Below are 72,089 nucleotides of genomic sequence, written 5' to 3' on the forward strand. Positions count from 1 at the left end.
TTGACATACGTAGTCTAGAAAATCCGAGAAACCGTTATTTTTGAGAGGTTTCTTGTAACTTACTTCATTCAAAATGAAATCAAAGACTTTTATCTTGAAAAGTCCTTCCCCTTTATACTTTAAAAATAACCAAGCACCAAAATCCATTTTGTAGAACTTTAACACATTACATACACCATGTTCAAAATCACCATTGTACTCAAACTTTTAACATTAGTTTCATGAAACTGATATTAACATAAAACACGATGATAACTTTTTAAATAAAGCAGTATGTAGCATTCTTTGTTTGGGTTATATTTAGTTCCACATTTGATCAATCTAGTAGTTTCCTTAAGCTCTATTTGCGATCATATATAAAGACTAATGGGTCACTTGTTACCTCAGGCAGTTGATTCATTTGCAAAGGGGGATCAAATGAAAGCAGAAAAACTGTTAGAACAGGTAAGGTTTTGATAGAATTGTGCCTAGCAATAAGTTTGCTTTATACTATGATTAATGTAGACTTTTTTCATGATGACTTCTAAATATTTGTTTCATTGGTATATTTATTCTTGTGCACATTTCTGCATCTTGCATTCAGTTTTTTTTTTTATACTAATATTGTTTAATAAAGGATGCTCCTTGGAGTTTCTTGGATTAGTTGCCATTATTCGATATTACGTTTTTTAAATGAGAAAAGTTATTATATTTTGTTTATGTTGAAGATCGTGAGTAGTGAGTTCCAACTGTCTTATTTGTCAATGATAATGGAAAGCCTTAACCAGACACGTGTTTAGTTATAACTCAAGTTTCCCAAATTTGATCATTCACTGGTTCATGATGATGCTGATGAAGAATCAAACAAAGTGATTCTCGAAACCAGGTTAATATCCTCTGCTCTTAAATTTGCATTGCTTCATTTTTTTTTTCTATTTTTCTATTAGGCTGGGTCCGGATTGAAAATTTGTTTGGTAAGTTTTTGTTTTCTTAAATGGTAAGTAATACAATATTTATTTTAGGCTAAATAGCCGCTTTTGTCCTTCAATGTATAATTCGTTAACAAATGCGTTCCTGAAAGATGAAAATACAAACTTTAGGTTTATGAAAGTGTAAAAAGTACGACAAATATATCTGGCCGTTAATAATGAATTGTATAGGAGAAAAGTTATGGAAAAAGGAATTAAAAAAAGAGTAAAATATAACTTAATATTTGAACTCTTGTATTTTGATTATCTATCTATTTATCCATCTATCAAATTGTTAATTAGTTTTTTAATTACTACTTATTTTCCAAAATAAAATAAATTTCTTTAGTTTTATGATATAAAAAAAATTGAGTTACCATTTAAAAAAATGAAAGTCTTTTATTTCTTCAATTTTTTTAATCTTAAATTAATTATTAATTTTTATTACGTACTCTGTCACGGTATGTCACATGGAATGCAATGTCACTGTAGCCGATAAATCAACGAAAGATACAACTCTACGTCCCAAAGGTAAAGAATAAACCTCTGTATTAGTTTAAATATTATTGTATTTTTTATTTAAATTTATTTATATTTGTTAGTAACTGTTTTCATTTCATTCATATTATATATAATAAGTGTTGTCTCGAGTGGAAACACATAAGATTTATCTAAGAGATTTTTTCATATTTAAGGTATATAAATATATTTTATTGATTAAAGAAAAAGACTTATAATTTCACTTTATCTTTATCTAGTTTAAATTTTATGAGACTTTTTTATAAAAAAAATAGTTGATTAAATTCTTTTTTTAAAATAAATAAATAAATAAATTTGGTCTCGCGGCCAATTGTGTTTTTTCTACTCAAAACCCTCGATATATTAATTTCAATCTAAATATAAGGATACTTAAGTTGGAATTAGGATATGGAATAATTTTAAAGATTAAAAGTGAGAAATTTAGTAGAAATTTGATAAAATTATAAGATATAAGATAAAAAAAATTTTAACAGCAAAGATTAAGGTTTGACAAGAAAATCAAAATAATAAAAAAATATATATTAAAAGGCAATTTAAAAATATATTGCATAAATACTAAACGAATAGGAACAATAAATTACAAAAACACAATAATAATAATAATAATAATAATAATAATAATAATAATAATAATAATTAGTCACAATCTATTATTAACGTTCGTATATATTTATTGCACTTTTTATACTTTCGGTGACTAAATTTTGTATACACAATAATAATAATGATAATGACAATAACAACAATAATAATAATAATAATTAGTCACAATCTATTATTAACGTTCATATATATTTGTCGCACTTTTTATATTTTCGGTGACTAAATTTTATATTTTCATCTTTCAGGGACGCATTTGTTAACGGGGCAAGAAGACGAAAAGTCAAAAAAACATTATGACAAATATACCCCTATGCTGACATCCACATTGACAATCATTTCAGTGACAAATTTGTCCCTTTGTGTCACGTAGGCTATTTTATTAATCATGACGGATGAAAATTAATGGTCGAATATATTTGTCGCACTTTTTACACTTTCAGGACTAAATTTTATATTTTCATCTTTCAAGGACGTATTTTTCAACAAATTACACATTGATGGACAAAAGTGACTATTTATCCTTTCTTTTATTATATTTGTTGGCAGAAATACAGAAGCACAAGAAATGGTGCTTAATTTGGGTGACCATTTATCCTTTCTTTTATTATATTTGTTGGCAGAAATACAAAAGCACAAGAAATGGTGCTTAATTTGGGTGACCATGGTTCAAAAGAGGCTATATGTCTACTGAAGTGTCATCTTTCGTCTCTTTCGCATTCCATGTAAGTTATGGCATTGTACCACTGTTGAGTATTGATGTAAGCTCCATTGGAGCTTGTAGGCCTAGGATCTTCTTCATCAATGGATTCCTTTGCTTCTTGGGAGATAAATGGCAGCGAAATGGAGAAGGAAGAGAGAGAGGAGACACCACTTCAAGGAGAAGATGAGTCTAGAAGAAGCTCACCACCATAGGAGGCCATGGATAAGAGTTTGGAGGAAGAAGGAGATGAATGAAGGGAGAGGGAGAGAAGAGAACAAAATTTTATGTTCTAAAAGAGTTATGAAATCTGAAATTAATATTCAAATGATCAAAGTTAAAAAAAAATGCACACACATGACCTCTATTTATAACCTAAGTGTCACACAAAATTGGAGGGAAATTTGAATTTCAATTCAAATTTCACTTGAATTTGAAATTAAATTTGTGGAGCCAAACTTTGGAACCAAAATTTCACTAATTATGATTAGTGAATTTTAGTTATGGTTCAGCCCACTAATCCAAGATCAATTCCAAGATTCTCCACTAAGTGTGCTTAGGTGTCATGAGGCATGTAAAGCATGAAGGACATGCACAAAGTGTGACTATATGATATGGCAATGAGGTGTAGTAAGCAAATGCTCACCTCCCCCTCTAAAATTTAATTGGATTGGGCTTCTACCGATTCAATTAAATTTATTTCCAACCACACACATCAAATATTCACTTAGTTCATGTGAAATTACAAAACTACCCTTAATACAAAAACTAGTCTAGGTGTCCTAAAATACAAGGACTGAAAAATCCTATATTTCTAGGGTACCCTACTTATATTATGGAGCCCTAAATATAAGGTCCAAAATTAATGAAACCTTAATCCAATATGTACAAAGATAAGTGGGCTCATACTTAGCCCATGGGCCCGAAATCTACCCTAAAGCTCATGAGAACCCTACGGCCTTCTCTTGCATTTTTGGTCCAATCTTTTTGGAGTCTTCTATCCAATGTCCTTGGGGGATAGGATTGCATCAAGTACTACTATAATTTATCGATTCTTTTAAATTTTCCTCCATGTTCTCTATGGTAATTTCATTATTCCGTTGTCCTTATTAGCATTCAAGTACCTCAAGGTTATCGTTGATGCAAATGATAAAGATAACACTAAAGGGTCTCGCAGATGACTACAGGTATTAAAACTGTTAGAGCAGGAATCTATATCATGGGTTAAAGGAGAAACTGCTGATACATTAATATTGATCCGCTTAGCTAGCTAGCATAGAGCGTAAACGCTTAAGTTTTGTCAAAACATAGGATGCCTTTTGTGACTTGTACCAAGGTCTGATCAGTTAAGCAAATGATAGACATCTAATCTCCACAATCTGCAAGTAATTGATACAATTTTATTTAACTACTTTTTTAGTGGGAATCTCAAGGAGTGACTCACCTTCAGTATGCTCGAGTTAATCTTGTTGATTTGGCTGGATCTAAGAGGTAATTGATTCCTAAGAGTGTGTATTTCTGTTTTTATAATTTAAACGAACAAAGAAAGAAGTCTGAAGTATTTTACCTCATTTAACATTCATATAGATAATAGTATGTATCCATTTTGATGATAGGCAGAAGAATTCTGGTGCTGAAGGGGAACGCCTCAAGGTAAGGAGTTATTTTTTTTTTTTTAAAAAAAAAGAAACTCTTCCAAGGAACTAGAAAAAGGACATTATACACCTTTTCTTCATCAATAATTTGTCTTGAATCATGAACATGGCTGCTTCAAATTTTCAATTCCTCATATTTGGGTAGGTTGAAATCGGACGGTGAAGCTGATTGCAACCCCTCACATATTTCTATTCATTTGCATGCACAATATATTTATTATATATATACTTGGCAATTCTTTTGTATTGTGATAGTAATTATTTCAACAAGGTGTAATTGATACACCAACACATATACGGGCTTGCCCAATTTGTCTTTGTTTTGATAGTATGATGTAACTTTATTTATTATTTTTCTTTTTTCTATTCATCAAAGTGAAGTATTGTAATGACTCAAATTTATTATTTTTACCAGCACGACGTGCCCTTTTTTCTTATACCTTTTTATTATCTCAACTAATTTGCGGTAAGTCTAGTACATTAACACAATTTCGTGAATATATGTTCTCCTTGAAATGTAGAAAATCATTCATTTACACAAGTAGAAAACAATTGAAAATTGTGGCTGGTTTCCTATTATTCTAAATATACAACATACAAAACTTATTTAAGTGCATGATCTAATTCATATAGTAATGGGACTCAAAATCGAGGCATTTTTAATATTATATTTTAACCTGTCATTTTTAAATATTTAAAATATATATATATTTTTAAATACTATTTATATATCTTTGAAGTGTTTAGTTAAATAAAACTATTGACTCAAATATTAAAATTAATAAAAGTATTATTGTTAAATCAAATTAATGACCAATACTCATGTTGTATTAGTGTCAATAAGGTATTAGTCACTACTACAAAAGTATGATTCAACATCATTGAATCTAGGTCGATTATAAAAAACCGATGTAGTAAAACTTGTAGTGGCAATTTTGAAATCAATACTAAACTTTATAAAGTGTTAACGACGATCAAGTCCAAACCACCTTAGATATAAATGTTATGAAGGCGGTTTTTTCGTAAAACCGCCTTTGTTTGTAGGCCTATTACTACGTTTCTTCAAAAACCTCCTTTGTCTCATTTATAATTACTAATTTTTACTTTTTATTCTTTGGAATTCACGCACATGCCTTTCCATCTTTTGTCTCGCCATTCACCCTAGCTGTGACCTCCGCACATCTCACTCGCACCCTTCATCTTGCCATGATCTCCGCAGTCTGCCACAACCTCCGTTGTGACCTTCGATACTTGTCGCAAGCTCGTCGTGGACATTCCCTCTAAAGCCACCATCGCTGCTTCCACAAACCCCCTTCACACTCTCAGGTAAGGTGCCCTTCAGTCACACCCTCAGCACGCAACAGTTAAATCTAATCCAGGGAGAGCGAATCATAAACCCTCGTTCCATTTCCCCTTCGCGAAGGTTTGTGACTTTCTTCAAGCAAAGATCACAATTGCATTTGTGGGAATCGGCGAGAAAAATGCAGGGTTGGTTCTCAGGGCAGAGCAGCGAGGAGGAGGCGAAGCCGACATCGTCGTTGCTCGCCGATTGGAATTCCTAGCATCCGCCCAATCCTCTGAGGACTCCTCCACTTTCCCCTTCGATATTGAATCCGCCGTTAGGTCTTCCAACAACACCGTTTCCGACACTTTCAGCATGTAAGCAATCTCCACCTGCCATTTGCTTCATAGGAGAAAGATATCAAGAACATATATCGTTCTATTTTTCATGATTTTTTAGTTGCTATTATTTGTTATTTAGAGAAAATGACATAATGTTCGTTTGGTTCTGTCGAGTGAAACCCCAGATCCGTGCCTGAGAAGCTTCGGGTGGGAAATATTGGTCATATATTGGGGTTGTTTAGATAAACTTCTCTAGAAATACTTTTAAGGGAAATACATAATGACTCTAAATTGAGTAAACTCAATAGTTGATGTTATGTGTACATACATGACAAATCATGAATGTGTTGATGTATTGGTACAGTCATGGCTTGAGCAAGCTAGACCTTACCATCGACCATTGTTATTATTTTGCAAAAACAATTGGTGAGCTATAATGATCCATTTTTTATTTTTTCGTTGAGGCTAAACCCAAACTTTCTACTCAATAGTTAGTTGTCATACACCGATAATGGATGTATTACCATTTGTTTTTTGTTGTCAAGCCATGCTTTAAGAGAAAAACTTTGTTACTTACAGTTATATTAGTGAGACTGTGAGAGGCTTAGTATATAAGTTAGATGCTTAGAGCTATGATTGTAATTTATGATTATCTAGTATAGGCACTTTGGGACGGGGAAAACTGCTATTGGTAGTTATCCTTCCCATCGGATGGAGCTATTCTAAATTAGGTGATTTGAAATTTATCTAGTAGCTTCACTTTTTATTCCTTTAACTTGGTCTGTTTTAACATGAATTAGCGTATCAAAGCTTCAATTTACATACAAATTAAAATTACAAATCTTGAATGTAATTCTGGAGTTATTGGTTCACTTGTACTAGTAGGTACTTTTTTTATTTCTGTCTTATTCTTATGTCTTCTTGTCTTTAGAAATTTGATTTTCATTACTTGATTTCTAATGAAATAGGAATGGATATCATAAGTCAAAACAAGGACGAGATTTTTAGCATATTTGGTGAGAACTATCTTAAGGCATTATTGAGTTATCCTTGACATTTTAATTACTAATTTAACTTCTGATTATGGAATTTTGTTGTTATTTAATCTGAATATCACCCATTTTTCAGTTGCTATCAATTTTTAATTTCAAGTTAACAATTCAGGGTATTTGACAACTCCTTGAGTGGACAATACTATTGCATATGTTATCTTCAAATTTGACTCATCGGTTTCATTAACAGGGGGCTTCTGTGATGCATTCTAATGCAAACCTTGGAGTTCATGGACAAGGTCTGCTTAATTTATTGGGGCCAGGAGATTGGATTGAAGCACAACATTTGGTTTTATCCCTATTTTATAGTATTTGTAACGACCCGCCTCGTCGCTACGGTATCCACACTCTAATATTCGATAATTTCAATTTTTTTGTATAAAAAGAACTCCCTTAATTTTTGCTTATGAAAATAGACGTGATTTTGTTACAACATAAATTCATCCAACAACACGCCATTACTTAAGTGAATATGCATAATTACATAGAAACAATAATTCGGTACATGTCATACACATAAGGAAAATTAAATATGTTCATATATATAATTAAAATTCCAGTTTTACATCTTCAACTCAACAAAATAAAACTTAAAGACCAACTACGGAGGAGTTGATTACAAAACACAACTCTCTCCCAAAATAACGCCAACATCATCACGTCGGCTCGGCGACTCCTCACCAGAATCTTACTCCCTACACCCTGCCACTGTCATTCTGCTCCCATGAACAAGGTTCGTGATCATCACAGGTATCAATCACACGATACAAAATTGCAAGAGTGAGTTTATTATAAAAGAACCAATACCAATTCTGAATAACCACAATTAGCAAGGAACATAGGCAAACATGATAAGCATACGCAACAATCTTTATTCAACACTCATATCCAACAAATATTCATCATTCACATCCAACAATTACTCATCATCCATCCATGGACCCAATCAAGACTGCACAGAATGACGCATGCAACTGACTCAACACTCAGATGCAATGTGGTATGTACCAACAACAACCAAATATCATGAAATAGCCTAAGCGTGTCCACACGACACTCTCACTTAGGGAACTGTGCTAAGTTTGTCGAGACCACCCGGTTGTGCACGTAACAGCCCCCCTCCCATAGGTGATCAGCCTGGGAGCCCAAAGGTGTTCCCTACCAGGTGACAAGCCCCCTAGTACAAAGTACACTTGGCCACAGTTACTCTATTTCCTGTGTCGTATGAGTTATGATCACGACCAAAAGTAAGTGCCAAAGACCATGGACCAATTAAAGCGCCTAAGCATCTCCTCAGAAATGCTTAGATTCTCTAACCACGCTAGTTACCCACGTCTGGGCCATCCGACAAGGTCAGTGCACTCTACCCCCCATGACATACACTCTATACGACGTATGATCGTGGCCAAAAGCTAGTGCCAAAGACCCTGGAAGGTCAGTGCACAGTGCCCCCCACGAACATACATAACATGCACATGCCAATGCATTTCCAACATCAATCAACATTCCATTTCCATGTCATTCACAACATAAATATCATCTCATCTTAATGACGTTATCAACAACAACAACAACCTCATTTCATATTCACATATTCATCAATAATAACAATTCATGTTGACATGGTCTTTATTAACAACTTTATCTCAAATCAATATCATCATAATTATCATTATCATCACATATCAATTAAAATCCTCAATAGCAACATCAACAACAATTCAAACAAACACAACAATATCATTTCCACACGCACGGTCTTCAAACAACACATTTCAAACAACCAAAACAATATCATTCATCACAATACATATATATATATATATATATATATATATATATATATATATATATATATATATATATATATATATATATATATATATATATATATATATATATATATCGCATCCCATTAGTTAAAACGTAATTTTATTTGAAGAAAAATCAGCATGCAGCAGGGACAGGTAGATATCCTTATAGCTAGGTTCCCTGACCCTAACTATGGTGTTAAAATGGTAAATTTTATAATAAACTCCCCTTACCTATCGTGAGCTACCCCGCGGATTCCTCGTTGCGTCACTTGAAGATTCCTTTCTGTCCTTGCTCGTCGATTCCACACAAGCCTCTCGAAAGAAAATGAAAGGTCAGATTAAGGTTTCGTTCTCTACCGAACCGCAAGCCAAGTTGGAAGATTCCGCTTTAGTTGAAGGGTTCCTCTCGGTGTGGGTTTTCAATGGAGAACAGTGATGGTTTGTGGTGGCTAATGGTGGTTGTGGGTGATGGAGAAAGTGCTTGGAACTTTAGAAATGGCTTTGGAAGAAAGAAAGAAGAAGAAATGACGTTTTTCCTAAGCTACACGAAAGCAAAGGCTGAAGTGCTTAAATAAGAAATGCTCTCGGGAATGGAAGTTTCGAGCACACTCCAGATATCTTCTCAAAGATCCCAACGGTCAAATCATGGACAAGTGTCTTGTGAAGTTGCAGACCGAATTTCGAGAAGATCCAACGGTTAACAAAGGCTGGGCAGCGTTTTTACCGAGACAGCTTCATGTAGCTTTCTCTAGAAGCTTCATTAAGAGGCTTCCTCCAGAAGCTTCCTCGTGGCTTCTTTGAGAAGCTTTCTCAAGAGGCTTCTTTAAGAAGCTAGATCCTTATCTATCCACACCCCTCTTTTAACTAAATTAACCTCCTTAAAAATAATTACGGATGAAAATAATGCAACAAATAATCAAACATCAAACATAATTACTAATAATATATATATATATATATATATATATATATATATATATATATATCAGGGTGTTACAGTATTCATGTGAGACATTGTTTTATTTTCACCACCAATCTACTATGTAATTTTGTATAGTCTTGTAAACACTTGATTTCCCCCATCTGATTTGTCTAGATTAATGAATTAGGAGATCTCATTTGTTTTTCATTAGATTAACTTTTTTTCCCTACCAATCTTTTCATATTAATGGTTAACTGTAGGAGTGGGTATACGGACCTAGGTCCACGGGCTGGCCCGTTAAGCCTGTAGATAACATGCCTCTTTTTCAAAAGTCCAATTATCGTATTGAGTTTTTGAGTCCGGCCTGTTAAACCCGCAGACCTAGCAGGCTTTATCCACGGACTCACGGACTACCCGTTTAACCCGCTTTAGTCCCATGTGCAAATATTGTTAATTTGTTATTTTAAGATTTTGATCTTTAATTTAGGTTGTTATTGTTATTTTTTTATGTTTAAAATGTTGATATATTTTAGTGTGATAGATTTTAGCTTAAAAAATGAAGTCAAATTTTTTGCTTTTAATTTTATTCATTTTTCGCTTTTTAAAAAATATTTTTTTCAAATTAATTGTGGACTAATCTGTTTATCCGTGGGTTTTTTTGGATTGAATATGGACCCTAAAATAAAGTCCATTTATTTCGTGGATCAGGCTTATTCGACCAGACTGAAATGTGAGCTTCATGGGTCAGACCAGTCTGTATACCCACCCCTAATGAATTGTAGGGCATTTTTTTCCCACCAATCTTTTCATTTGTTTTTCTTATTAATTTTTAACATGTTTCTTCTTTTTTTAATGGTTAACTGTAGGGCATTTCTAGTGGTGTGCTATTTTGTTCAGTTTTTAAAATAGAAAACAATCTAGTACAATATTGAATATTCTAATACTACTCAATCGTTATTTGTTAGTACCTTTTGGTTATTTTTAGTATAATGAAATGATACAAAGAAGTTTTCCTTCTGGTCAAAACATAATTCACTTGAACAATGAAATTTTGATATAGTATAACTCTTCTATTAACATTTATCAGACAAATCTAACCTTGAGCTGAACATCAAAGAGATGATATGGAGACAATCCTATTATGTGCTGATCTAAAGCCAATGAGAACTCCTAAAATTTAACCATTTTGCTCCAACCAAATATCCAAAAGCAATGCATATAAAGCTTAACTACAAATTTTCATCGTTGTTATACCTTCCAAAATTTCTATAGCCAATCCAAAGAAACTGGTTTTTTTGTGTCTATGCTCAAAAATGATGGAAACAGAAACATAAAGTGTCTGAGGAAAATATCATAATGACTACTGAACATGGACAGTAGCTCTCTTTACATCTTGTCAAGATCTTGGGCTTTAGGTGCAATGGATTGTTCTTGTCCATTGTGCCATTCTTTTGGTGGCTTAGCTGCACCCTTCTAATGTTCTTGGTTGTCTCAGTACTTTGGGTCTGTTTCTTGTTAATTCCATCTTTTTAAATGAAAACATTGTGGTAACTTTGTTGTTTTTGACATTAGCAATTGGTGATATGTGCTTGTGTTTTGGTTGAGCATTATATGGTCTTACCTCTACAACTTGAGTTTGTTTTTGACATTTCTCATAGGTTGGGCCTGGATCTATCTTGCATGGTCCACTGGAGAATGCAACAACTGATGATGTGTATGTTTGGATGTTTTCAAATCATTATTAGTTAATTTCTCATTATATTATTTTATTTCTAGTTCTGCTAAATTTCCATACTTTTATGATTAATAGTACTCCAAAGCTTTACTGTGACAAAGAAGAATTCCCCTATGAATTACTTCATCCCCTTGAAGATTGCAATGTGAACTCATCCTTGTCATTCACACTTCAGGTACTTTGTAAAGTATTGGTGGTGTGGTACCTTTGGTTATACTAATAGCTGCCTTTCTAATAGTTGAAACTTGAAAATTCTGTATGTTGGCTTTCTAGATCTGTAGAGTCGAGGACATCCTTGTTGAAGGCCTTATAAAAGGTTCTATTGTTCATTTCCATAGGGCAAGGACCATAAGTGTTGAATCTTCTAGAACAATATCTGCCTCTAGAATAGGTATGCTTCTTTGTTGTGCGTGAGGTTGTTGTGACTTTTTGATTCAAATAGCTGCAGTTCCTATATTGATTGTGTTAAAAAAAATTGCAGGCTGTACTGGTGGTTTGGGCCATGGAAATACTCTAAGTAATGGTATTGGCAGTGGTGGTGGGCATGGTGGTACCGGTGGTGAAGCATTTTATAATGATAATCATGTTGAAGGTGGCTATTCATATGGGAATGCAACCCTGCCCTGTGAACTTGGTAGTGGAAGTGGAAATGGCAACTCTACTAGAACCACAGCTGGGGGTGGTATCATAGGTAAGCCCAAGTTTATGTTTGGGTCAGTTAATGTTTCTTTATGAATAATAGAAGATGTTGATTGCCACAAGATCTCTTTTTAAATTCATATTCTTGTGTTGCATTTTCTGTTAAACAGTTGTTGGATCATTAGAACATCCTTTGTCAAGTTTGTCCATTCAAGGTTATGTAAAAGCTGATGGAGGAAATTTTGAACCGCAAATTAGAAACGAAAAATTTGCAATATTTGACAATTTTACTGGAGGTCCCGGGGGTGGATTTGGTGGCACTATACTAATGTTTCTCCATATGCTCACCATTGGGAAATCAGTTGTTCTTTCTAGTATAGGGGGATATAGCAGTTCTAATGGAAGTGGTGGTGGAGGTGGTGGAAGAATTCATTTTCATTGGTCCGACATTCCCACTGGTGATGTTTATCTGCCAATTGCTAGTGTGAAAGGAGACATTCAGATCTGGTATGTCTATTGCAAGCTTTTGCTGCAATTCTACCATATTTTTTCCTTTTGATTGTGCATAATATCTTTGGATTCAATCAAGTGTGCAAGAAAGAATTTGTTGTTGTGTCTTATTGTGCCCACATCTGTGGAAGAATGTAAGCCAAGTTGTTTGAGCTTGTAGTTTGTTTTTTTTATTTGTCAAACATAGCTCCATTTTTAACAAAAAATAGTCATCGTGTCTGATGTTATCTTTGCTATCTTTTCAATAACTGTTGTTGATGTTAGTTTCATTTCATTTCTATCCTTTCCTTGTATCTCCAATGGAGTACATTTATTCTTTTCCTTCCCTATCAGCATGGTAACAACTTCTTAGATAGGCATCCTTGCAGAAGAATAATATTATTATGAGAAAGCAGTTAACTATGTTTTTTGTCTTATGTTAGAAATTGAAGTATGATTAAAGAGATAAGCTCATATGGAACAAGGATAGGCATCCTCAGGAGCTAGAAAAAGTTTTTTTTAAAAAAAAGCAAAAATAAATAAAGGAAACCTTGGAAGCAACAAGGCTGCCCAATACCTTTGAGTATAAGAGATGGATGCTCCTTAAAACAGCCTTGGGAAGAACACATGAGAGAGTATGAACATAACCCTATCATAGACCAAATTTAAGGGCAACAAAATGCCCTTAAAGATTTGTGCACCCTTGATCAAGGCCGTACCCAAATCAAATAAACATTAAAAATGTAGTATCTAGGAAGTGATCCTAGGTCGTCCCCCAATGAACAATGGTCAACCAAACGTTCATAACAGATAGTAATAAAACAATAACGAATTGGGGGGGGGGAGGTTATTTGTTTTTGTAAATTAAACAGCGAATAAATTTGAATTAGAAAATATCATAATTAAAACACGTTGCTTCCCCTTGATTCACAAGCAAGTCTCTTATCCTAGGTTACGAGAATTTATCATTTTTCAGTTCAACAACTTAATCCAACCCTAAATTAAATTACTAAGCGAAATTTAACATAAGGCATTCATTATGTGATTAAGCAACACATACACCAATTAATCATGAACGATCATTAAGCATGAACGTAAATTAAGCGCAGAGACAATTAATCAAGCACTAAGCAAGCATGGGTTAATAGCAACAAATACAGAGTAATTGGTGAAGAGGAAAAACTGATCAGAATTTAATAGTAATAATAGAACCTCAAAGAGAACTGTGCTTGATCCTCATGAGAAAACAACGGTGGAGACTTAGCCTTTCATTAATCAATAGAGAACGAAATTTTATTGCTAAAACGAAAAGTGACTAAAACAAAAAAGAGAGTAGCACTCTGAAAACTAAAACGAAAAAGAGAGAGGGGAGAAGAGAGAGAGGAAAGAGAGAGGAAGGAGAGAGAAGAGAGCCTAAACTAGAACCTTGGTGTTGCTATATAGTTTTCAGCCCCAAAGCTTACAAATCTGTTTTAAATTCAAGCCCATAAATAAAATAAAATCTAGATAAGATAAAATTTGGTAGAATAAAATAGTCTGCTCTTTTCAAGTCCAAGCCCAATTCTGGATTCAAGCCCAATTGCTTATAATTCTCTTAAAATTAAATTAAAAACACTAAATTAATCCAGTAGGCCCAAATGATAGAACTGCATAATTAATTTGACAATTAAGGCTAATCAGTAATTAAAATGGTGACAAAAGGGTTAAGAAATATGAGAAAATGATGACACATCAACCCTGTTGCAGCCAGATGCACTTGATAATGGCCAAGTTAGCACTTTTGGCCTTTCTACTCTAGTCAAACCCTCTTAACTGGACCCTAAAAGACTACTCTAGCATAGAAGGACAGTCACAATGGTCATCACTCATTTCAGATCCTGAAATGTTTGAGGTCTGTGAAACTGTAGCAAACTTTTTCTGTTAACCTTTTAGGCCAATGTATTTCTTTTTCTTGAGTGCGGGGGTTGTAATTATAGAACTTTTTGCTTTTCATTGTTTGCTTTGGTGTTATAAACTTGTAACTTTTAGCTCGTATTTTTTAAGAATTTAATTGGAATAGACAATATAAAGATTTTTTTACACTCGTTCAATTATGAGTTGTCATGTATGATTAGATTGTTAACTTTTATGATGATTGCTTTAAAAGTCATATCTAGGATAATTTCTCGTAAGTTGGTAGTGTAAAAATCCTACAGTCAGTGTATCAAAATTTAATTCTTATTTTAGTCCCAAAATAATTTTTAGTGTGTATATGCTAATGGTAATTATTCCTCTCATGAGGACATGGACATGTTTCTCTTTGGGTTGGAGGGGAACTATGTACAGCTTCAGGGGGTGACTGCAGTCCCTAACTTTTGAAAACTTTAAAATATCCCCTCTTTTTTGTATGAATTTATCAATTTTTTTTCTGTTAAACTTTTCTATTTTAGCTCTCTATTTCATTTCAGTTTCTGCAGTTGCTTTTTGTTTATGTCATAATGGCAATTTCAGAACTTCATAATTTTATCTGATTATGATAAGGGAGGAAAGGGTAAGGGCCAGGGTGGCTCTGGAGCAAATGGGACTATAACTAGGAAGGCTTTCCCCAAAGGGTTGTATGGTACCTTTTGTGAGGTATTTTTTCTTTCCACTTCCCCCAATTCTGTTATGTGCTCTAGCTAGGCCTTTTGATCTTGGATTTCCATATTTGTTGGATGTGTGACCTCATTCTTTGTCCTAGTAGTTTGTCTAAATTTGTTATTTTAATGGTTAAATGTATGTGGAGGGATATTAGTTTTATCATAATGGTCATCATCACTATTTAGGTTATGCATTATTTTTTCCAGCCTCCATATGGTGGTTGGCTTATGAAGCCAGGTTGACAAGACTCAGGTATTTTGAGCATATTTCTAGCAATGAGATACTGAAAAATCAAAATAGAAGCTGACCTTTATTTGGGGGACCAATAGTGAATATTGGTGAAAATATGTTATGTTTCTGATTACATGTCACCCCCAAAAATCTGTAGGTGTTTCAATATTTATGTTTTGTTTTCTAAGTTTAGATTCCCTATTAGAAGGAGCTATACTCCACTGTTTCTTACTTGTAAAAGTTCGTTCATATCAGAATGGTATGCTAATTTAATTCCATTTTGTCCCATTACATACCTTTCTGTTCCATTACACCCATCGTCAGATATTACACCAACCTTTGTATTTTGGTGAAAAATATTCCTTGAAGTCTTCTATTTGCAAAGCTTTAGCACTACAGTGTTTAAAGGCTTTTGGGGCTGAAGAGGCCAACGGACTGGGTTGTTTGTTTTAGTTGAGGCATATTGTCTTTTCTTTTCTTAATTTTTCTACTATGCCAAAAATATAGTATATTTCTATGAAGCACCAATACTTCAATTTGCTTTCAAGCTTTATATAAGGTTGTGTCATACCCTAATTTCGTCCGGGGATTATTACTTGATAATATGCAACCTTTGATCGGCCGCTTTGAGATACTTGGCATCCTTTGTTTCACATTATGTGAAGTCCCGAGACATGCCGGAAATCAAAAGGAAGCAGGCTTACGTGATCCGTGAAATTCCGTAATGTGGCAGAAACCAAAAGGAGGTGTTGTTACGCAATCCGTGAGTTTCCGTAACTTCTTCGAAAGCTAAAAAAGAGTAAATACATGATCCATAAGGATCCGTAACCTTACGGAAAGAAAATAAGTATCGTTACGAAATTCGTAAAGTTTCGTAACGTTACGGAAAAAGAATCACCAAAAAAGGTAAAGGGGGGTGAACTTATCAAGATAGGGGTGTAAATAGAAATTCAAATCTAGGCCCTTCCGTAACATTTTGGAAGTTGGGTTGCTTAAGGAGGAAGCAACTGGGCGGCAAGCTCCTCCACGTTTTTGAAAAATGGTTTCCGGGGCTTCCGCGGCTTCCGTAATACTTCCGTAAAATTTCCGAAAACCTTGGGTAAGCATATTCCACTTAACATTGGTGAAAGGGAAGAGAAAAAAGATGAAAGTTAAGTCATATATGCTTCCGTAAGGCTTCCGTAACTTTTCCGTAAATTACGAAAGAAGGTGGGGTGAACTTATCAAGATAGGGGTGTAAATAGCAATTCGAGTCTAGGCCCTTCTAGACCATTTTGGAAGTTGGGTTGCTTAAGGAGGAAGCAATTGGGCGGCAAGCTCCTCCACGTTTTTGAAAAATGGTTTCCGGGGCTTCCGCGACTTCCGTAATACTTCTGTAAAATTTCCGAAAACTTTGGGTAAGCATATTCCCCTTAACATTGGTGAAAGGGAAGAGAAAAAAGATGAAAATCAAATTCGAAAACACTTCCATAACTTTTCCGTAAAATACGAAAAGGGGGGTGAACTTAGTAATTTGGGTGCGCTTAGAAATCTTCTTCATTAAGTCTCTGGGCGGCAAGCACCTCCCTTTTTTTCTATAAATAGGGGACGGGGGAGCTGTTTCAAAATGTTCAAGACCCCCTTCGGCTATGCATTTCAGCTATTTTGGGCAAAAAATAGATTTTCGTGAAGAAGAATCGAGTCGAAGTACTTCCGTAACGCTTCCCTAAGCGATTATGTGGAAATTCTACATCGTTCTTCGTCGTTCTTCACCGTTCTTCATCCGTTCTTCGTTCGTTCTTCATTCTTCAACGGGTAAGTTTTCGAATCCGAGACTTTCAATTCATTTCTTGTTTTGTGTACTTTCACTTTAATTTCGTTTACTTTCAGTTTTCTTTTCTTCTGTTTTTAACGTGCTTTAACCGTTTATTTAAGCTGTTTTCTCGCCTAATAAATGATAAAATAAATTTCAACCGATCATTTGTGTTGTAATCTCGTTTAATCACTGTTACAACAAAATCTAACCGATCGTTCACGTTGTAACCACGGTTAAACCAAAAAGAGGTAAAATAATAATATAATAATCAAAAATATCTTTTGGTAAAATAAAGCGAAAAATCAATCGGACGTTTTCTCTTTGGGATTTCTCATTCTTAATTGAATTGACTAATAACTAAAGTGAAACTAAGGCTAAAATCAACTCGCCTAGTCAAGCTCGTCCACAAAAAAATAGGGTTTTGAAAGTTTATCATTTCAGTTTCTTACCAAGTAAAATGGATCATTTTTAAGGTCCAACGCCTTAAAATGATCACCTTTCAAGTAAAAAGAATCACTTGATTCACGCATAAGAAAGAACTACGTAGGTCTTATTTCCTCTTCGATGGAGGGTACGTAGGAGCAAGAGCCCCGCTTTTGTCGACCTCAAAAAAATAAAAAGAAATAAAAGTTAAGATAACACAATTTCCACAATTCTGAAAAATAGGCTGTTGTCCTTTGAGACAAACGTAAGAGGTGCTAATACCTTCCTCAAACGTAAATACAACTCCCGAACTTAGAATTTTCATTTCGACCGGTTTCCTTCGGTTTTTCCGACGTTTCCCACAAATAAACGTTGGTGGCGACTCCGCGCATCTTTCCTCCTTTGGAAAGCGCACCCGTGAGCCTCGCCTTCGCTCGCCCGCAAAAGGGCACATTGCGACAGTTGGCGACTCCACTGGGGACCTTTTTGTGAGTTAGGCCTATTCTAAGAAATTGTGGAATTGTGAAACCTTGTGTGTGCATTTATTAAATTATGTAAAATGTAATAACTGCTGTCTTTTCCACATTTTTACACTAAGCACCCACGGGTTTGAGTAAAAAGGGGCCCTACACCCGGGTTCATGGGAATTTAAGGAGTGGAGGTGAATCTATCATCATGCTAGGTCTCCGACTTGCTTGATAATAGTGAAACCTCGTCTAGAGCTTTCTCTCTTTATAATATGTTGTCGCTGGTATTCCATACCGCCACAATATTATTATCTTGAGTGATGATACCACTAGAAAACAGCCATGTAAGTTATGAATCGTTGGGAGTAGTTATTAGAGACCCCTAGATATTATCCCATAGGTCCCTAAAATTGGGGCACGAAGCGATCACGTTGCGTGCCGTTTTAAACAGTGCCATGCATGTAGTCCTAAATGTCATATACGCCTTTGCTTGTAATTATTTATGGATATTGTCGTACTCTGTGCATCCCCCTGTTGCGCTTTTGTGCATCTGCATCATGCCGTCACACATGCGTTGTATGTGGGTCTCGTCTTTTGTCGTGGGAAGTCGAAAGATCCATATCGTCTTCTTAACTGCACACATGGGGCACTGTGCCCCCAAATGCGCAGTAAGGAGAGAAGATTTTCCGGGCCCTCGTGTCCGTAAATGCATTCATATCATGCACCGCATAAACATCTCTTCAGCATCATAATGAACATATCGTTCCTACATTTGTCCGTTATCATATTCTAGCATCCCATTTTGCATGAGTCATTGCATCATCATGCATATGCGTTCAACATACTTTTTGTTCTACATGTTTGCTCATACATGATCCTTGTATTTTCCTCTACAAAACAAAAACAAAAAAAGGGAAGCATGAAAATTCATGATGCATTCTTAGTTGCATGTGTTAGGTACCATGAGCCAACCATGTTGGGATCATAAACCCATGTCTAAAATTAAAAAAAAAAAACACAAACAACAAAATAAAATGATCGAGCATGGTACCTAATGCGTGGTTAATTAAGAAAGGATGTCTCTTCGGGCATCTCAATATCATAATTACATTTTCCATGCATAGCGTGCGTATTCTTGAGTCTTTCATCCCTATGAAATGTTGTTGAAGTATTGGCGATCAAAATTGCCATTCCCTGGGTTATGGGGTTGAACCAAGCTCGCGCTTTTACGAAAAGGTTCATCGAGTCAAGTTGAAGTATGGAAGTAACCATCTTGCAAAATTTGTGGTAAAAGATGGATCGTGTTACATCATTGCGTCGTCTACTGCCAAACACGTTTAGGATTGTTGATATCCTTGTTACTTCCAGCTTCACCTTGACAAAGATGTCATGGACCATGTTGAAAATCTAAATTGATTCAACCCCATGTCCTGCGTAAAAATTCGCAATACTTCAACTATGCATCATTCGCGTACATCCATACTTTTCATTGGTTGCATTGCTCAGTACATTCTTTCCTTGAAAAATAAAATAAAAAAGAACTTAATCATTGTTATATAAAAAAACATGCTTTACGGTGCCCTTACCGAACCCGTGCTAGAGCTAGAGTAATGGGTAAAGCGGAGGAGGTACAAGAGTAGATGGAGGCTGACATGGAGGCCATGAAAGAGCAAATGGCCGCAATGATGGAGGCCATGATGAGCGTGAAGAAGATAATGGAAGCCAATGCGGTTGCAATTGCCGCTACCAGCGTTGTTGCTAAGGTGAACCTGATGTCCCCATCCGGCATCAACCAAATGAATCATCCAACCTCAGATATGGTAGGCAAAGATTTGGGAAGTACGGGCGGCCCCCATGATGTGCAAATTCAAAACGAGCACGCCTTCCCGCCATATGGCTTGCCTCTCAACTATACGCCACCCAATGTGGCGTACACTCCCAATAAGAATGTCAATAACTCCACTCCTATACCCATTGAGAGCCAACAACCCCGAACTGATCATGCACATGTCTCTTAAACCATGGGGGAGACACATGAAATTCCCCATCACAATCTAGCCGACTTCGAGCCTTGGCTCGAATATGCCACTGAAGGGCAAGCAGTTGGTGGTATACCCCTTGAAAACACTTCGGAAGGCCCTCAGTATCACCCCCAGCTACACCTCTTGCATTTCACGACAAGTAAAAACCCTCATGCTATGGCAGAAATGGGAAAGTTGGATCATCTAGAGGAAAGGCTCAGGGCCATTGAAAGAGGTGAAGATTATGCCTTTGCTAACCTAGGAGAGTTGTTCCTAGTACCCAATATCAACACCCCTCCCAAGTTCAAGGTGCTGGACTTTGACAAGTACAAGGGGACTACTTGCCCCAAGAACCATCTAAAGATGTATTATCGGAAGATGGGGGCATATGCAAAAGATGAGGAATTGCTGATACATTCCTTCCAAGAAAGTCTTACTAGGGTAGCTGTTACCTGGTACACTAACTTGGAACCTTCCCGAGTCCATTCTTGGAAGGACCTAGTGGTTGCCTTCGTTAGGCAGTGCTGTGAGGGTGAGAATGAGGGAGAAGCCCATGCTGTGACTGCCATTCCTATACAGCCAAGTTTCCCACCAACCCAACAATGTCATTACTCAGCCAATAACAAACCTTCTCCTTACCCACCGCCCAGTTATCGACAAAGGCCATCCTTAAATCAACCACAAAGTCTGTCTACCGCACTTCCAATGATGAACATCACCTTTAGCACAATCCAAAAACACCAACCAAGAAATGAATTTTGCAGCGAGAAAGCCTATAGAATTCACCCCAATTCCAGTGTCCTATGCTGACTTGCTCCCATATCTACTTGATAATTCAATGGTAGCCATAACCCCAACCAAGGTTCATCAACCTCCATTTCTCCGAGAATACGACTCGAACGCAATGTGTGCTTGTCACGGAGAAGCCCCGTGGCATTCCATTGAGCATTGTAGGGGCCTGAAGCGTAAGGTGCAAGGTCTAATTGATGCGGGCTGGCTAAAATTTGAGGAGAATCACGTGTAAATCCTGACATTGACAAGAAATGCCACACATGGGGCAATTTTGAAAGCTGTTGTTAGATGTCTCTAATGACTCATCAGGATTTTCAAGTTTGTACCATTATTGTAAACCACAGTTACAATGAAATGGATGAAGTTGATATCTTTGTCCCTCATCCTCTCATAAACACATCTTTGCTTATTCAACTTTCACCGGAATGTGGGTGCAAGCCATTGGTCTGTTTGCTCAAGCGACATGTGCTCCTGAGTTTGGACTTCCAAGACCGTTCAATCAGAGATTATTCATCTTGCACATTGTTGGGGGCGCCATAAAACAACGAGTAAAGTTCAAAACAAATAAGTTTCAAAATAAAAATAAAAAAAAAAGTGTTCAAAAAGAAAATAAGCATTTGATTGACTGTGTTTTCAAGACGTTCATGTGACCTCATTTTATCATCCTGGAAAGTTTGTCTTTTTAGAGAGAAGTGAGTTATCAAGAATAGGATGTTGGACAAATGGCCTCAGAAGGGGGGGGGGTTAAATTAAGATACAAAAACTATTCCCCAATTAAACTTTCACTCTCTCTTTTCGGATTAACAATGCACACAGGGACAACCCTTCCCTTGTGTTCAAGAATCCCCTACAATAAGAGACCCACGGTCTCTTAATCCCTTTTCAGAAATAAGAAGAAGAGAAGAAGAGGTCTCTCTTAAAAGAGATGGATTGTACAATGAAGATCAATCAAAATTCTTTATTGAATATGAAAGTGGTTGACCAAGGAATCTTTTGAGAGGATAAAGACATTTCAGTTTAGAAAATCTCTTAATCTTTTGAGAGGATAAAACTTTTTGGGCAATGAAAACTCTCTTTAAATTCGTGTTTCCAAGTCACATATAAATAGACCTTTGATGGCCGTTCATAAACCATTTGAATAGATGTGACTCCTGGGAATTATATTCTGAAAATCCCCTCTGGTAATCAATTACAAGACTTGTGTAATCGATTACACGTTATAAATTTTGAATTCATATTTCTAGTGACTGTTATAAACATTTTTCAGCTGCTGGTAATCGATTACCAGAGAGAAAATCTCAATTTGAAATGATAGAATTCTTTGGTCAAACCTTTTGTATTTTCAATTTGGAAACTTCTTCCTAAAGATTCTAGAGATCAACTTGATCATATATCTTGATTTTCTTGGATTCTTGTCTTGAGTAAAACTTAGAAGCACTTGATCCTTTAGCATCATCAAGACATCAAAACATCTTGCTTCTACATAGGAGTCATTTGACTTTATCCATCAACTGAAAGATCCTTCAACTATTTCTCGTCCTTGGAAAATTCTTTTTGCAAGAATCAAGTGCATCTTTCATTCTTCCTCACTACGAGGTTGAGAAAACAAGACAACAATTGGTACCTCTAAGCCCTACACTGGGGCAATGAAAGGCCCCATGCATAAACCTCAAACGAACCTAGGGGCAGATTAGAAGTTCTCACCTAATAGGTTCCTTGCTACAAGGTCATGACGAAAGACAACGATTGTACCTCAAAGCCCTACATTGGGGCAATGAATGGCCCCATGCATAAACCTCAAACGAACCTAGGGGCAGATTAGAAGTTCTCACCGAATAGGTTCCTTGCTACAAGGTCATGACGAAAGACAACGATTGTACCTCAAAGCCTTACACTGGGGCAACAAAAGGCACCATGCAAAAACCTCAAGCGAACCTAGGGGCAGATTAGAGGTTTTCACCCAATAGGTTCCCAGCTACAAGGTCATGGCAAAAGATAACAATTGGTACCTCAAAGGCTTACACTGGGCAATGAGGGGCATCGTGCATGAGCCCCAAGTGAACATAGGGGCAGATCAAAAGTTCTCACCCGTCGATGTTTTTAAACAAGAAAAAAAGGGGGGAGACAAGCCCTGGAATTTCAATAGATTGATTAAATGTCAAACGGCTCCATTGTCATCACTCCAAAATGGTCAAGTGACTAAATCAAACAGAATATACACTCTGAGGGAGTTCCTGGAGAGATTTGCAAAAGATAGGATAAGGTTGCATGAATTATCACCTTTTTAAAAAGGACAGTCAATCTGTGTTTTCCAAAAAAAATTAAATCAAAATCAAAATCACAAAATAGGGATAGAATTTCATGAACATTGTACAACTTTCCATTGCATTGCATTGTTTCATATGAGGTCAGCGTTACCAAATTTCCCAACAAAGGTTGCATGCGTCTGCATCCCTAAATATCATGTTAACTGCATAGATTTCCTACATCTCGTGTCCAATCTTGTTGGATGACCGGCCCTCTCGATGGGCCGATCTCTTGTTTTCTCATAAAGGTGGACCCTTGGGTACTAGTACCTATCACCTTTAGAGGACCATATGTCCTCGCCATCAGAGGACTGCACATCCTCGCCTGTAGAGGGCTGCACGTCCTCACCTTTAGAGGGCTACGCGTCCTCATTTTCAGTGTGCTCCATATCCACACCTTAGAAGAATATAAGGTCCTTTGCCCTTAGATGCTTAACCGAGACTTGCGCTCCCGGTTACGGGGGCCACGGTTTCCTTTCAACGGTTCCTGGGCTACCCCCCTGATATTGGACGGCGACCAACTGTGCGAGCACATCCAGAGAGGGAGGCTATCACGCATCTGCTATGCATACCGAGGCAAGATTTCCCCCGTGCCGCTGCAAAAAGACGAGTGCGGACCATGCGCACCAACATGACCATCCTTACGTGGATGACGTTGCTATTTGGCAACATTCTGCCCAGCGACCACAATGCCAATCTCCCCTTGCAGATGTATCAGTTGGTCTGTGCCGTCATGACATAGGTAAGTATGCACATGGCTCAATTGATTTATGATGTCATCTATTGTTTGCAGGGATCGCGCCCACAAGACACCCAGTGGACTCAAAGAAGTTCAACAGGGCCCTGGGGTTTCCAGCTCTGGTTACGGGCCTCTGTCAGTCCTACCGGGTGCCCGTTCCCCCAACAAGGTCATGCCATCGTGACATATGTAAGTATACATATGGTTCAACTGATTTCTGATACCATCTATTGTTTGCAGGAATGGCACCCACAAAGACACCCAGTGGACCCAGAGAAGTCCAACAGGCCCCTGGGGTTTCCAGCTCTGGTTACGGGCCTCTATAGTCCTACAGGGTGCCCGTTCCCCCCGGCAAGGTCACGTCATCATAGGTAAGTATGCACATCGCTCAACTGATTTCTGATTTCATCTATTGTTTGCAGGGATCGCACCTGCAAGACACCCAGTGGACCCGAAGAAGTCCAACAGGGTCTTGGAGTTGTCAAGCTCTAATTACGGGTCTCTGTCAGTTCTACGGAGTGCCTGTAACCTCCAGCAAGGGCATCAGGCCCCCTACTAATCGAGCTTTCATCAAGAAGTACTGCGTCTCCAGGCAGGCGCAGGGCGAAACACCACAGCAGCCTGGGGATGGCCAGCAGCGGGCAAGAGACGCACCGCCATCACCTCTAGAGTTCACCTCAGCTCATCCACAAAAAGGTTAGAGCGTTGTTTACGACCCATGGCCGACTAATAGGCGACCAAGTCCAAAGCCAAAGGTAAGCAAAGTACTAGGTCCATGACCGACAAGCCATCACGCGTCCAGCTCAAGACGTTAAAGAAGCGCTACTAGGAGGCAACCTAGTAACTTTTAAATTTTTGCTTGTTATTTGATCACCTTTTGTTTCTCAAGTCATAGTAGGACACACCTAGTTGCTCATGATCCTAGGAATTTAAATAAAACAAGCACAAGCTCGGAAGGTAGTCATACCTCACAAAATATATATATATATATATATATATATATATATATATATATATATATATATATATATATATATATATATATATATGTATATGTATGTATGTATGTATGTATGTATGTTTAGGTAGAAAGATACCTTGGATATGCATGTATGTAGCAAAAATATCTCACAAAACATATATATGTATGTTTAGGTAGCAAGATACCTTGGACACGCATGTATATAGCAAAATACCTCATGGAAAAAAAGAGAGCAAAAAGAGAGTGAGCAAGAAAAGAATAAGAAGGAAGGAAAAAAAATAGAAAATAAGAAAAAAATAAAAAATAAAAGTTGTCTAGCTAAAAAACAACATGCTTGTGAAAAAGATAATTTCCAACTTTTCTTTGAAAGATTTTACTGATCTTAACCAGTTTCTGAAAAAAAATGTGTATACACCTGAAGAGCGAATGGTGTGAAAATTTTCCGAACGCCCAAAATGGACTCGGATGAATGCATGATTTGATAAAAGAACATATTTTGGAAACACTGGGTTGACTTATAATAGGGAAAATGAATCCTGAGCCCTAGTGTCACATGACCATAAAAACTTGATGCTTGAGTGTCCACATGGGTGCATGCATGACCAGTTTTGCATAAAATTTCCTAATCATCGTTGTTGCATGTGTATCATGGAAATAATGTAGGACATCCCCTTTATCCCCGAACCGCTGGCCAAACCCTGACATATATCATGACCAGCCGTTCTACAAGCCTTGAGCCAAAATCCCAACTTATCATAAACCTTGACCCAGGGTGAGAATGTCAATCCTTGCCCTCGGAAAACAACAAAAAAAAAAGAAGAAAAGAAAAATTCCCAATCAAAGAGTAGGAGAAAGCAAAAAAAAAAAGAGAGAAGGAAAGAAAATTCCCGATCAAGAATCGGAAGAAAACAGAAGAAACATCCAGAAAGGTCTTTGGACCAGACAATATCTGAACAATACAGAATTGTCACCAAGTAAACAAGAAAAAGGAAACCACGACCTAAAGTGGTCCTCTCCCTTTGATTGCTGACAAAATCCTGTGCGCTAGCGACTTTCTCGCCACGCACTACCAAAAACACAAAAGGAAAAGGAAAAAACACTCAAAGCCAAATTCCCCACCTAAAAACCATTATTGATCCATGATCACGCATGTAATCTTTGATTTGATAGGAAATGATTTGCAAAATCAAGTCATGACATATCTATGGTTCGGAATTAGGATAAAACACTTACCTGTGTGAGATTGATACACTTTGAGTGATTTTCTCCTATCTTTGTTGGACCCAGTGCTTCCTCTAAATGGTCATTTAGAAATGAAATGCTAACATCCAAAATCTCATTTACGGTTATGAGAAAATTTCATCAGCATGCTCTCCTTCCCCGATAGACACATTGTTTTTCATCCAAAAGCATATGTTGCTCTGATCAGTTGGAAGTTTTGTCTCTTTACTAAAGCATGTTCGCATTTTGGTGAAGAAAACACCGAGACTATTTTTAGTCTCACAGTTAGCAAGAACTACGTAGGTCTGAGTTCCTCATCACAAATTGAGGATACGTAGGAGCAAAAGACCTGCTTTTGTCGACCACCCCACTTTTTGTTACCGTGACCCAAGAGTCCGGGGGCATGCGGAGCCACATGACTGTGGGATCCCCAAATTCGTATGTTCCATCATTTATCATTTGTATGCTATCTTTTGTTTAACTGAGGGACTAACGTTTGTTTCGTTTTGATTGACTTTTGTTTTGTGCATACATGTCGTTTGAACTGTTACGTTAGTATTTACTTCTTTGTTGTCAATAGTGTTTTTTGAAATTCCGGAGTCGTGTGGAGTTTTCCATTTAGGAACGTCGTCCTAAAAATAAAATGAACCAAAATCATGATAAAAAAGGAAAGAAGTGTTGTGAATAAAATGTCTACATATATAAAGGAAAAGAAAAAATGTTTATATATATACATGTATGTAAAAGGAAAATGTGTATAGAAGGTTTTTGTGTGTATAAGTGATGCGTGGAGAGAAATTCTTGTGTGTGTGAACAACGAGTGTATATAAAGAAACTTTTGTATGAGCCATAGGTGTGCGTTGGAGAAAAATGAAAAAGATCTTTGAATGTAAATAGGGTTTGATCATGTGACGTAAAGAGAGAGAGTTCCAATGCGTATACAGAAAAAGTTTGTCATGTATAAGAGTGTAGATATACAAAGAAAAATTTCTTCATAGAGGACCATAGGTGTATAATTTTGTGAATATATAAAAATGAAACAAAAAGGAAAAAGAAAGAAAGACCGCAAAGGTCGACATGTTATAGTTAAGAAATATAAATCATTCGTAAAGAGCAAACGTATCTTCTGGAAACAAGGGACTGACGCTAAGAGTTTATTTTCCGGAATAACCAAGATAAGAATGGATGAATTCATTAAACTGATGAAAGAACATAACTTGGAAACGTTGGGTCTGTTTGTGTAAATTCCCAACCGTAGTATCACAATGCCATAAACGAGATGCTTGAGTGCCCACCTGGCTGTAGCCATGACTAATTTTGCACGTTGTTTTCAAATCATCATTGTCACGCGTGCCTTATGGAATAATATGGAAGTTCGGCCCGAAATCGACACCTTGACACCCAAATTTGTTTCGCCCCAAATATAAAGATTGGGTTCCCACGATAAAAGACCCCATTGAAACACAACCTTAGACCTTTTTGAACCTTGGCCTATAAAAAAGAATCCTCATTCCTTCCCCGAAGCAAAGGACAGCAAAATCTCCTCAAGGGAGAGCGAATAGAATGCTAAAACCCGATGTCCCAAACAAAGGGATGGGGAAGGAGAAGTGAAAAGAAAGAAAAGGAATAAATGGAAAGAAAGAAAAAGAAAAAGATGAAAATAAAGAAAAGAACAATAAAAAAGAAAAGGAAGGATTCCCGATCGAAGGTCGAAGGGAAGTGAAAATGGAAAAAAGCGGAGGCAAACAGAATAATTTTGGGTCAATGAAAGAAATGGAATTTTAAATCTTCAATCCAGATAAATTCTCGGCAAGGTAAGTGACTGCCGGCAAAGGGAAACCCATTTTTGGTGTCTCTTCCTTTCAGATTGCCATTCTCGACTGGCGATATCCCACCCCACATGAACAAAGAGGAAAAGACCGAAACACCCAGCTTCCTCTCCAAAAACACTACCCTCGAGAAAATCCTATTGATCCGTGATCGTACGTTTGATCTTTGATTCGATAGGAAGTCGTGTGCAAAATAGAGTCATGGTGCAGTTATGGTTTGGGAATAGGATAAAACACTTGCATGTGTGAGTTTTATACACTATGAGTGATTTATTTTCAGCTTAGCCTGATGTTTCCCCTGCATGTTCATTTAAAAGCTAAAAGTTGACATCCTGCCCTTCATTCTCGGTTACAAGGACGATTACCCTTAGCACAAGTATATTGTTTCTCTAAGATATGGTGCTCTCACGAATGATTTATTTTTCTTTGCAAAAAGCATGTTTTCCTTTTAGGTGGAAAAACCCGGTGGACCGTTCGGTCCTGCCAACAAACTTTTTTCGGAGACCCATGAATGTCATTGCCTAGCGCTGTTCATGTGTCCTCCACCTTCGAGTCTGGAGCCCCGCAAATGTCATTGCCTAGCACTGTTCGCCAATTCTCCATTCTCCACTTTTATTCGGAGACCCATGAATGTCATTGCCTAGCGTTGTTCATGTGTCCTCCACCTTCGAGTTTGGAGCTATGCTTCATGATTGCCTAAGTGTGGACCCTCAAGTGTAATCCTCCATTCTCCCCTTTTTTTCAGAGCCCCATGAATGTCATTGCCTAGCGCTGTTCATGTGTCCTCCACCTTCGAGTTTGGAGCTATGCTTCATGATTGCCTAAGTGTGGACCCTTAAGTGCAATCCTCCATTCTCCCCTTTTTTTCGGAGCCCCATGAATGTCATTTCCTAGCGCTGTTCATGTGTCCTCCACCGTCGAGTTTGGAGCTATGCTTCATGATTGCCTAAGTGTGGACCCTCAAGTGCAATCCTTCATTCTCCCCTTTTTTTCGGAGCCCCATGAATGTCAGTGCCTAGCGTTGTTCATGTGTTCTCCACCTTCAACTTTGGAGCTATGCTTCATGATTGCCTAAGTATGGACCCATAAGTGCAATCCTCCAATCTCCCCTTTTTTTCGGAGCCCCATGAATGTCATTTCCTAGCGTTGTTCATGTGTCCTCCACCTTCGAGTTTGGAGCTATGCTTCATGATTGCCTAAGTGTGGACCCTCAAGTGCAATCCTCTATTCTCCCTTTTTTTCGGAGCCCCATGAATGTCATTGCCTAGCGCTGTTCATGTGTCCTCCACCTTCGAGTTTGGAGCTATGCTTCATGATTGCCTAAGTGTGGACCCTCAAGTGCAATCCTCCATTCTCCACTTTTTTCGGAGCCCTAGGAATGTCATTGCCTAGCGCTGTTCATGTGTCCTCCACCTTCGAGTTTGGAGCTATGCTTCATGATTGACTTGTGAGGACCCTCTAGTGCAATCCTCCATCCTCGCCTTTTATCTGGAGCCCCATGAATTGCGTTTTCGTTCATGCATCCTCCACCCAAAGAGTTTGGAGCCATACTTCATGATTGACTAGTGAGGATCCTCTAGTGCAATCCTCCGTTCTCCAGGGTTTTTCATCGTCAAGTGCGGATCCTCCTGACTGGGAAATGTGATCTTTGTTATTTTCCCGATTGATTTCTTTGCCAAACGTGTATATGTATATTATGATATTGTTGTTTTTGTTGTTGTTTGTATTTTGTTTTGTGTTGTGCAGAAAAAGAAGGAGTAGAGACGAGAGTCGTCATAGACTAGTCACGGAAAGGGCAAGACGGACGAAATCAGTGTCTTATCTTTGCTTTCCTCTTATCTCCGATAAAAGGTAAGTAAAGAGGGGCAACTGTCATACCCTAATTTCGTCCGGGGATTATTACTTGATAATATGCAACCTTTGATCGGCCGCTTTGAGATACTTGGCATCCTTTGTTTCACAATATGTGAAGTCCCGAGACATGCCGAAAATCAAAAGGAAGCAGGCTTACGCGATCCGTGAAATTCCGTAATGTGGCGGAAACCAAAAGGAGGTATTGTTACGCAATCCGTGAGTTTCCGTAACTTCTTCGAAAGCTAAAAAAGAGTAAATACATGATCCGTAAGGATCCGTAACCTTACGGAAAGAAAATAAGTATCGTTACGAAATTCGTAAAGTTTCGTAACGTTACGGAAAAAGAATCACCAAAAAAGGTAAATGGGGGTGAACTTAACAAGATAGGGGTGTAAATAACAATTCAAATCTAGGCCCTTCCAGAACATTTTGGAAGTTAGGTTGCTTAAGGAGGAAGCAACTGGGCGGCAAGCTCCTCCACGTTTTTGAAAAATGGTTTCCGAGGCTTCCGCGGCTTCCGTAAAATTTCCGAAAACCTTGGGTAAGCATATTCCACTTAACATTGGTGAAAGGGAAGAGAAAAAAGATGAAAGTTAAGTCATATATGCTTCCGTAAGGCTTCCGTAACTTTTCCGTAAATTACGAAAGAAGGTGGGGTGAACTTATCAAGATAGGGGTGTAAATAGAAATTCGAGTCTAGGCCCTTCTAGACCATTTTGGAAGTTGGATTGCTTAAGGAGGAAGCAATTGGGCGGCAAGCTCCTCCACGTTTTTGAAAAATGGTTTCCGGGGCTTCCGCGACTTCCGTAATACTTCCGTAAAATTTCCGAAAATCTTGGGTAAGCATATTCCCCTTAACATTGGTGAAAGGGAAGAGAAAAAAGATGAAAATCAAATTCGAAAACACTTCCATAAGGCTTCCGTAACTTTTCCGTAAAATACGAAAAGGGGGGTGAACTTAGTAATTCGGGTGCGCTTAGAAATCTTCTTCATTAAGTCTCCGGGCGGCAAGCACCTCCCTTTTTTTCTATAAATAGGGGAGGGGGGAGCTGTTTCAAAATGTTCAAGACCCCCTTTGGCTATGCATTTCGGCTATTTTGGGCAAAAAATAGATTTTCGTGAAGAAAAATCGAGTTGAAGTACTTCCATAACGCTTACGTAAGCGATTATGTGGAAATTCTTCATCGTTCTTCATCGTTCTTCACTGTTCTTCATCCGTTCTTCGTTTGTTCTTCATTCTTCAATGGGTAATTTTTCGAATCCGAGACTTTCAATTCATTTCTTGTTTTGTGTACTTTCACTTTAATTTCGTTTACTTTCAGTTTTCTTTTCTTCCGTTTTTAACGTGCTTTAACCGTTTATTTAAGCCGTTTTCTCGCCTAATAAATGATAAAATAAATTTCAACCGATCATTTGTGTTGTAATCTCGTTTAATCACTGTTACAACAAAATCTAACCGATCGTTCACGTTGTAACCACGATTAAACCAAAAAGAGGTAAAATAATAATATAATAATCAAAAATATCTTTTAATAAAATAAAGCGAAAAATCAATCAGACGTTTTCTCTTTGGGATTTCTCATTCTTAATTGAATTGACTAATAACTAAAGTGAAACTAAGGCTAAAATCAACTCGCCTAGTCAAGCTCGTCCACAAAAAATAGGGTTTTGAAAGTTTATCTTTTCAGTTTCTTACCAAGTAAAATGGATCATTTTTAAGGTTCAACGCCTTAAAATGATCACCTTTCAAGTAAAAAGAATCACTTGATTCACGCATAAGAAAGAACTACGTAGGTCTGATTTCCTCTTCGATGGAGGGTACGTAGGAGCAAGAGCCCGCTTTTGTCGACCTCAAAAAAATAAAAAGAAATAAAAGTTAAGATAACACAATTTCCACAATTCTGAAAAATAGGCTGTTGTCCTTTGAGACAAACGTAAGAGGTGCTAATACCTTCCTTAAACGTAAATACAACTCCCGAACTTAGAATTTTCATTTCGATCGGTTTCCTTCGGTTTTTCTGACGTTTTCCATAAATAAACGTTGGTGGCGACTCCGCGCATCTTTCCTCCTTTGGAAAGCGCACCCGTGAGCCTCGCCTTCGCTCGCCCGCAAAAGGGCACATTGCGACAGGTTGGAAAATGGAAATTTTGTCCTTGCAATGCATTGCTCTATGACTACTTAATACTATATTGAAAAAGGTCCGTCTCATACATGTTACCAGGATAGTATAGATTTAAGGGTGTCATGACAATTGTGCTGGTGTTGAAGGATTTTGTATGACTGAACTAAATAAAAGCCTAGAAGCTTGAAATATGCTGCTAATAAGTATTGGAAGAAGATGAGTGTTGGATTTGACTACAAATGACTGGGGAAAAATGGACTGCAATTTTCATGTGAAGACAGGAGACGGAAGAATGCTTTAACAGGAGCCCACATCAGTGTTTTAGCCTAAAGCTTGTTACCTCTCCTGTCTTTGACACTGACAATGACCTTTAATTTTGTAGTTTCAAATTGCCTTAGTAGGATCCAGTGCGCCTTTTAATTGGATACACATTGGCTAGTAGTGTTTAAAAGATGAAAACAATTTATTTTGTTGCAATGCCATAGTTGCAAGTTTTTTGTTCATCATGCTTTGCCTGAGAGTAGCCTATTCTGATGTTGCTACTCTGTTGGTGCTGGTGAGCCACTTGATTGGATCCCACCTTCCTCTGCACCTAGACTGACCACTGCTTTGACAACATTGGATTAGAGGAGTCTTACCAAATTAATAGGAGCTTTGTTTTTACCCTCTTTGTCTCGTGTTCTTTTGCTACTTTCTTGCTTTCCATTTTTTTATGATTAACTGATGCTTGTACTTACAAATTTTGTACTCATAAGGTTTTACACTTCTTGCTTGCCTCCAGGAATACCCAGCTAGGACTTACAAAAATGTTACTGGATCTGATAAATCACTTTGTCACAGTTGTCCTGTCAATGAGCTTCCTCACCGTGCTGCTTATATTTCAGTCTGAGGTAGATTTTATAAGTTTAATGGATGATTACGTAAACAGGCATGCAAGAGACTTTTTTCTCATTCAAGTATTATTATATTGTGGATGCTATTTGTAAATCTAGCATTCATTTACTTTATTTATTCTTGGGGGTATGTGGTATAATGTGGCCCCATTCTTGCTTCATAGTATTTTCTAAAAGATACCCATCTTATTTTAATATCTGGAACATCAATGCATAATTTGCTATCTTGTTTCTTTTATGCAGGTGGTATTACTGAAACCCCTTGTCCCTACCAATGTGTTTTGGACAGATATCATATGCCTGATTATTACACAGCCCTTGAAGAGTTAATTTACAGGTTTGGTGGGCCTTGGCTATTTGGTCTTTTTCTTATGGGTCTCTTGATCTTGTTGGCACTGGTGCTTAGTGTTGCAAGAATGAAATTTGTTGGGGTTGATGAATTACCAGGCCCAGCACCCACCCAACATGGTTCTCAAATAGACCACTCCTTCCTTTTCCTAGGTGTTGGAAACAAACAGAGTTGAGGAGTCCTAGAGTCATGTTCACAGAATGTACTTTATGGGACCTAATACTTTCAGTGAGCCTTGGCATCTGCCACATACACCTTCAGAGAAAATAAAGGATGTTGTGTAAGAAAGACATTTTTCTGTTTGATCATTATAAATTCCATGGTTTAAATTTGATGATGTCAATTTTTTTATTTGTTAATTATATTTTCTTGGTTATGATTTTGTGATGGATATCTTCGAACATTTTCCTGTTTTAGGCCTTCCTTGGTAGCAGAGACCAACTTCTTTCCCTCAAATTCCTTAAGTTGACCAACAACATACTCATCAATAGCATCAACCAAGTAGAGAACCTCGTACCCCTTCTTCTTAAGCTTTTCAAGGAAGGGGGAATTCTCGACAGCTTTCTTGCTTTCACCAGTAATGTAGTAGATGTCATTCTGTCCTTCCTTCATCCTGGTAACATAGTCCTTGAGGCTGGTCATCTCATCACCACTTAGTGGAGTCATACCTGAGCAATTCAGCTAGCTTTGTCTTGTTCTGAGAATCCTCATGAATACCAAGTTTCAGGTTCTTAGAGAATCCTTCATAAAACTTGTTATAGTCTTCCTTGTTCCAATGAAATTTCAAAGAACATCTCAATGCCCTTCTTGACCAAGTTCATCCTGATGACTTTCAGGATCTTGTTTTGCTGCAACATTTCTCTAGAAATGTTCAGAGGAAGATCCTCATAACAAAGGATACCCTTAACAAAGCTAAGATATTCAGGCATCAACTCCTCACAGTTGTCCATGATGAAGACACGGCGAACATACAATTTGATGTTAGGCTTCTTCCTAGTGTCAAAGAGATCAAAAGGTGCCCTCTTGGGGATAAAGAGGACAGCCTTAAACTCCAGCTGACCCTCAACAGAAAAGTGCTTAACAGCCAAATGCTCTTCCAAATCATTGGTAAGACTCTTGTAGAAAGCAGCATATTCTTCTTTTGTAATCTCTTCAGGTTTCCTCATCCAAATAGGCTTCTAGTTGTTCACCAATGACCACTCGTGAGATACCTCGTTAATGGTCTTCTTTTTCTTCTCATCCTTCTCCTTATCTTCATCCACATCTTCAACTTTATGCTCCTCATCCTTGTTCTCTTCCTCATCCTTATCATCAGAAATCTCATTTTCAGTAGTCTTCTCAATCCAGAGAGAAATTGGATAGCTAATGAATTCATAATGCTTCTTTGTTGACGCTGCAATCTTGAAGGATCAATCTTCCTTTGGCGTCAGATTATGTTTGTGAGACCAAAATGGTGTGCTTATTAGAGCAAGATCTGAGTTACACCCAGGTATGCCTCAACCACATGAAGATGAAGCATTTGCATTTCATCAAACTCTAATTTGGATACAACAACAACTCCAACTTCAAAACGTGGTCTTCAAGAGCTACAACTATAAGTTCATCCAACATACTCTTAATGCAACAAAGAAAGGTTGAAATAAATTCCATGTTATTCTAGCCAGATGTATGGCTCTTTTAAATTCATCCAAAAACTCTTGTTAGTTTAGTCAAGAGGCAAGCCAACATTGTTGCCCACAAGCTTGCTGTATGCTAGCTATCATGATTTCATTTGTATTCCTCAAAATGTATTCTTTGATATCCTTAATAAAATGACATGAATTTGTTTCCTTAAAAAAATATCTATAGCGCCATGTAACTAATATGAAAGTCACAAGAGGTGAAGAATAGTAAAGAGAAGGTTAAAAAGTGGTTGTTGAAACTGAGGTTTTTCATTTACTTTTCTAATGGCCAAAGTTGGGATGTAAAAGTTTTGATTTTTCGCTTTCGATCCAACCTCCTGTTTGCACCATAATTGTTGAACATAATGATAACAATGCCCAACCAAAAGAATCAGTGCGTGTGTGTGTTGGAGAAACAATTGAAACAACTTATCCCACACCAAACCAAAGGTGTTGTCCATTTGATCACATAGTCATGCGCCACTATATTCCCTTCCTTTTTATTCTTGTGATCTTCTCTTTCATGCACTCTCACTGATGGGTATGAACATTTCTATATGTGTCAAATAATAAGCGATAATATTATCTAATGCATAGCGACGAGAGCAAGGCTTTCCTCCATATCAGTACCCATATATACCTTTATAAGATTGCCACCAGTTCTGCCTCTGGTTTTAGATTTATTTTATTATGGATTGAAAGTTTTCTGATCTTGAGGCCTTGCCACTAACAGATTTTTAAAACATTGCATTTTCCCTTCGCACTTTATACATCCATTTTTTACATTGCACTAACCCAAAAATTATGGTTTTCTTTATTAGTTCTTAGTTACAGTAATGATGAAATACGAATTTCCTTTCATATAGGTGAAGGCCTGGCTTGCTGACAAGGATGCTGAAGCATTGAGATGCCAGAAGTTGCTGGTGAAGGAAGAGGAAGCTGCTCTAAAAAGGTACATTTAGTGCTATGACTAGTTTGTCCTTCAACCTATCCTTTTGTGGTACCTTTTCCCAATCTTTCCCTTTTTTCTAATGCCTTTATTGATAAGGTCTTGTCGATCTGCGTCTGCCTTGAGTGATTCTTGATTTTCATTTGAATTTTTAGGTTCTTGAGGAATGACAAATATTTCAAGGGTTTGTTGGGTTGAGTTTCATATATACAAAAATATTGTCTAATCTTCAATTTATTTGTGTCTCTAAAAGTTTGTCTTCTTTAGTTTTGGGTGCTTGATTTTTCATTGTCCCTCCTTTACAGGGCAGTCACCATGATTGGACGAAATTTAGGATTAAAAGTGGAGCCCGAGCATAACAATTTTTAATTCTTTTAATAGAAGAATTGAGGAAATTTATATATTCATTGAATCAATGCAGCTGAAAAAGCACAAGCAAAAAATCTAACTTGGTTTCATAGGCTCTTGCGGTCATGAGAGAAACAAATTCCAAATTGATTAACTGGGATCAGTTTCTAAGAAAGATAGGGGTGTTATGATCAAGCAGCATAACTCATGCATAGTTTTAGCAAAATTTGACTAGTCCAACTGCACAGACAAAACATCATAATGCAATAGTTTTCACTTTGTTTACCCACTGTCTAGGTTGCTGTCATTATTAATATTTCTAGAGACTAGAATAGACTTACATTGACTTACACAGACAGAACATTATATGTTTGTCAATAATTCACTTTCTTCCTTATTAGTGTTTTTATTCTTATATATTTTTTCTGTTTTAGTTTTAACCCGATTATCAAGTAACATAATTGATGGCAAAATAATTAGGTTGAACCTAGTAATTTGTTCCAATACGTAGATTCTGGAGCATAGATTATCTATTCATGGCATGTGTAATGGAGCACACAACATGTCTTATGTCACTAATGCACCTATCTGGTTAGCGTATATATCCTGACACATTTTCTTTATGATTCTGGATTCAGATTTTTTTTCCTGGGTCATGTTGATATAGCTTTTTAATAATTATGTGCTTGTTTAGAATATAGCTTTGTGTCCCTGCAGATCATTCCAGGCTTACACTTGCACTTATGTTTTCTTAATTGCTTTTCTAGGATTAGGATACTTTTAATTTTGAGCAACCACACAATCGAGTTATACATATGACTAGCTGTAATAATTTTATTTTCAATAGCAAATTTGCAGGTGTAATAATTACGATACATATAATTATGCATAATGATTTCAGTTATATCGCATAATTTTTTTTTAGTATATTAATTTCATTGCAAAATTTTGACCGGAGTAGTATAATTTCATTGTTGAATTAAGTCTCATATGAGACATTAAGTATAATTATATTTGCACATATAGTTACTGCCATTATTGAAAAGAAAGCACAAAAAAAAATTAATAATTCTACATCGGTTGATCACAAAAACGATGTAGAAAGTACCCATTCAACATCGGTTATTAACAAAAACCGATGTAGAATGGTATAGTATACTACATTGTTTTCAGAATTGTTGTATAATGGATTTCAACATCGGTTTTCATAACCGATGTTAAAATTTATACTTTTAATGATGGTAGTTTCAACATCGGTTCATAAACGATGTTGAAAGTTCATAAAAATCGATGTTAAAAAATTATTTTTAGTAGTGATATGATGATCCTTCTATATCCACGAGTCTTGTAACTTTAGAAAGATCTTCTTCATATGTCTGATAGAAATATTTTGGCATCTGAACAACATCCTAATGAAAAAAAGAAGAAAAAAAATAATGAGTTTTGAGTTGCTTTAAAAAAATTCTTCATAAAATTGATGGAGTAAATTATGTGTATATGCTTGGACAAACTTGTATATTAACAAATAAATGAATGGCAGTGTTAAAATTAAAAAGTATTTGAAGATAATTACACTCTCATGGCTAATGAGAATGTAAAAACAGTCAAATGCTTTTTCTTTTACCAAATGAAGTCCCTAGTTTTATCTGCAAATTTTAAAGTTCACTATTTGTTAGCCACATGTTAACAAAATTTAAACCCCCAGATTTATTTGTTAGGATTGAACTTGTTAATATGAATCTTTTTCTCACATTAACAGGAGGCACATTTTTTGATCCATTTCCTCCTTGGTGTAACATAGTCATTGTAAGTAGAAAACCTGACTAAAGGAAGGAAGAAAAGAGAAGACAAACAATTTAGCGAGTTCCTAAAATATGAGGTCGTTTAATTCTATTCTATTAACTAAATAATAACAAAAAAGATGTTAACTAATAATATGAAGAACTAAATAGGCTTAAAAATGTTGATCCTTGTATTAATGATGTTGTCTACTGTTATTCTTATTTGAAAAAAATTGAAGAGCCATATTTTGTATTTCCATGATGATAAGAACTAATCTAATGCAATTTAAGTAATTAATGCATTTGTTGATTAAGTTTTAGGCGAGAAAAGATTGCTTGCAGAATTTCTTTCTTTTATATTTATTAAGATTTATGAAGTGCTATGCCGATGAGATGTTTAGCTATGAAGTGTTTACATACATTTTATTTCATCACGGATGAAGTTTTATCCAAAGAAAGTGACAATGATATTTAATTAACTCCATGGTTTTAGTGAAGAGCAAATGATAAAGCTAAAGAAAATTTAGCCTGTCTCAAAAGAAAGGGAATACGAAATTAAACGAGCAATTTGATGGCATTTGGTGTATTGCTTAAAGGAAAATAATGACTTTTTGTACTTTGTCCAACTATCTGAAATTTGTTGTAGGTTGTTAAATTAATCCATGAAGTTGCTCAAATCATGAACGGTATGTCTTTGTGATTGTGATAAACTAGGTGAATGCATCACACTTTTATAAAATGGATTTATAGAATGAAAAGTGACTGACAAAGTTGTTATTCCTGCAGTGAACAATTGTTTATAGAATTGACTACAAAATTCAGAATGTTTCTACATCCACTGGAAAAGGTTTGATTTTCTTGCATGGTCTTGCTTACTTGCATAGAGATTTTACTTAGTCTTTATGATTGTAAATTGGAGCACCTTTTTTTTTTGGAATTTTTTAGCTACTGTTAGCCCATTACCATTATATTAAACATGTACTTCTGAATCATTCATAGCCTTTTCTTTTCATGCAACTAGGTAACAAAGTGTGCCTGTAAAATATAGTATTTTTTTCTCTCCTGAGTTATGGATCCCTACGCAACAAAATCCAACTTGGGGTTCCTACCATTATTGATATTGATTTGGGCAATCAGAGCATCTTTAGATGAAAAATATATTTGATAAGTTAAAAGTTTGATGGTCATGTATAGATAATGTATAACACTTTAAAGAAGTCAAGGAAGCTATTTGGGAGTATGGAAATGATAAGAGTCCTTAGATTTACTTTTATCTTCACAAATGAGTTTTAGGAGTTGATGAAAGTGCATATGTTGAGATTTGTGATGATTTCCATAGAAATGGTGTTCTTCCTAGTGGTATCAATTCATCCTTCATCTTCCTTAGAGCAAAATGTGATAACTCACAACTTTTAGGTGATTTTAGACCTATATCTCTAGTGGGGTGCCTGAATAAAATATTAGCTAAGGTGTTAGCTAAGAGGTTAAAAAAGGTCTTGGAAGTTGTAATTGACCAAAGGCAAAGTGCTTTCCTTGGAGGAAGACAACTTTTACATAGTGTGTTGGTGGCAAATAAGGTGGTGGATGATGCAAAGAGAAGAAAGAAAAATGTCTTATATTCAAAGTTGATTTTGAAAAGGCATATGATTCGATATCTTGGGATTTCCTTTTATATATTTTAAAAATATTGAGTTTTCATGGCAAATGGATAAAGTGGATAAGAGGATGTCTTGAGTCCTCTTGGGTTTCAGTGCTAGTAAATGGAAGTCCAACCCAAAAATTTAAGTGTACCAAGGGATTACGTCAAGGTGACCCCTTGACACCTTTTCTTTTCTTGATAGTAGCGGAAGGGTTGAATGGAATGATGAGGGAAGCAAAAAGAGAAATTTGATATGATGGCTACTTGGTGGGAAAGAATAATTATGAGGTTAGTATGTTGCAATATACCGATGGCACAATTTTTGTTGGGGAAGTAAATGTGAAAAATATCTTTACCATAAAAGCTATTCTTAGATTATTTGAAGTAATTTTTGGATTAAGGATGAACTTTCACAAGAGTAGTTTTGGAACTATTGGTGTGGAACTTGGAGAGATAGAGAGATATGCTAATTTGCTAAATTGTAGAATTCTCTCTATTCCTCTCTTTACTTAGGATTGCCTATTGGGGCTAATCCTAGAAAGTGGAAATTTGGTAACCCGTTATTCATAAGTTTGAGAAAAGATTGGCACTATGAAAACACATACATATTTTTTTTGGAGGAAGGGTGTGTTTAATAAATTCCTTCCTTTCATCATTACCCCTTTTCTTTCAATCTTTTTACAAGATTCTGAAAGAAGTTTGCTCCAAACTTGTGGGAATCCATAGGAGGTTTTTATTTGGGGGGGGGGGGGGGGGCACCCAAAAATTGCTTGGGTCAAGTGATATTTGTAAATCAAAGAAGTTGGAAGGTTTAGAAGTGAATGATATTTTGGTGTTTAATGAGGCAATGTGGGGAAAATGAAGGTGAAATCTTTTTCAAAACCAAAGAGGTGTTTGGAGTGAAGTGCTTGTGTCAAAGTATGATGGGTGGCGTGGTTTAATTTGTTGAGGGGTGAAAACTCTTTGGAGAGTTTGTGGTGGAGACATGTCAAGAAAGTATGTGGGGGAAGTAGGAATGGGTGATAAAACTAGATTTTGGATTGATGCTTGGGTAAAGGGGAATTGTTTGGCAAATTTTTTTCTAAGACTTTTCCTTATTTTGGAACAAAAAGAGAATTTGGTTGGGGGAGATGGGGTGTGGAAGGAGGATAGTTGGTCTTGGGAGTTTAAGTGGAGGAGGGAAATGTTCGAATGGGAGAGGAAGTTGACTTTACGACTAACAAATTTGTTACAAAATGTGCAGGTGCATAGAGCCAACTTGGATGTTTGGATTTGGTTGGATAGCCCCTTGGGTGTCTATTCTACAAATTCTGCATATATATCTCGTTTTTGTGAGGAAGGACAAGAGGAACTCAATACCTTTTTATTGGAGGTGTGGAAACTATAGATCCCTAAGAAAGTGGCGTTATTCTTAATTTGGAGAGCAATGAGGGATGGACTCCCTACCAAAGATAATTTGAGAAAGCGTGGAATCATTTTGGAAGAATCCGAAGCGGTATGTCCTTTTTGCCATCAACATGTGAGGTGATTCATAAACTGTGGATGGAATGCTATCGGTGGATCTCGTTAGACTTTGCTGTTGTTATACCGGGTTCAATTCAAAGTAATTTTTTATTGAATTCGGGTGTAGGAAGGTCGATTGAGGAGACTCACACTTAGAGAGTTATATGGAGTGCGGTTATTTTTACCATTTGGAAGAAGAGAAATAACATTGTCTTCAATATGAATTCTGCATAAAATGTCTCTGATACAGGATTTTATATTTTTGGTTTGGTCTTGGTTATGTTCGTTGACTCCAAATTTTAAGTTTTCATTTGTTCAATGGAGCAGTAATATTTCAGCATGTCTCATAAGATTATAAGAAATCTTGATGCAAGATTAGATAGGGAAGCAGAACCTGTAACGCTTGGGTGAAGTGCAGCATATGGTCATAATTTCATAGTTTCAGATATGAAGGCAAATTACAAATCATAAACGAATGACTAGGGGGGTTGTTCATGGCAGTTGCGGGGTGGGAGAAAGCATTTAGCCTTTCAAATCTTTTTTGATCCTGCTGGGTAGTGGTGGGTAGCTTAGGGGTTAGTAGGTATTTATATTCTTACCGGATATTAATACATCTTAACCCTGTTGCTATTGTTTGGAAATTGTTGTATACTTTTTATTAGGTACTTCTGGCAACAAATTATTGAAATATGTTTTGCTGATTTAATTTTTTTTATATTGTTATTTAATTATAATTTGTTATTAATATAATTTTTAAAGTAATTATTATTAAAATTAATAAATTTATCATATGTACTGTGATTAAATGATGATGTAAAATTTTTATATTTTTATATTTTTATAATTTTATGTATATGTATAATCCTTTTTCTCACCACTTCAACATATCAACCATTTAAGTACAGAGATTTTTCCTATGAGCACTATTCACTTTTCCTAAAATTTTCCACAGCAAATAAACGTAAGATAATTAGTGGGGCAATATTGTAAAAGAACTTAGAATCATTTGAGAAGTTTACCTATAATTTAACTCAGTTTTGCGTCGTAAAAATTGGGATCAACGCTGGACTTGTATATGGACAATTCTCAATTGGTGTCAGACAAATAATTCTAGAACTGCAAACCGGAAAAGCATAACTTGACCATTCGGGTGGCTATGTCACATTCAGGCAAATTGCCTAAAAGGCCCCTTTTATAAACTTATTCTTGAAATAGGGTCTTTTTAGAACTAATTCTGGCATGGTGCTCTTTTTAACGTAAGTTGCATGCATAAACCATGCAAATCGCCATTGGCAATGACGAGTTCGTTGCGGATTGGACATGTGGAACGCAAACCGCCAACGGTGTTGGCGACTTCACTGAACGTGGCATCTCGCCACTTCCATTGGCGACACAGCTAGTGGTTCTGAAACCGCTAGTTTGACTGGCGAGTTTCTGAAACCGCAAGGCTACGGTGCAGGAGCAGGAGCTCCAGTGGTAGGGGTGCAGTGCAGAGCGGCAAGTTTGACTTCTTGGGCTTTGGTTATCGCCATTATTGCTGGCGATTTAAGCTCCAGTGGTGGATTATAAAATCCACTTCAACGAAGGCGCTGGAGTAAATTGGTACTTGGTAAAAAAGTGAGCTTTGAGTTTTGACGGAGAAAACTTTGTGGCGAGAAGGAGAGGCTTCATTTTTTTTTGCTTCGTGTTCTTCCAAATTTCTGAAAATAGTAAGTTATTTATTTAATATTTTGTGTCTTTTATTTATTTAGATGTTTCTGTTAAATTAATTTTGTATAGTTTAGTTTTAGTTCTTATATATAATGAAATAGTTTTAGATACTGTAACTTATTAATTTTGTATATTTTAGTTTTAGTTCTTATTAATTAGTTTTAGTTATTGTATAGTTTAGGTTTAGTTTAAATTTTATATATTACGTTAATTTTAGTTATTGTAAGTTCTTAGTATGTTAATTAGTTTGAATGTTAATATTAATTAGTTTTAGTTATTATATTTAGTTTAAATTTTATATATTACATTAGTTTTAGTTATTGTAAGTTATTAGTATGTTAATATTATTTAGTTTAAATGTTAATATTAATTAGTTTTAGTTATTGTATAGTTTAGGTTTAGTTTAAATTTTATATATTACGTTAGAACGTTATTATGGGTATGGTATTTATTTTTAGTTAGAATGTTTATATGGTATTTATTTAGTTTGTATGGTATTATTGATGTTATATATATTGCTTAAATTTATGTTTCCATAGTAATTTTTGGATTTATTATAATTTATTTGTATAATATATGTTATTTAATTTAAATTTTATTAATTGGAAAAAAAATTTGGTCATTTATTTAAATTTATGTATGTATTTTAATTTTTAATTTTGTTATTTGTAGAGTATTTTAGTTAGTATTTAAAGTTTTGCATGTATTTTAATTATTTGGATAGTATATTTAAATTTTATTATTTGTATCATATATTTTGTTGTTCAAATTTATGTATTTTGTTATTTATTTAGATTTTAATTATTTGGTATGTATATTTAATTAATTTGTTGTAAGTGTACTAAATTTTTTAATGTTAAATTTTTGTTGTCAATTTTTTGTATTAGATTTTATTTTACAGTATCAATGACATATTCGTCGTCATGTTCATCAAGTATACAAATTTAAGTCGGGTCCAATAGATGGAGATGTTTTATGGATGCAACCTAAGCATGTTTCAGAACATGTTTTGTTTGGAATGGAGAACCAGACAGAAAATTACACATCAGACGAGTTGTCCCCATTTATCAAGGCAAGAAGAAATACCAGAGGAAATTATTCCTCTGCTTTGCAATCTGGTTTTTATTGGATAATGAAGATGGGCTACCTAAAAATAAATGCGTCATTAATTACTGTCTTGATTGAAAGATGGAGGCCCGAAACACATACGTTTCACATGAGATGCGGAGAGTGTACGATTACTCTTCAAGATGTCTCTGTATTATTAGGTCTGCATGTTGATGGGCACCATTAATTGGTCAAACTAATCTTGATTGGGCTGAATTATGTGAAGAATTGTTGGGAGTCAGACCACAGGAAGGTGAACTTCAAGGCAGTGTGGTTAAATTAAGTTGGTGGCTCACCATTTTTCACAAATAAATAACCATGACGGTAACGTAGAACAACTACAAAGGTTTACCCGTGCATGGATCCTTAGATTCATAGGAGGTGTCCTATTTGTTGACAAAAGCAGCAGCAAAGTTTCCCTAAGGTACCTGCAATTTTTACGTGACTTTGAACAGTGCAGCACGTATGCATGGGACCTGCCGTGCTTGCTTTTTATATAAAGAGATGTGCAGCGCCACCGATTACAAAATTAAATCAATCGGAGGTATGTGCATCTTAATCCAAATGTGGGCATGGGAACGATGCACGACTTTGGCTCCAAAGAGGAATCCTCCCGTAATAGAAAATAAACCACTCGGACACAGGTTAGTTGTTTAAAAATAAGATTTCATTTGAAAATAATTAATAATGTAACGCGTCGCACTGATGATTTCATATTTTTTTAGGTGGCTGCGACGTGGAAATCAGCATATTGGCAATGATGATCTGATAGTTTTTCGTCGCAAATTGGATATCATGAAACGACATGAGGTAAGAAGATCGTAATGTATTCGTTAAATAATAAATAAAATGTCATGTTTAAGTGAAAATTAACAATTGTGTTATTGTATGCAGTTTCTGTGGGAGCCTTACACAACAACTGTTATGTCAGCGTTGCCTCCAATTTGTTTGGTTGGTAGTGTAGCGTGGTGCGCGGTGGTGCCACTCATTTGTTTCCATGTTGTTGAGTGGCACCAACCCGATAGAGTGTTGCGACAATTTGGTATGCAACAACCTATTTCCGAGTGTCCTTCGCAACCACTGAATATCCATGGCCTAACGCTAAAAGGCAAACAAGATGAAAATTGGTTCCAGCTGTTGGCCCCAATGATCAGTCAATGGAACAATCGAGCTGAGTTTAGGGTCGACATTTATCCTCGACAGAAGGGCCTATTGAGTTTTAACTCCGACTACATGGTCTGGTATAGGAGAAAAACGAAGATGTTCGTCGACCCAAAGAATGCAAACACAACTACATTGGTATTTATTTCTTTTTGAATATTTAACTTCAAATTATTTTTTAAAGCATGGCATTAATTTCCTGACCTAATAATTGCAGGCTGAAGTTGCGAGACATTACAGTATATGGTGTCACCACAAGGGAGGAACACATGGACAGTTGATGATCTCGTGCCTTATGTGGAGAAGATAACGATTTTATCCGAAGAGCAAGAGAGAATCTCTGAGCCTGTGGCACATGGTCCAACATCAGAGCGTCGATTTCCACCACAAGAGTTTCACATGCTTTAGTCAAGTGTTGAAACTCGAGGTTTTGGCAGACAAAGGGAGGTTGTTGAAGCGGAAGAATTTTCCCAACAAATGGAGCAACGTGGCCATAGAATGTATTACACGCCACCAACATTTTCTCAATATCCTTCACAGATGTATCAATATCATTTCCAAGGTCATGACACTGATATGTCTGCAAGCGAACATTCGTTTGGTGGTGTTGCGGAAACACACCCTCATTTTTCATGGCCGACTATGACCCATTCACAACAACATGATCCCCCAATGGCAACACCTAACGCCCCATTGGCTTCGCAATGGAATGTACTCGGAGCAATACCTGATATGGGTGACTTATTAGGTGTTGATTTGCGTCACGAGTTTTCTGTTGAGGCTGAGCAAGTAGAAGCGGGGAGACAGCGCGGCAGAAGAAATCATGATTGTCAAGCCCGAAGATGGGATCGACCATGTGGCACATCCTCATGGCATCACGGACACCATAATGAATGATTTTGATGTCTCTGTTTAAATTTGTTGTTGTATGTTTGTAATTTGAATTTGACACTTAATTTATCGTATCTCATTTATTAAGCCTTACTAATGGATACAGTTTATGTCGCGCATCAAACTAGAATAATAAATAAAGTTTAAAAAAAAACTAAAGTAGACAAACGAAAATAAGTAATGGTACTAACTAACGATGAACACCAATTTCAACTTCTAAATGTAATTTTATTTCATTACATGCATCAGTCTGAACTTTTTCCACTTACCTATTTGCTTCAATTATAAGGTTCATCATCAGAAACTGCATAGATTTCAAGGGTTAGCGTTTACGATTTATGGCTTACGCCTAAGGTTTAGGGTTTGGGGTTTAGTGTTTAGGGTTTAGTGTTTATGGTTTAGTGTAAGGGTTTATGATTAGGGTTTAGGGTTTAGGGTTTATGGTTTGGGGTTTGTGGTTTAGGGTTTATGGTTTGAGGTTTAGGGTTTAGGGTTTAGGGTTTAGGGTAAGGGTTTATGATCTAGGGTTTAGGGTTTAGGGTTTAGGGGTTAGTGTTTAAGGTTTAGGAGTTAGTGTAAGGGTTTAGGATTTAGGGTTTATGGTTTAAGGTTTAGGGTTTATGGTTTAGGTTTATGATCTAGGGTTTAGGAGTTTAGGGTTTAAGGTTTAGGGGTTAGTGTAAGGGTTTGGTATTAAGGGTTTAGGGTTTAGGGTTTTAGGATTTAGGGTTTAGGGTTAGGGCTTAGGATTTAGGGTTTAGTGTTTTTTGCGTAGGGCTTAGGGTTAAACTACAGAAGTCATGAATAGACTGCTACATTCCAAAATAAGTAATGTTAAAGGAATAACGAAACTACACAAACCAAAATATGTAATGTTTCTAACTAACGATTTCATTGAAGACCACAAAGTAAATACATTCAAGACAACTTAAACCAATACAAGTCAGTCGTGTAGCATACATAAATCAATTAAATGAACAACTCCCACAGTCAAATTGCATTGGACATCGATGCCTGTTGTGCCCTTCTGCTCCACATTTACTACATTTTTGTCGGTGCTCAGATGGTTCGAGCCAATCCATCTCATTCCTTATCCTTGTTGATTTTGGCCGACCTTTCGCACGAATTGTAGTTGGGTCAGGGATAAGTGTCCATGTGTCATCAGAAGGAGGAATAGCCGCTTCATTCCCAAGAGGCCACCATTGTGCGAGTAAGCTTTTAAGATGTGCTCATTTGTGTAAACAACATCTATATATTGGTAGTAGTTCATGCTCACGTAACCACAAGCTGCAATAATGTGTGAACATGGATAGTGAAGCGCAAATACCTTCCGCATTGACAATGATGACCATTCAAGTTAACTGCCCACTTTTGTCCGCCACGTTGCGTTATAGGGTTGAAGGTCTCCTCTACTTCAAACCTTGTGAGTGGATATCATACACACGAACGATGTGCGAACAAGCTTGTTCTTATTTTTTCTAAGTTCTTTAACAAGCTTAGAACAATATACTTGTCCTTCATTTAACTGTCTTTGGGCTTGCGGCCACGATCAACAAAGTACTTTCGACACCTACTGTATGTTGATTTGACCAACGCTGTTATGGGTATGTTGCGACAATCCTTCAAAACCTTATTGATACATTCTGAGAGGTTGGTTGTCATGTGACCATATCGACGTCCTTCTCTATCATAAGCATCGTCCATTTTTCCTTTGAAATGCGATCAATCCATGTTGCTATGGCTGGACTCAGTTGACGAAATTTTTCTAAATTTTGATAAAAAAATGTGCTTGCAAGGAGTGTAGCCTGCATAAAATTAGTTAGAACAACAATTTTAAGTATATATGAAACTTAAATTAACGTGACCATCAAAATGAAATCTTACCCAATTTCTTCAACATTTCTTTTTGTTTGGCATTATTGAATTTGCGATTGAAATTGCTTGCTATGTGTCGGACGCAGTAAACATGATAACCGTGGGAGGTTGCCAACCAAGTGCTTCGTTAGCCACAACAGACTTTATACTCGCGTGACGATCAGATATGAGACAAATACCATTTTTATCTGTGACGTGTTCACGCAAGTGTGCCAAAAACCATGACCACGCTGTCAACGTCTCACCTTCGACCACGGCGAATGCTAAAGGAAGGACACCACCATTTCCATCTTGTGATGTGGCCATTAAGAGGGTCCCACGGTATTTGCGTACAAATGTGTGCCGTCAACTTGTATGATTGGCTTACAATACTTGAAAGCCTCTTTACATTGACCAAAAGTCCAAAACACTCTATGAAACTGACGGTGTTCGCGACTAACCGTATTCCCAATAATAAAATCGTCATGTAGTATTTGAAAATATGATCCAGGAGAATGATTTTGCATGTGTGTTAGCCACGACGACAGTTTCGCATATGACTCTTCCCAATCGCCATATTCTATTGCAATGGCTTTTTGTTTCGCCAACCAAGCTTTTTTGTACGACACCTTGTACGCAAATTCACTGTTAATCCTCTCTTGAATCAAAGAAACTTTTATTGATGGATCTTCTCTGATCATGCCTGTCAATAGAATAACAAAATTTAAATGACAATTAATGTTAAAGAATAGCATAATATGAACATAAAATACGTACCTACTACCCAAGTGGCAATTAAATCTGAATCAAGCTTCTCGTGATCTTGTGTCATGGTCATATTGAGACATGTGTGTGGTCCACCCCATTGTGTGACTTTCCATGAATCAGTTTTTTTAGATAAAATTGCCCTCATATAGAAAGGGCAAGGACACTCTGCGCTTTTATTCAAGCAACAAACGACATACTTGTTCATTTGCTTTCAACACTTTGAAACTTTGATGCACCTTCATAACATATTGTTTGACTGCATTCTTGACCGCATCTTTACTATCAAAATCCATGCCAACATATAATTCTTGGCCAACATTAAAACTCGATGGCATCTCCAAACCACAAATGTCCTCCTCATCAGGATGACTCCAGTTGATATTATTATAATGCAAAGCATCATTCCAAAATGGATTTTGAATTCCTTGTACACCTAATAGTCCAAAAAAAAATTTAAACATACTTATTTAGCATTAAATACAATTGTCATCAAATGATAAATGTATTTCACGTATTTTTTTAGAGGAAATTATACCTTGTGTTGGGTGAACAATTCTTACTGGTTGAATCATGTCAGTGACTTCATCGTCTGTATCAGATATACCGTCAATACTATCATCTTCGTCTAAAGACTCTTCCACGTATGAGTTAGACACAAGATCATCATCATCATCTTCATCACCATGTAAATTGCTCACATTTCTTGGCGGTTGCGCCTCATTATTAGATAAATTATTTTCACATGTTGTAAGAGAATTTGCCGAATGAAACATAGAACCATCGACCACATCCTTTTCTATGTACAATTCCAAAATTGACATTTGATCTTCTTGTTGAAAACTTTCAAGCATGGTTTCAACATCTTCGTCATCACAAATTTGCAACGCAACATATTTTCCAGACACTAAAAATCTACAATTGATAGCAGAAATAATTTCATTATTTTCTAACTTTACCTTATCTCCAATTTTTTTTTCTTCAAAGCATTAAAACTAATTCCACGTTTAATTTGAATCACTTTTTTACTGCCTTCAAATATTACACCATCATTCTCTTCATATACCCTTCCATCAAAATACAACACTGTTATAATCGAATTCATGATGTATCTACAAAAACAATATTTTAAATAATTAATCATAATAAATTCAAAATAATAAAATGTAATCACAAAAAGTCCCTTTACTGGAACTTCACATTAAAACTTTATTCTAAAAAAATTATTAACTTCAAATAAATATAATGGTAGACACTTAAAAAACATGAACAATTTCAAGGTAGTAATTTTAAAGGCAAAATAAACCATAAACGAAGTTAGTATTATAAATAATTAATCTTAACGATCATAACTTCAAAATAAAAAAGGTAATTAAAAAATTACTACAAATACATTAAAATAAATATGATGCCACCCAGAAACTTAAAAGTATAAATTTAAAAAGGCAGAACAAAGCATCAAAGAACACTTTCAAAGTACACATTTTAATTACATCATCAACGAAGTTATTATTATAAAGGCACAGACCATCAACACCAACCTAATCTAATTAAAAAAATACTACACACTTCATATTGAAATTTTTTTTCACACTAACATACTTACTACAAATAAATATAATGCCAAAAAAAATTATTTTAAACACCATTCAAGTTGAACGCTTATAAATTTTTAACACACACCAACAAACCATGAACATCAGCCTAATCTAATTAAAAAATTACAACAACTTCATATTAAAAAAAAATTCACACTCAAAATACTTACTTCAAATAAATATGATGCTACAATTTTTTTTTATTTTAAACACAGTTAAAAGTACAATATTCGTCAATTTTTAACACACTAACAAAGCATCAACACCAACCTAATTAAAAAGTACAATATTCAGTTAAAAGTCAAAATATTTTTTCCGCAGTCCAAATATTTTCTTGAAATAAAGATGATGACAGAAATTTTTTTATTTTACACAGTACACTTTTACTTCAACCCATACACAAATTTTTAACACAAACGAACAAGCATATGAGATATAAAACTAATTTATAAAAAAATTAATTCAAAAAAAGATTTGATGTCGCAGTTGCTTGATTGGGACTTTCGAACCTTCAATGGAACTTTCAAGACTGACAAATTTAAACAAGGAGGCAAATTTGGAGGATTTCGGTAACTTCTCAAGGACATTGAAACTGCAAGTTTTCAAAACATTGAAGTCGGGATACGTATTTAAAGGCCCTGCCTAAACCACCAAAGCAAGGGGCGAGTCCCCTTTATTTTGCCCAAATCGCCAAAGCTACTGGCGAGTCCCCTTTAGCGTAACTCGCCAAAGCTAGTGGCAACTCCCCTAAGCCCAAGAAGTCAAAGGCTGCAGCCTGCACCTGCACGTCCTGCACCCCCGTAGCCTGCACCCCTGCTGCTGTCCTGCTCCGCAAGTCGCCAATCAAACCAGTAGTTTCAGAACCACTGGCTGTGTCGCCAGTGGAAGTGGCGATATGCCACGTTCAGTGAAGTCGCCAGCACCGTTGGCGGTTTGCGTTCCACGTGTCCAATCCGCAGCGAACTCGCCATTGCCAATGGCGGTTTGCATGGTTTATGTAAGCAGCTTACGTGAAAAAGAGCACCATGCCAGAACTAGTTCTAAAAGGGTCCTATTTCGAGAATAAGTTTATAAAAGGGACCCCTTTTGGGCAATTTGCTGTCACATTCACAGTATCATAACCAATTCAGCTATGTATAAATGTAAGAATATTATATGTTCACTTTAAGTATTTTCAATTACATTTTTATTTTTAATTAGACTTTTATTTTTTAAAATTTATACTAATAAAACACCATAATAGTTAAATATAATTTTATATTTATTATGCTTACAATAATTTAAACTCATTCAAAAATGAATTTTCTAATATAATTTATATTTGAATTTTTATATTAGTTAACTTTAAATTAATTCCACAAATTATATATATTATAATCATAAAGTATTATTTAATTTTTTAAAGTATTAAAAATATTTTTAGCTCTCAAATTTAAGTCAAAATTAATCTTAATTCCTATAATTTAAAAATTATCATTTTAATCTTCGTATTTGTATAAAGTGGCGAGTTTTGTCCATTTCTCTAAAACTTAAAATAATAGGGTGAGACAAAATTTACAGTTTAACAAAAATATGAGAAACAAACTAACAAAAATTCGATATAATAGAAGAGACTAAGTGTATGTTTGATTTGTAATTGAAAATGATATACGTAATATAAATCCAACGAAAAAAACAAAATCAAATGACAAACTGCAAAATAACAAAGTATATAAAAATTTTATCTTAAACGTAATTTTGTAATTGTAAACCAAACATACTCTAAATCTCGCACAATGAGAAAACCTAAAAAAATCCAAAAGTATATAAAAATTAAAAATAATTGATGTCTATAAGTCTATAACATATTATAGTCTTTGGTAAAGTCTATAACATATTATAGTCTTTGGTAAAGTCTTCACAAAATTGTTCAAAGTCAACAAGGATAGCATCCGTCAAGAACACATCTTCTTTTACAAGTCACAGATCGAGCCTACTAGAATAGGCGTGAAAACCATGATGGAGTATAGGTTTTGATAGTATGTTATATTCTAATCAAATCACAAACTGCAAAATAACAAAGTAAATCACAACAGAGAATTGTGATGAAGAACCATGCATTTGGCGCCCTCTTTCTCTCTACCCTTGTTCTTCTTGTCTCTACTGCAAAGGGTAAGTGTCCACCCTCCTTTGTTTGTGGGAACCTCGGCACCATGCACTTCCCTTACACTGACACAAAACACCCTCACTGTGGCCTGTTGGTGATCTATGGCTGCGATGACCGCGACAATGATACCATTAAAACCATTAAGAACAACGGAGCATGGTTTTACATCACACGCGATCAGAACAACGGTACCATTTTGTTCAGAGATGACAAACTCCGCACACTCTTGCTAACCAGACGATGTGGAGTCTTCAGCAACAACTACACCAGTTTGGACACCACTTCTCCTTTCCTTTCACTTCACTTCATGAATCTCAATCTATTCATATGCAACAGCACTCTCAATGTCACCCCTCCTTCTTCAGTCTTTTCCAAATCTACCATATGCAAGGATGAGGACATCTTCTATCGCCCGACTAATATGGATGATTATTATGATTATCATTATCCTTATTTTGAAGCATGTTCGAGGGTTATACTTCCAATCAGAGATTCAGAGATTGTACCTGACAATGGAAACCTCTTTGACTATCTATCAGCTGATATTCCTGTCCAAGCAGAGGTGTTTCATGATTGTTCTTCTTGTTACTATCTTAGAGGAGGCCGGTGTCAACTTGACAACCAAGGGAAGTTCTTCTGTGCTGAAGGTACATGTATATATATATATATATATATATATATATATATATATATATATATATATATATATATATATATATATAGAAAAAGTTTGTTGCAACTAGTTTCTACTTTCTAAGAAGTGTTTCATGAATTTAATCAATCAGAAATATTATGGATATGATTTTTAAGATAGTTATTGTAAAAATTAATCATATATGATAATTTTTTTATTAAATGATAATATAAAATGACTTTACCCTGTAGAGCATATATTATTAACACATTTTATTTGTTGTAATTCTGACATTGAATGAAGAAACCAGATCTAAGTAGATCCTTAAATAATATATAGGGGTGAGACTCGTTTAGGAGTCAATCTCTTTATACGCCTTAATGAATACATATTAATTAGTACCTTCTAATAAATGTGTATTTTTAATACTATAACTTAAAACTTTTTCATACTAAGACTTGATTCCTACATAAGTGTCACTTATAATAATTGATTATTTTAACCGATCTAAATTACCACTTATTTCTAATTATGTTTTTATTGTTATTTATTCTTTTTCATTCCCCATTTTTTTATATTTTCAGAGAAAACTAGTAAGAAGGAGAAGATAGTGGTAGCAGGTGCAACTTTTTCTACCCCTTATTATATTTGCCAATTATTTGTTTAACTTGGAACCCCACAAATAAAACTTGTAAATAATTTGTTAACCTTGTATCATAGTAGGTTAAATTTCATATTTGGAACCCACAAATAAAATTTATAAATAATGTAGAGTGATTGAATAACTAAACAAAAAAAGCTGTAGATGTATTGTTGAATTATTCATCTGTGATGGCTCCAGGAAAGGAAGTTTGGTGACTCCTTCTAGCAAAAATAAATAAACAAATAATCTCTTTCAGATGCGAATATGAAAATAAATAAATCATCATGGAGGGTATGCCTTTTTCTCATTCTGACTTCTTAATGAAATAAACCTACAGCTACTTCAGTTGCTGGAGGACTGGGAATTTTGATGGTCTTGGCTTGCATCTTACGAAGATACTATTTTCACAAGAAGAATCCTACTTACCTAATGATTGAGAACTTTCTGAAGCAACATGGACACCTTTCAGCCAAAAGGTACAGTTATTTGGAGGTAAAGAAAATGACTAACTCCTTCAAAAACAAATTAGGCCAAGGAGGGTATGGCAGTGTATATAAAGGGAGGTTACAAAATGGAAGCCTTGTGGCAGTGAAGATTTTAAGCAAGTTAAAAGGTGATGGAGATGAATTCATCAATGAAGTGGCTAGTATTAGCATGACTTCTCATGTTAACATTGTCAGTTTACTGGGATTTTGCCTGGAGGGCTCCAAAAGAGTTCTCATATACGAGTATATGCCAAATGGATCTCTTGAAAAGTTCATATATGAAGAGAAAGATCCTTTAAAGCATAAACTCACATTGAATTGCAGAACTATGTACAATATCGTCATTGGTGTTGCTCGAGGATTGGAGTACTTGCACAAGGGTTGTAACACCAAAATCTTGCATTTTGACATAAAACCTCACAACATACTGCTTGATGAGTTGTTTTGCCCAAAAATATCAGATTTTGGGCTTGCTAAAATATGTCCTAGAGAAAAAAGTATTGTATCAATGATGGTTGCAAGGGGAACTGTAGGGTATATTGCTCCTGAATTGTTCTGCAGAAATTTTGGTGGAGTGTCCCATAAATCAGATGTCTACAGTTATGGAATGATGGTCTTGGAAATGCTTGGTGCTAGAGAGAATAATAATAGCAGAGTTGATTTTTCAAGTGAAAATTACTTTCCACATTGGATATACAGCCATCTTGAATTAAATCAAGAGCTTCAATTGCGCTGTATTAAAAAACAAAATGATAAAGAAATGGTGAGAAAAATGACTATAGTGAGTTTATGGTGCATACAAACTGACCCTTCAAAACGACCTGCAATGAGTAAAGTGGTGGAAATGATGGAAGGAAGCATTAGCTTGTTGCAAGTTCCACCCAAACCTTTCCTTTTTTCGTCCTCAGCCCCTGAATCACAATCAAGCGAGACTTATAGTTATTGACATTGTTGTATGTTGGTTCATTAACAATCATTAGTTAGTTCTTTTACTCTTTACCAACTTAGTATTTTTCTATTTTCTGTTATTTTGATATAGCATGTAACAGTTAATTAGTTTTAAGTTAGTTGGGTTAGTTAGGCTTGAAATAGTGCTTCTATTTCTTCTTCTTGCATAGCCTAGATCATAAGAGAATTTTTTACTTAGAAAAATTCTGCAAAGATCGAATAAAGTGGTTGCTGTGAGCACAGTGCAGTTTTTCGTTCATCCTTTTTTCTACATTTTGCTTATTCTTGTTCATACAAGAAATTTATTCTTTTGTGAATTAAAATCTGATCTTGGCACAACAAATTAGTGCAGTGAGCGTGGAGCGATTTTGAGTTCTATTCAAGAAATGGGTTTGGCCAAGTATGAGGTTGAAAAATTTACAGGGCAAAATGATTTTGGGCTATGGCGATTGAAGATGAGAGCTCTTCTTGTTCAGCAGGGCCTGGTGGAAGCACTTGATGGAGAAGTCAAACTTGAAAAGATGATGGCTGATGGGGATAAGAAAGCACTACTGTAGAAGGCACACAGTGCAATTATCCTCAGTCTCGGAGACAATGTGCTGAGGCAAGTCTCAAAGGAAACAACTGCTGCTGGGGTTTGGTCAAAACTTGAAGGTTTGTACATGACCAAATCTTTAGTTAATTGTCTTTACCTAAAGTAGTCTTTATATTCATTTAAAATGCATGAAGATAGATCAGTAGTAGAACAATTGGATTTGTTTAATAAACTAATTCTAGATCTTGAAAATATCGATGTCACTATTGATGATGAGGATCAAGCTTTGTTATTGATGTGCTCTTTGCCTAAGAGTTACTCTCATTTCAAAGAGATTTTATTGTTTGGAAGAGACTCTGTTTCTCTTGATGAAGTGCAGGCTGCTCTAAATTCAAAGGAATTGAATGAAAGAAAGGAAAAGATGTCCTTTAGAAGTGGTGAAGGGCTGACAGTAAGAGGCAAGACCTTCAAGAAAAATAGTAAATTTGATAAGAAAAAAGCAAAAGCCAGAAAATCAGAAGAATGGTGAAGGAAACATCTTCAAAATCAGATGTTATCACTGTAAAAAGGAGGGTCATACAAGGAAAGTTTGTCCTGAAAGGCAAAAAAATGGTGGCAGTAACAATAGGAAGAAGGACTCAGGGAATGCTGCAATTGTTCAAGATGATGGCTATGAATCTGTAGAGGCACTGATGGTGTCTGAAAAGAATCCAGAAACTAAATGGATAATGGATTCAGGGTGTTCATGGCAACCAAAAGAGTTTTATCAAAAACTGAGTTATGGCACATGAGGTTGGGCCATGTAAGTGAGAAGGGGTTGATTGAATTGGCAAAACAAGAGCTGCTATGTGAGGACAGAATGGAAAGATTAAAGTTTTGTGAACATTGTGTCTATGGCAAAGCCTGTAGAGCCAAATTCAATGTTGGACAACAAGAACAAAAGGTACCCTTGATTATGTTCATGTTGATCTTTGGGGTCCAACCAAGACTCCCTCTCATTCTGGAGCAAGGTATTTCTTGAGCATTGTGGATGACTACTGAAGGAAGCTGTGGATCTACATTCAGAAAACAAAAGATGAGGCTTTTGATAACTTCAAAAGCTGGAAAACACTTGTGGAAAACCAAACAGACAGAAAGATCAAGAGGCTTCGTATTGATAATGGTCTTGAGTTCTACTCTGAACCTTTTAATGATTTCTGCAAAGAGAATGGCATTGCAAGGCACAGGACAGTTGCGGGAACTCCTCAACAAAATGGTTTAGCTGAAAGATTCAACAGGACCATTTTGGAGAGAGTGAGATGTATGTTGCTGAATGCAGGATTACCCAAGATTTTTTTGGCTCAAGCAGCAATGACGGTTGTATATCTTATCAACAAGTGTCCTTCAACAGCTCTAAACTTTAAAACCCCTGAGGAGATTTGGTCTGGCCATCCATCGAGTCTAAAACAGCCAAAGGTATTTGGCTGTGTTGCCTATGCTCATATCAAGCAAGACAAATTGGAACCTAGAGCTGTCAAGTGCATTTTTCTAGGATATCCTGAGGGAGTGAAAGGGTATAAACTGTGGTGTTTGGAGGCTGGTTTTAAGAGATGTTTAGTGAGTTGTTATGTTGTCTTCAATGAAGCTGAAATGGCCTACAAGACCAAGCCCAACATGGTTCAGTCCAACACTGATCATAGTAAGGAAACTGATTCTGAAAAATTAAATTTTGAGGTGGAGACTGAGGATAAACATGCTGAAACACAAGCTGTTAATTGGCCTCTTGATGAAGAGAAATCTGAAGAAGAAGAACAAGAAGAAGCTAACTATGTGCTGGCTCGAGACAGAACCATAAGGGAAATCAAACAACCTAAGAGGTATGGATATGCTGATCTAATAGCATTTGCTCTGGTAGTTGCCAGTGAAGTTTTGGAGGAAGATCCAAAAACTATTAAAGTTGTCTTAGCTAGTAAAGAGAAAGAAAAATGGCTAAGTGCCACGAATGAAGAGATTAAGTCTCTCTATGACAACCATACATGGGAATTGATTAAAAAAAAACCCTGGTTCTAGAGTGGTCAGCTGCAAATGGATCTTCAAGAAAAAAGAAGGTATCCAAGGAGTTGAACCAGACAGATTTAAAGCTAGACTTGTTGCTTGAGGATTCACTCAAAAGGAGGGAATTGATTTCAATGAAGTTTTCTCTCCTGTAGTGAAACACAGGTCAATCAGAATTCTTATGGCTATGGTGGCAGGATTTGATCTTGTGTTAAAACAAATGGATGTGAAAACAACATTTTTGTATGAGAAGCTTGATGAGGTGATATTGATGAAACAACCCGAGGGGTTTGAAGTCAAAGGTAAAGAGGATTATGTTTGCAAATTAAACAAATCCCTGTATGGTCTAAAGCAGTTCCCCAGACAATTGAATAGGAGATTTGATGAATTTATGGCTGACATACAGTTTCATAGAAGTCACTATGATAACTGTGTTTACTTCAAATTTCCTTCTAAAGCTGAGTTTGTGATATTGCTATTATATGTTGATGATATTTTGATAGCAAGTAACAACAACAGTGAGGTTGAAAAATTGAAATCTAAGCTGAGCAAGGAATTTGAAATGAAGGATTTGGGAGCAGCCAAGAGAATATTGTGAATAGAATTCAAACGGGACATAACTGTATCTGTCCCAGGAGTTATATCTGAGAAAAGTTCTTGAAAGGTTTGGAATGTCAAATTCCAAACCTGAAACTACTCCTATGTCACAGCAGTTTAAGCTCAGTACAAGTCAAGCGCCTAAGACACATGATGATATAATTTACATGGAAGGTATTCCATATGCTAATGCTGTAGGGTCACTGATGTATGCTATGGTATGTACTCGCCCTGACATAGCTCATGCAATGAGCTTAGTAAGTAGGTTCATGGTAAATCCAGGCAAAGCACATTGGCAAGCCCTGAAATGGATACTCAGATATATCAGAGGATCACGTGGAAGAGTTATGGTTTATGGTGGAGCTAGGAATAGCAGAAGAACAACTGCTATTGAAGGTTTTCTAGATTCTGATTATGCTGGCTTTTTAGATTCAAGGAAATCACTCACAGTATTTGTGTTCACTGCTTTTGGCACTGCAATTAGTTGGAAAGCTAGCCTTCAAAAGGTAGTGGCTTTATCAACCACTGAAGCTGAGTATATTGCTCTTACAGAAGCTGGGAAAGAATCTCTGTGGCTTGAAGGCATTGCAAAGGAGCTAAAGATACAAAATGAAGTGATCACAATACACTGTGACAGCCAAAGTGCCATTGATTTATCCAGAAATTCTGTGCATCATGAGAGGACAAAGCACATTGATATTAAGCTGCATTTTGTTAGAGAAGTTATTGGTCAGGGATCAGTTATAGTCAAGAAGATTTCAACTGATCACAATCCTTCTGATATGATCACAAAGGCTCTTCCAAGTAGCAAGTTTTTCCATTGTTTGGACTTAATTCAGCTGAAGGGTGATTAAATCCTGTTTCTGCAGCAACCTCTAGTTTTGTTAATATTTTGTTATTGAACCAAGGTGGAGAATTGTTGTATGTTGGTTCATTAACAACCATTAGTTAGTTCTTTTACTCTTTACCAACTTCATATTTTTCTGTTTTCTGTTATTCTGTTATAGCATGTAACAGTTAATTAGTTTTAAGTTGGTTGGGTTAGTTAGGCTTGAAATAGTGCTTCTATTTCTTCTTCTTGCATAGCCTAGATCATAAGAGAATTTTTTACTTAAAAAAATTCTGCAAAGATTGAATAAAGTGGCTGTTGTGAGCACAATGCAGTTTTTCGTTCATCCTTTTTTTGCATTTTGCTTATTCTTGTTCATACAAGAAACTATTCTTTTGTGAAGTAAAATCTGATCTTGGTACAACAGACATATACAACACCAAGATGCAATCAATTTCAACAAAGTACAACTGCAGCTTGCAGCTATTATCAGTTTTATGGTGTGTATTGATTGTGATACACTCATAATTTTTCATTACAATAAAATCAGGCTTAATTATAAATTTTATCACCAAACTTTCATTATTTTTTAAATTTTATCACTCAAGTTTTATTTTCACAAATTTTGCCATCAAACTTTCATAATTTTATAGATTTTATTACTTAAGTTTTTTTTCATAAATTTTATCATTCAACTTTTAACATTTTATAAATTTTACCATCTAAATTTTTGATTTATATATATTTTACTATAATATTAGTAACAAAATAATATAAAAAATTTATTTTTCTAGATTTTCAATGTAAAAAAATGACTTTTTAGATAGGTTATAACTACAACTAATATAAAAAGTCACTTTTTTTTTTTACTGCAACCCATATCAAAAGTGAAAATCGTCAATATTTAATGAATGAATTTCGAAATTACATAGTTTGATTTATAGTTTTACAAAATCACCATAATAAAAAAGTCTATCATTTATGATAAAATACATAAAAATTGAAAATTTAAGATTATAAAATCCAAAAAAAAATAAAACATGGTAATAAAATTTAGAATTAAACCTAAAATTATTTCATTTGTTTGTTCTTAGGAATAGGAACGAATATATTGAAGAGTCATATTACTGCATGTAAATAATCTCTATTATTTTTCAGGTTATTTTAATTCATAAATACCATTTATTTTTATATTTATAAAAGTGCTTGCAAACAAAGAAGGGTTGAGTACATGGTATGTAAGTTGCATTCAGGAAAGAACGAGTTCAAATCTTTGAAGGCAATTTTTGGGGTGTCTACATTTTTATAGACGATTAGATACATCTACAATCTTATCCTGCACCCTACGTGCTAGATCCCCTTTCCCAGCTCCCTTCAGAACTCGTCTCCGCAGTGCACCGTCGCTGGCGATTTCCGGCGACGACACCTTTTTTTTTTTTCGATTCTTCTTCTCTTTCCTCTTCTCCGTTGTTTACTCTTCCACCCTATCTACAGCTTCCAGTGACACCGAGGAAGGAGAAAGTCAAGGAGAAGAACGACACAGACGAAGAAGCCATTGATGCTGAGAATCACCGCGATTCTCGACGAGGATCGAATCTCATACACCACGCACAACCGAAATCCCCTTCCCACTCGCGTCTCTTGTCCGCCTTCTCCAAAACTGTAACTTCTCTCTTCGACTTCCCGCGGCACCTCCCCCTCGCCGACAGAATCGTCTTCGTCGTCTCATGAGCGTGCCATGCGCCTCAATTTCTTGTACATCACCCCCGCTGTCACCGTCCAGACCCAATTTTCCGACCAAGTTCATTTTACCGGAAAATCTTCTATGTAGACTATCGTGTTTTTTCCTTTGCAATTGGGCGCTTTAAAAAAGGGGGTTTTCCAGTGTGGAGCATCATCACTGAAAAATTGTAGCACCATCGCCGATTCATAAAACAGAAGAGGAATGTAACTGAGAAGTTCTGGATCCTTCGCGAGAAAGGAAAACGATTAAATTCTCATTCTTTTTCTTAATTTTTCCAATTATTTGCTTTCTCTGCTCTAGCATTTGATTCTATTATATTGTGAATTGTTCTTTGCTACTTCAATTATTTGTCCGGAATGGAGATTGAGGTTTTTGGGCTTGAATGAAAGTGCAAGATTTTTTTAACAAGTTTTAAAGTGTAAAGGTGGAGTTTTTTAAACACAGCATCACCTGGGTGATATTCTCTGTTGATGCAAAGGAAAAGCAGAAAAGTGGGAGAGGAGGGTCGTCGCCGTTGAAAACCGCTCTGGCAACGGTGAGTGACGATAATTTCCTTTTTGCTGGCAGGAAGCAGGGTGAACGGTGGAGAGGGGAAAAATAAAAAGAAAAAGAAAAGGAAAAAAATTAGTGCAGTGGGTCCACCTTATTTCTGTGGGAATGAGATGAACCTAGAGTAAATAAAGCTGGTCCACCAAAAGATCACTTGTATAAGTGCCTCACGCTAGGCGGTCATTTTTGGGAGGGCCTCCTAGTCACAATAGTTCCCAATGTGTTTGTCTCACAATAGAAAGAAACCTACAAAAATTTTCCATGTGATTTTCATTCTACCCTCTTCACGCCAAGATTTCTTGATAATCTCCTAGTCACAATATCCATGTGATTTCCATGTGAGTACTTTAATTTCATGATCGATTAAATTATTCACGTGTAGAGCTTGCAAAATTTGAAATGAAAATGAAGTGTAACAACCCATTTACCAAAGAAAGTACTCTTGTATTGTACTGCAGTAAATGTGTTGAAAGAATGGGAATTCACCACTTTCAGCAACACTTAGAATTCAGGAATTCCTAACACAGATAGGCACGACTTGTTCGCAGTCCCAGGCCGAAGCTGGATGAATTAATCAATCAATAGTGCCACTACCATTTTCATCAACACACCGACTAGTATTAAACTTTTCAATCTCATTGTTCATGGGATTAGCTTACCAAGAGGATTTGTGATATAAGAAGCACAAATTCGGACACGAACATGGGAACCCGACATATATATAAAATAATAATCAACATGACAAAAAAATAAAATTAAGAATTATATATTCATCTTAAAACATCTTAAGTTTTATAATTTGATAATAAGTTTCACAAAAAAGTACTAAGAAACATCATATTCCACACAAGACAAAAAAATATAAGAAAAATAAATCATCATAATAAAGTCTCACAAGAAAAGAAATATTATGAGAAACCATCATTGCAAAGAAAGATCTAAGTCATTCTCTTTTCTTCTTATTCATCATCATTGAAAAACACAGTTTCTAACTCTGGTTCATCAAGAGATAACTGAACAACCTCAAGAATTTCATTGTCATCAAATGGACCAAATTCATCTCCTGCAATGTCCTACATTTTAGTTTTTCCTTGATTGTATTGTAGGGAATTTCTTGAAAGAAAGCAAAGATTACTATGAACAAATACTAGATCATCTGTTCTTTAAGGTATCATCTTATTTTATTTTCAAAGAATGCACAGAAAGAGTATGTGCTCCAATTCCTTTCATAACATGAAGATGAGCATGAATGCCCAAGTAGCTTAAGGGCAATCTCTTGAAGTGTTGGTGCATGAGCACCTTGAACTAGTGTTGAAGTGTTTGGCAAGTGTACCAAATCGCTCCAAGTAGTAATTCTCGGAAGTCCGAGTATCGTTTCCCCAGGGATTTTATTGCACTTTATTGAATACTCTTCAATTTGTAAGTGAGAAATGAATAGTAAAAAGCAGGAATAAATGCAAGAGTAAATTGCTACTACTAGATCAAACAATTTAAAAAGATAATTAATTAAGATGAAGATGTTAAGACCGGGCAAACCTAATTGGCCTACAATGCATGAAATTATGATGTTTTATTACCAATGCAATTGAACCTGTTCTACCCACATCTGTCAGTTTTACTTGCCCCTGATGCCTCACGATGACAAGCCTATTTTAACTACCTATCTCCCAAATGCCTTTGTGAAGACTCAATAATTAAAATGCATTAAGGTTGAATTCTAGATGTTTGCTAAATGCGTGGGCATTGGGCCATCATTCTATGCCTAACAATGCTGACCCCATGATTCTTTTCTTTATTTGTTCTATTAGGTGTTACCCTTTCCCAAGCGCATAACCCCTAAAACTGATGCATGCATTACCTCTTAAACCCTTATTAGGAAATACCCTCTCCCGAGCGAATAAAACCCAAAAGAAATTTAAGACGCAAATGCAAGATATAAAGAAAAGAAATTAGAACATAAAACCTAGAAGGAATTCTCTTTGCATTGATAACTCTTGAAGTACACCATACATCGTTGGATTTTTAGGCCTGCCAGGCTCTAACTAGGGGATTAGCCACTCATGGCCATTGAGGGCTTTACAATTGAGGGGTGAAATAAAGAATGGATAAGAAAACAAAGAATATAGAGAGGAAGGGAGAGCTCGGGCTTAGAATGCTGAGGGAAGTGCTTAGAGGCAAGGTGTGTGATTCCCCCTGGACTAACTATCTATTTATAGCTGCTGAAATGGGCTTCGGGCTTTCGTAGGCGTGCTTAGCGCGACACCCCACGCCTAGCACGTTTAGATCGTGCGCTTAGCGCGTGTTGTAGGCTTAGCGTGTGCTTCTGTTGGATCGCGCGCTTGGCGTGTGCTCCGCGCTTAGCGCGAGTAACGGATCCTGCGTCTTCGTGCTTAACGCTTCGCTTAGCGCCTGCGCTTCCTTGCCTGCTTAACGCGTGACGCGCGCTAAGCGCGCGTATTGGACTGGGCCTGCTTCCAATTTTCTTCTTTTCTTCAGTTTTTCTCTTGCTTTTTGCTTGTTACACCTTCAGCCTTCAATTCTGCAGCCAAAATCTAAACTTTATTAATTCTTTAACTTTTAATTACAAATAACTGCTAAATAATTATTTTTAAGCCAATATTTGCCTGATTTTCTATCACAATTATTTACCAGTTATCAACTAGCCACCAAGATTTTTTATCCAATATACCTCTATCCCTTAAAAAGTCTACATCATCAAAGCCTTCTCTTCCATCAGAAAAATTTGCAAACTCCACATTCACGTGTCTCCTTACATCCACATCAACAAAGTACCTTTTAAGGCATTTCTTTATTTCAAGAGTAAGCTCCACATTTACTAAGCCATTCATGACTATAATATCTACAATATTAAATAATATATTCATAAATTACTATAACCTATTTTCAGACCCTAATTTCATTTAGGTATAATGCTTTTATCATTGCCAATGGTAAAAAAGGAAAAATACTATATGTATATATGTATATATAAAGATAAGGAAAAAGAAAAAAAACATAGAGATAGAGATAGAAAAAAGGAACGCAATAAATTAATAACGAAGTAGGTTACGAAGAAGGAAAAGGGGAACCAATTGAATTGCGGCATTTGGCACCGGTTACAACACAAGGGCAAGGGGAAAAATGGTTGTTTGTTAGATTCAGAAACGAAACCATAAGGAAGGGAGAAATGGTCCTTTTGTGAAGATTTGTGACCCTAAATTCGCCCAGGCTAGCATCCAGCTCGCTTGAGCTAAGATGTAACTTCAACCCTAAGCAAGCAACTCACCTGGGCGAGCTACAACTTGCCTGGGCAAGTAGATACCTTCACCATTAAGCAAGCAACTTGCTTGGGTGAGCTACAGCTTGCCTGAGCGAATTTTCCTGCACTCAATGGTTGTTTTCTATAAATAGCCATGCATAGTTGAGAAAAAAGAGGTTCAACAGCCAAAAAACAGAGAGAAAATGTAGAAAAAGAAGGAGAAGAGGAAAAGTGGAGTCGAGGCGCCATAGAGTTATGACCGTGAATCATTTCTTTCGTCATTTCTCTTGTTAGTCTTGTGCGCTACGCAATGATCAGTTAGTCTTCTTAAGGATAGGATGTAATCTTGGTACCCTTATGTGTCCCTTTTAATATTATATATGTATTAATCTTTTCTACTCATTATTGGTAATTTCATTTTACTCGTAATGCTTGATTCTATTTGATCACTAGTGTCATGAAATTTGATTTTAAGTGAGATTGGAAAGTAATCTTAGAATTTGAACCGAATGATTTTACTTTTTATGTTACGTTGCTAGGAATAGAGCATAACATGTTGATTGCAAAAAAAAAAAAGCACGAGAATATAATGCTAGGATATTTACTGCATATGCGAGTGATCGATATTTAGTAGATATTCTTAGGTTCCAAAGTGCGAGGAATCGACTTGGGATAACTATGTGTGCATCAGTAACGTTAGAAAATGACTTATATATGTTAACCTTATTAGGATACTAAGAGTATGAATGATGAAACCCAATCCTATGTTTTCTTAAATTAACTTAAGTCATTTCCGTAATTTACGTATTTCTGACGCACTAAATTCTATTATTTTTTTCTTTTTCATTATTTCCGTATTTTTTTTGTTCTTGTGATTCCATTATTTTTACTTATTTATTTTACTTTAAGTTGTCACACTAAGTCTCAAACTTGCCCAGTAATTCTCCTAGAGCGTTTTGTTTTTGTAGCACACGACGCTGGGTCTTGGACTCGCCTTGCGCGCTCGAAGATATTCTTCCTATTTGTAATAGGTGGATACAAAGGATATCCGACCAATAAACGAAACCAAATAAAAAAAATTCACTACCAAACTTCTTTTCGTCAAATATCACTTGAGATTGTTTCACGGTGTCGCAACCTGCCCTTCGGCGCGACGGAGACTCAATTTGTGCGTCTTCTAAGGAAGGAAAATGCACAGAGTCACCACTAATGTTTATTCGAGGAAAACATCGGAAAAACTAAAAATGGAAAAGGTTGAAGGTCTGCGTATTTTGAAAATGAGGGTTTGAGAGTCATTTACGCACGGGGAAGATATTAGCATCCCACACGCCCGTCCCTTGGAACAGAAGCCTCTAATCGAGTGTGCAAATCATGACTTCAAAACTATGCATTTTCCCTTTTTTATGTTTTATTTCCCTGTTTATGTTTTTTTTTACTTTTTTGGGGTCGATAAGGAAATCAGACCTACGTAGTTCTTTAAATCTGAAAGTTTGTTGGTTAAATTGCTTTTATCTTTTTTGAAAGATTGATTTTAACCAAACAAAGGTCGTTTAAGGCATTGGACCTTTGAAATGATCTTTTGATTTTGAAAAGAGGAGAAAGAGTCGTTAAGGCGTTGGACCTTGAAATGACCTTTCTCAAGTTTGAAAGGAGAGAATCGTTAAGGCGTTGGACCTTTGAATGATCTCTTGATTTTTTTGATGAAATGAAGAAGTTTATGAGTTGGTTTTGTAGAAGCAAAGACTTTGCCTTTGATGTTTTGATGATGCCATATGATCATGATGTTTTGATGCCTTATGAAAATGTGCTTCTTAAGTTTAATTCAAGACAAAAATCCGAGAATACAAGATACAACATCAAGAAGATCTTTAGTGTTTTAGGAAGGGAATTCCTAATTGAAACAACAAAAGGTTTGGCCAAGAAATTTAAGCTAAAATGTCTTTCTTAAGAGATTTACTCTCTGGTAATCGAATACCAGAGGATGTAATTGATTACCAGTGGCCAAAATGATTTATAACAACTATTAGAAATTTGAATTCAAATTTTACACTGTGTAATCGATTACATGTGGATGGTAATCAATTACCAGCAGTTACTAAACGTTTTGATTCAAATTTTAAAGCCTGTAATCGATTACACAAGTCTTGTAATTGATTACCAGAGGAGGTTTTCAAAAAATTATTTCCAAGGGTCACAACTTTTCAAATGGTTTTTTACATGGTCATCAAAGGTCTATTTATATGTGACTTGGAACACGAATTTGCTTAGAGTTTTTTAGAACAAAAAGGTCTTATCCTCTTAAAAAGCAAAATCATCTTATCCTCTTAAAAATTCCTTGGTCAATACACTTGCAATTCAATAAGGAATTATTTGAGTGCTCAATTGTTCAATCTATCTCTTTCAAGAGAGATTTCTTCTTCTCTTCATTCTATTTCTCAAATTAAGAGACCGAGGGTCTCTTATTGTAAAGAAATCTGAACACAAAGGAAGGGTTGTCCTTGTGTGGTTCAGAACTTGTAAAGGGATTTTGCAAGATAATGGAACTCTCAAGCGGGTTGCTTGGGGATTGGACGTAGGCACAAAGGGTGTGACCAAACCAGTATAAATCTGAGTTTGCATTTTCTCTTCCCTTAAACTCCTTTATTGTTTATTACTTATTGTTTCTATTCAGTAAGATTAATTTGCATTATTATTTAGGAGTTCATTTTTTAAAAGGAATCTTGGGTTGTTGGGATAAAATCAAAATAGAATTTTTTGATTAAGAAAAGATTGTGATATCTTAATTCAACCCCCCCTTCTTAAGATATCTGAGGCCACTTGTCCAATAGGTTTTATTTGGTTTTGGCTCACTAATCTTCAATCCCTTTTTTAAGATAACTTGTGATGTTAATGACCGGTTAACACTTATTTTACATTGATGAAAAGAGTTTACGACACAAAAGATCGATCGAAATTTATTTAAACAGTGATTAAGTGAGAATACAATACAAACGATCAATTGAAATTCATTTAAACAGTGATTAAGTGAGATTATAACACAAACAATCGGTTAAATTTTATTTTAACGGTGATTAAACGAGATTACGGTATGAACGATCGGTCGAAACTTGCTTTGAACAAAGAAAAAGATCACCGATGATCGAAGAAGGAGATGAAGATGCACAAACAATAAAGGGGACCTGTCATACCCTAATTTCGTCCGGGGACCTTTGCTTGATGACATGCGACCTTTCTTTGGTCCTTGTGAGGTGCTTGGCACCCATCATTAGGCAATTTGTGAAATTCCAGGACATGCCGGAAAACCAAAAAATATTGATGCACAATCCGTAAGTTTCCGTGACACACCGGAAATCAAATGGAAGCATCGTTGCATAATTAAGTGAGATTCCGTAACATTTCGTAAGTCAAAAAGGGGATGATTATGTAATCCGCAAGGTTCCGTAACATTACGGAAAGAAAACAAGTATCGTTACGAGATTCGTAAGTTTCCGTAACTTTACGAAAAAAGAATCACCAAAAAAGGTAAGGGGGTGAACTTATCAAGATAGGGGTGTAAATAGCAATTCAAATCTAGGCCCTTCCAGAACATTTTGGAAGTTGGGTTGCTTAAGGAGGAAGCAACTGGGCGGCAAGCTCCTCCACGTTTTTGAAAAATGGTTTTCGGGGCTTCCGCGGCTTCCGTAATACTTCCGTAAAATTTCCGAAAACCTTGGGTAAGCATATTCCACTTAACATTGGTGAAAGGGAAGAGAAAAAAGATGAAAATCAAATTCGAGAACAGTTCCGTAAGGCTTCCGTAACTTTTCCGTAAAATACGAAAAGGGGGGTGAACTTAGTAATTCGGGTGCGCTTAGAAATCTTCTTCATTAAGTCTTTGGGCGGCAAGCACCTCTTTTTTTTTCTATAAATAGGGGAGGGGGGAGCTGTTTCAAAATGTTCAAGACCCCTTTGGCTATGCATTTCGGCTATTTTGGGCAAAAAACACGTTTTCGTGAAGAAAAATCAAGTCGAAGTACTTCCGTAACGCTTCCGTAAGCGATTCTGTGGAAATTCTTCATCGTTCTTCGTCGTTCTTCACCGTTCTTCATCCGTTCTTCGTTCGTTCTTCGTTCTTCAACGGGTAAGTTTTCGAATCCGAGACTTTCAATTCATTTCTTGTTTTGTGTACTTTCACTTTAATTTCGTTTACTTTCAGTTTTCTTTTCTTCCGTTTTTAACGTGCTTTAACCATTTATTTAAGCCGTTTTCTCGTCTAATAAATGATAAAATGAATTTCAACCGATCATTTGTGTTGTAATCTCGTTTAATCACTGTTAAAACGAAATCTAACCGATCATTCACGCTATAACCTCGGTTAAACCAAAAAAAGTAAAATAATAATAAAATAATCAAAATATCTTGAAAAATAATAATAAAATAATCAAAATATCTTTGAATAAAATAATAAAAAAATCAATCGGATGAACTCACAAATCAAGTTTTTTTTCCGAAAAATCACTAAAAACCGTTTTAAGGTCCAACGCCTTAAACGGTCCTCTTTGCTTTTATCGGTTAACATGGACCGTTCAAAAGCATAAAATCAACATGTGACTTTACCGCTTTTGCAAGAACTACGTAGGTCTGATTTCCTCATCGCAATTGAGGATACGTAGGAGCAAAAGCCTCGCTTTTGTCGACCACCCCAAGAGATCGTTAATGGTCCAAATTCCTTAACGCTTCTCTCCTTTCACCCCAAGAGATCGTTAATGGTCCAAATGCCTTAACGTTTGTCTCCTTTAAAAAACAAGAGATCGTTAATGGTCCAATGCCTTAACGTTTCTCTCCTTTCAAAATCAAAAGACCGTTTAATGGTCCAACACCTCAAATGACCTTTTTGTTCAATCAAAATATATCTTGCAAAAAGATAAAAAACAACTTAACCAAACACTTTGTTCCGAAAGAACTACGTAGGTCTGATTTTCTCATCCCAATTGAGGAATACGTAGGAGCAAAGGGAAACACCCTTGTCGACCACAAAAAGAGAAAAAATATAAAAAGGGTATAAAGGATATAAGGACATAAAAGGGAACGTAAAAATCAAAGTCATGTTTGCACATTGGATTAAAGGTTGCCGTCCCTTGGGACGGACGTGTGGGGTGCTAATACCTTCCCCGTGCGTAAATACAACTCCCGAACCTTTCACTTAAAAGTTCGTAGATCGCGTCTTTTCCGGTTTTTCCGACGTTTTCCTCAAATAAACGTTGGTGGCGACTCCGCGCGTATTCCTTTCGTGGAACACGCATCCCGCGAGTCTCGCGTCGCCCTCCCGCCGTAGGGTAGGTTGCGACAGTTGGCGACTCCACTGGGGACTGTTTTTAGAGAGTTAGGCCATTTAATCTTGTGCAATGTTTTACCGTGACTTATCCCTTTGTTGGTTTTCCTTCATTATGTTCTTATGTATATAAACTCTTTGTTGCTTTTAGTGCGTTTTAAAATGTATGCATGGGGTAAATATTTATTCATTTGATGCACACAAACACCAACACTATTTGCACACACTGTGAGTGAAAAAGGGCCCTATACCCGGGTTCATGGGAACATAAGGAGCGGAGGTGAATCTGTGGTCATGCTAGGTCTCCGACTTGCTTGATTACAGTGAACCCTCATCTAGAGCTTTTTTCTTTGAAAACTTATTGTTGCTAGTAGTCCCTACTGCTGCAATATGTTTTTCGAAGAGAATGATACCTCTAGAAACTATCAAAAGAGATATGACTACCTTGGGGGTTATTACTAAAAGCCTAGTTAGCTCTCTCCCTTATAGGTCCCTTAAATAGGGGCACGGAGCAAACACGCTGCGTGCCATTTTTCACACTGCCATGCATAAGTGTCATATACCCTTTTACTTATATTCAGTGAGTATTGTCATACTATGTACATTCCCGTGTTGCGCCTTTCGCATATGCATCGCACATGGGTTCTGTCTTGATCCCCTCTGTAAACAAACCAACGAAGGGTCCGTGTCACCGTTTTAAATACATACGTTGGGGCACTTTGCTACCCCTAGACATTGTATCTAAGAAGGAGACAGTTTCTCGGGCTCCCGTATTCGTAAATTGCATCTGTGTCATATGCATTTCTTCATGCATTCATCCATTACACCCATGATAGATGTCAGAGTTTTGATTCGCACTAGATTTTATTTCACTTTAGTAAAACATGGGATCAAGTCAAAAGCCTTCGCTTAAAAAGAGGTTCTATCAAGTCAAAATCAAGAGCTTAGAGGTCACTAGTTTAGGAGAGTTGGGGCAATTAATGGGTCAACTTCAACGGTAAGCCTTCCGCAAAGCCTATGGTAAGATTTGGGACCTAGCTAGGGTAGAAGTCTCCATGGAACCGATTGCATCCCTTTCCCAGTATTATGACCAGCCCCTAAGGTGCTTCACATTTGAGGACTTCCAGCTAGTGCCGACTGTGAAAGAGTTGGAAGAAATCCTGGGATGCCAACTGGGAGGAAGGAAGCCATATCTTTTCTTTGGGTTCTATCCCTCCACGACAAGAGTTGCCAAGGTAGTGAAAATCTCAGCACAAGAGTTGGAACGTCTAAAGCAAAATAGAAATGGAGTAGTCAGAGTACCAAGGAAGTGTTTGGAGGAAAGGGCAAAGGCCTTGGAAAATCAAGGCGAATGGGCTTTCTTTTATTGACATCTTGGCGTTTTTTATCTTTGGAGTTGTCCTCTTTCCGAATATGGAAGGGTTAGTGGACCTAGCAGCGATTGACGCTTTCCTCGCCTTTCATCATGGCAAGGAAAGCCCGGTCGTCGCCATTTTGGCCATGTATGACACGTTCGACCGGGGATGTGAAAAGAGCAGCGCAAGAATTGTTTGTTGTGCACTGGCTCTCTATGTGTGGCTGGTTTCACACCTTTTTTCTCCAAGAAGGTAGGCCCGTCTATCCGCTACAAGGTCACCGCTCGTGCGTCGAAAAAGGGAAAGGGTAATTGATTCATTGCACCAAGAGGCAACAATGTGGACAGACTGATTTGCTCTTACTTTGAACAGGAGTCAAGAACTTCCCCGATTGCTAGCCAAGGCCAAAGCAGTGGCGGACACCTACTCCGCCCCCGAGGAGATCCACGGACTTCTCAGCTATTGTCAGCATATGATAGACTTAATGGACCATATGATTGGAAACCGCTAGGAAGTTTGTATTGTCGCTCAGATCTTGACTAGTTATAACTTTTTGAATAAGATGAGTTTATCCCACGTTTTTACTCCAAAAATCAGTGCGAATCAAGTCACTCCCGCATTTTATCTCTAGCATGCATTGTATGTTGGTCTCGTCCTTTGTCACGGGAAGCCGGAAGGTCCATATCACCTTCT

General features: G+C 36.3%; 1 protein-coding gene and 2 pseudogenes across 2 annotated transcripts; 2 read left to right on the top strand and 1 right to left on the bottom strand.

Moving 5' to 3' along the window:
* Window positions 1–366: 366 nt before the first annotated feature.
* Window positions 367–33,644, top strand: LOC102664563 (uncharacterized; annotated as a pseudogene).
* A 64-nt stretch (window positions 33,645–33,708) lies between these two features.
* On the bottom strand, window positions 33,709–46,075 carry LOC100794383 (heat shock protein 82-like; annotated as a pseudogene).
* A 6,209-nt stretch (window positions 46,076–52,284) lies between these two features.
* On the top strand, window positions 52,285–56,332 carry LOC100807312 (LEAF RUST 10 DISEASE-RESISTANCE LOCUS RECEPTOR-LIKE PROTEIN KINASE-like 2.1). Of its 2 annotated transcripts, XM_003535876.4 has the most exons (3): window positions 52,285–53,120; window positions 53,692–53,727; window positions 54,088–56,332. In XM_003535876.4, the coding sequence occupies exons 1-3, from the start codon at window positions 52,412–52,414 to the stop codon at window positions 55,179–55,181; spliced, it is 1,839 nt and encodes a 612-aa protein (XP_003535924.2). In that variant the 5' UTR covers window positions 52,285–52,411; the 3' UTR covers window positions 55,182–56,332. The 2 variants fall into 2 exon arrangements, with proteins under 2 accessions (XP_003535924.2, XP_040862053.1); XM_041006119.1 differs by lacking the exon at window positions 53,692–53,727.
* Window positions 56,333–72,089: the final 15,757 nt, after the last annotated feature.

The sequence above is a fragment of the Glycine max genome, chromosome 10 (assembly GCF_000004515.6).
Source record: "Glycine max cultivar Williams 82 chromosome 10, Glycine_max_v4.0, whole genome shotgun sequence".
In the NCBI taxonomy this organism is placed as follows: Eukaryota; Viridiplantae; Streptophyta; class Magnoliopsida; order Fabales; family Fabaceae; genus Glycine; species Glycine max.

Bases quoted from the DNA above. Each gene is read 5' to 3' on its own strand.
- LOC100807312 (XM_003535876.4), top strand. From the start codon at position 52,412: ATGAAGAACCATGCATTTGGCGCCCTCTTTCTCTCTACCCTTGTTCTT. The intron at 53,121-53,691 runs GTACATGTATAT...TTATATTTTCAG, and splicing joins GAAGTTCTTCTGTGCTGAAG to AGAAAACTAGTAAGAAGGAG. The intron at 53,728-54,087 runs GTGCAACTTTTT...ATAAACCTACAG, and splicing joins GGAGAAGATAGTGGTAGCAG to CTACTTCAGTTGCTGGAGGA.